Here is a 71,610-nt window from a genome sequence, read left to right on the forward strand (position 1 = left end):
TGAACTACCCGACAGGGTAACTGAACCTAATTTACCCGAAATGAGTAAAACAAAAAATAGATTACCCGGCAGGGTAATTAAGGTTAGATTAAAATGGGATAAGTTTAACTTGAACCACAGTAATGGTGAAGTTTTTGGATGATAGTATGTTAGGGAAGCTTGGGCATCGCATGTCTAGGAAGATATGGCTTCGACCTGGTGCATTTGGCCAAGTGAAATTGACCGAAGCTACCCTTAAATGGATCCTAACTAGTTAGACCAAGGATTAGTATTAAGTTCAATGGGTAGGACTATTTGGAAACCTCGAAGGCATGGTTACTTTAATGAGCTCCTTGTGACTCACCATAGCCCAGAAGTTTATCCAAAGAATGCTTACTTGTTGAACCCAAAGCTAAACCTGAATCTAACACAAAGTTAAACCAGACCCTTAAACTCAATAATAATTCATCTCACAACAATAATAGGGTTCCCTGATTGACAATTTAGATCGGGTGAGATGACTAAGAAATTAAATCATGAAAATTGATTTGAACTTAAATCAAGTTAATTAACAATTAACTTATCTTTAAATAACTTGAATTATTTCTAAATTTAAAAATTATTTTTAAAAACTTAAATTTCAAAATTATTTTAAAAACTTAAATTTCGAAATTATTTTTAAAAACTTAAATTTCAAAATTATTTTAAAAACTTAAATTTCAAAATTATTTTAAAAACTTAAATTTCAAAATTATTTTTAATAACTTAAATTTCAAAATTATTTTAATAACTTAAATTTCAAAATTATTTTAATAACTTAAATTTCAAAATTATTTTTAAAACTTAAATTTCAAAATTATTTTAAAAACTTAAATTTCAAAATTATTTTAAAAAACTTAAATTTCAAAATTATTTTTAAAAAAAAAACTTAAAATTCAAAATTATTTTTAAAACTTAAATTTCAAAATTATTTTAAAAACTTAAATTTCAAAATTATTTTTAAAAACTTAAATTTCAAAATTATTTTTTTAAAAAAAAATTAATTTCAAAATTAATTTTAAAAACTTAAATTTCAAAATTATTTTCAAATTAATTAACTATAAAATCTTTAAAACCATAGGATTAAGTGTTTGCTAAATGGAGATAGAAAATCTAAGGAGTCTACTTCAATTAAGCTATCTTTAAATCCATTAAAAACCAATTCAAACTACTTCATGTGTAGGAATTGGATCAATGGATGTTGGATAGTGGATGCTCCAGACATATGACTCGAGATAAGTTGAAGTTTACTAAACTCAAGTACAAGAAGTTAGGATCAGTTGCATTCGGCAACGACGGTAAACTTAAAGTAATCGGAAAAGGTAATATTGAACTTAGTTCCGATTTCATTATTCGAAATATTTTATTGGTTGAAAATTTTAACTTCAATTTACTAAGTATAAGTCAATTATGTGACAGCGGATATCTAGTTAATTTTGATAAATCTGGATGTCTAGTTAAAAACATCGAAAACCCTGAGATTAGACTTAAGGGACTTAGGAAGAATAACATCTACACAATTGACTTATCAATATCCTCAATAAAGTGTCTCCTGACACAACAAGAGGAAACCCAACTATGGCACAGAAGACTGGGTCACACTCACACAAGACTCATTTCAAAAATGAGTCAAAATGGTCTAGTTAGAGGTTTGCCCAAATTAAAATTTATTGAAAACTCAACCTCTGATGCGTGTCAAAAAGGAAAACAAACCAAGTCAACCCACAAATCAACCAACCTAGAAAGAACTAACTCCTTACTTGAGCTCCTTCATCTTGACCTATTTGATTCTCATGGAGTCAAATCATTAAGCAAGAACCAATATTGCCTAGTGATAATTGATGACTACTCTAGATACACATGGGTAAAATTCCTAAAAACAAAAGATGAAACCTATGAAATATTTAGTAATTTTTGCAAATTAACGGAAAATGAAAAAGATACTAAAATTAAAAGAATAAGAAGTGATCACGAAGGGGAATTTGAAAATCATAGGTTTACCCAATTTTGTAAAATAAATGGATACCAACATGAATTTTCATGTCCAAGAACCCCCCCAACAAAATGGTCTAGTAGAACGTAAAAATAGAACATTACAAGAAGCCGCTAGAACTATGTTAAACGAATATCATTTAAATCATCAATTTTGGGCTGAAGCAATAAATACTACAAATCATATTCAAAATAGAATTTTAATTAACAAATCTCACAATAAAACACCATATGAACTCTACTATCATAAAATTCTCAATCTAAACTATCTAAAAGTATTTGGGTGTAAAGTTCACATTTTAAATACTAAAGATTACTTAGGAAAATTTACACCCAAGACTAACCAAGGAATATTCTTAGGATACTCCTCTACCAGTAGGGCATTTAGAGTATATAATCAAAATACCTTGAAAGTTGAAGAAACAACTAATGTAATATTTGATGAAGAAAACAGCTTACCCAATATAAACGAAAATATTGACATTAATCCAAGAGCTATAGAAGATGATGAAATGCAACCTAATCTTAATGAGTCAGAAGAACCAGTTTCTGACCCACAGATAAGACCAATTAGGGTAAGTACCTCTCATCCACCTGACCAAATTTTGGGTGACCCAAATCTTGGAGTCAGAACTAGATCATCCTATAGAAACCTTAGTCAGATTGCCCTTATTTCTAAAATTGAACCTAAAACTATAGAAGAAGTCCTACCTGACCCAGACTGGATCATTGCAATGCAGGAAGAATTAGCACAATTTGAGAGAAACTAAGTCTGGGATCTTGTACCTAAACCCATAGATAAATCAATAATAGACACCAAATGGGTTTTTAGGAACAAGTTGGATGATCACGGTGAAATAATAAGAAACAAAGCTAGGCTAGTAGCCAAAGGGTTTAGTCAAGTCGAAGGCTTAGACTATGATGAAACCTATGCTCCGGTAGCTAGACTCGAGTCCATTAGGATGTTATTAGCCTATGCAGCAAATAAAGGGTTTAAATTGTACCAAATAGACGTTAAGTCAGCATTTTTAAATGGATTTATCAAGAAAGAAGTCTACGTAAGCCAACCTCTAGGGTTTGAAGACATAGACTACCCAAACCATGTATTTAAATTAAAAAAGGCGCTATATGGACTAAAACAAGCCCCTAGAGCATGGTATGAAAGATTATCTAATAACTTAATATCCTAAGACTTTAACCAAGGACAAATCGATCCGACCTTGTTCGTGAAAACTATAGAAAAAGACATCTTTATAGCCCAAATCTATGTTGACGACATAATTTTTGGCTCAACTAACTCAAAATTTTTAAAAGAATTTGTTAAATTAATGGAAAGTGAATTTGAAATGAGTATGGTTGGGGAACTCAACTTTTTCTTAGGCTTACAAATAAAACAAACCAAAGATGGAATCTACATTTATCAAACTAAATATGCTAAGGAGTTAATTAAAAAATTCTGCATGGAAAATTCAAAAATTATAAATACTCCAATGGCAACCAACATAAACATTGACTCTGACCCTGAAGGAAAACCAGTAGACCCAAAATACTATAGGAGTGTCGTAGGTAGTTTACTTTACCTAACTGCAAGCCGACCCGACATATTGTTTGCAGTAGGTATGTGCGCAAGATACCAATCCTGTGCAAAAGAGTCATACCTAACATATGTAAAAAGAATACTTAGGTATATTAAAGGAACTCTAAATATAGGACTTTGGTACCCAAGAACTTGCACCTTTGACCTTTATGGCTATTCTGATTCAGACTATGTAGGGTGCAAGTTAGATAGAAAAAGTACAAGTGGTAGCTGCCAGATTCTAGGTCAGTGCCTAGTGAGTTGGTCAAGCAGAAAGCAACATTGTGTTGCTCTATCCACTACAGAAGCTGAATACATAGCCCTAGGAGAATGTGCATCTCAGTTGTTATGGATGATGCATACATTAAAAGATTATAAACTAGAATATAAAAATACAAAAAATCTTTATTGATAATATCAGCTCAATTAATCTGACCAAAAATCCTATTCACCATTCTAGGACTAAACACATAGAGGTAAAACACCACTTTGTAAGGGATCACGTAGCTAAAGGTGAAATTGCACTCAACCATGTTGAGTCCAAATCAAACCTAGCCGACATCTTTACAAAACCCTTACCTGAACTTGAGTTCAGTGCACTCAGAAGGCAAATAGGAATGTGTTGGGTAGAGTAGGTGTCTTATCTTGTTTTTATTATTGTCTTTCAAATTCTAGGAAAAACAGTTTTCAAATTTCCAATTTTTTTTTAGATTGTTCAAAAAATGAAATTAACTTAGGCTTTCCCCCTAGAAATCATGTTCCCCTAAAATTAAGCCAGAGCATCTCACAAACACCTAGGTATACCTTGATTGTGATTGAAAAACATAGAACGACGTGAGATGCATAGGGTATAGCCTGGACTCAAGAATGCTTATATCTGTGCATCAATATGAGTCTGGGTGTTAAATACGCAATATACATTAATCAAGTTAAGTATTCCAGCTCTAGTCAAAACTAACTGGACCAAATTGACTTAACTTGACTAACCATGTGAAAGCTATTGCTCTATAAGCAATCAGCAAGTAGCTAAAGGTTAGACAGTTGGTAAATGAGACTCAATTTTCTAGTTAAGCATGTTTGATCTTTAGGGCTCTGATACCTAGTAAGTTAATCTATTGAACATGACTCATGCTTGGACTTAAGGACTAACCGAATTTGAATGAATAACCTAAACCAAATTTAAATATTGTTCAAACTTAAGTTTACTGTTAACCTAAGTTTCTAAAGAGCTAACATCATCATTTCAATTAGCTAACATGAGTCATGTTCAATATTTCAAAATTTAGTTATTCAAATGCCTATTGTTGCTTATTTTTGATATATGGCAAAGGGGGAGAGTAGCAAAAATAAAATTCAAATTTAAATTAATATAAAAGGGGGAGCAACAGTTAAGGGGGAGCATAGAGTTTACTTTAGCAAATTTGCTTTGGTAAATGTGTTGATCTATTCTTAACAAATTTGCCTGTGTTAAAAATATTTATCTATTCGTCTATTTACTTAACTTTGAATTTGAGTTGCCATAACATCATTTCAATTAGCTAACATGAGTCATGTTCAATATTTCAAAATTTAGTTATTCAAATGCCTATTGTTGCTTATTTTTTATATATGGCAAAGGGGGAGAGTAACAAAAATAAAATTCAAATTTAAATTAATATAAAAGGGGGAGCAACAGTTAAGGGGGAGCATAGAGTTTACTTTAGCAAATTTGCTTTGGTAAATGTGTTGATCTGTTCTTAGCAAATTTGCCTGTGTTAAAAATGTTTATCTATTCGTCTGTTTACTTAACTTTGAATTTGAGTTGCCATAATCAAAAAGGGGGAGATTGTTGGTGTGGGAAGCATCCGACGATCGAACTCGTGTTTTGATAATGGCAAAGGATTCAAAGTTAAGGTGTTTTGTATTCTAACAAGTCTACTTGAGGATTTCAGGAAAGTCCTAGCTGCGGTTAGGTAAAGGGAAAAACCCTAGGGGGTGGTAACCCTAGGTCATAGGGGGTGGTAACCCTATGCGGAAAGTCTTGGCAGGTTGATGACTTCAGGCAAAAGTCCTAGGGGGTGGTAACCCTAGGTGGAAAGTCCTGGTGTCGCGAACCAGGTGAAAGACTGGACTAGCCGGGAAGCGGATGTCCAGCAGAAAGTCTGGAAGCGTCGAGTGCTGAGCAAAAGTCCAGTCGATCTGGAGGATCGACTGGCAACAGGTAAATCTCCTGAGTGGAGTAGGTGAGGACGCGTTCCCCGTAGAGGGAACAGTAGGCGTCGGATCGACCTAGGGTTTCCGGTTGGAAATCCGAAGTCAGACCCGGACAGTCCGGAGACTGTCATAAACATTATTTATTATTCATACTGTTATTTTGTGCTAACTTTGTGTTGCAGGATGTTGTTTGGGACTAACATGTCTTGCAGGTACAAAATAACGAAGATTTGTCTCGGATGAACAGCATCTGAGGCGCCTCCATGGAGCTTGGAGGCTCCTCGGGTGTAAAAGCTGACCTGGCTGCGAAGCTTCAATGGAGGCACCTTGGTGAGGGTATAAGGCACCTTGGAAGGCGCCTTGAGCAGGGGATAAGGCGCCTTAAAGGGATGAAGTTCGACTAGATCAGATTTGATCCACGCGGAAGACTCGGCAGCATGGAGGCGCCTTGGACAGCCTTCAAGGCGCCTTGGACAGCCTTCAAGGCGCCTTGAACACCCTTTATAAAGGGGTTTCGACCAACACTTCAAAACATCAAGTTCTAGGCTTTCCTTCTTCAACATACTGCTAACAAAGTCATTCCGAAGTGCTGCTGCAACATTCCGACGACCCGGAGCTCCAATCTTCTTCTTTCTTAAGTTGTTGGTACAAAGTTATTTCAATACTTTCATTGTATTTTGTAATTTCTATCGAGCTTATAGTTGTTGCCCACCGGAAGCGATCAAGGATCGCGGGCCTTCGAGTAGGAGTCGCCTTAGGCTCCGAACGAAGTAAATTCTCTGTGTCCTTCTGTTTGTGTTTCTTTGTTTTAATTCCGCTGCTTTAACTCCGATAGTTTCACGATTCCGATAAACGTTCAAAATAGCCACGAGCGCTATTCACCCCCCCCCTCTAGTGCGGTCTCGATCCAACAGAATTAACTTGACCGACGCCTACTGTCCCTTAATCGGGATGCGTCCTTATCGGGTCACTCTCCTTCAGTGATTTACCTTCACTTAACAACTTACAATCAGTTGACTAGCCTCTTGACCCACTAGGTCTTCATGTCAGTTGTCAGGTTCGTAGACCCAACTAGACTTCTACCGATTGTTAGGTCCCGCAGACCTAACCTAGCTTCTCGCCAGATATCAGGTCGACTCTTTGACTTAATTGGACTTCTCACCAGCTATTGGGTCTCGAGGACCTAGCTAAATTTCAGCCTGATGTCAGGTCCTCCAGACCCGCCAACTCCTGCACACTTAGGAAAATAATTAGATTACAAAAGACCTATTTTAACTCATTTGTCATTCATCAAAATCTGAGTTAGACCATTAGTACAAATTGCACCAATAATTTCATCATAATCCAACCCTTCTACTTGATTAAAGTCTTTAGCAACTAATTTAGCTTTGTTTCTTACAACCACTCCCTTATCTTCGAGATTGTTTCTAAAGACCCATTTTGTATCAATAATTAATTTATCTTTGGACCTAGGAACTAAGTCTCAAACTTGACTTTTCTCAAATTGACATAATTCATCTTGCATTGATAAAATCTAATCCGAATCAAGCAAGGCATCATCAATAGTTTTTAGTTCAATTTGAGAAATTAAGGCTATTTGACTTCCTTCACTTCTAAAGTAAGATCTAGTTCTCACTCCTTGTGTGATATCTCCTACTACTTGATCTAAGATATGATTTACATGAATCCTAGTAGGTCTTGATTCTTGATTTAGTGTAATTTTGGGTTCAAGTGATAAAGTTTCAATTTTCTCACTATCACTCTCTTGGTTTTCTCTCCCTTGATCATTTCCTTCGTTTAATGCTAATTTCTGTAACTCAAATTGTGATTCTTTATCATTTGTTCTAGTAGGATTTGAGGGAGGTTTTTTTTTCGAATATAACATTTAATGATTTTTCAACTAATTTAGATCTTTTATTGTAGATTTGATATACCTTGCTATGACTTGAGTAACCTACAAGAATACCCTCATCTGCCTTAGCGGAGAATTTTTTTTCTAATTAATCTTTGGTGTTTAAAATGTAAATCTTATATCCAAACACTCTAAGATGTTTAATTGTAGGTGGTTTACCAAACTACAACTCATGAGGTGTTTTTCCTAGAAATCTATGTATTAATGTTCGATTTTGTACATAGCAAGCAGTATTAATTGCTTGAGCCCATAGATAGCTATGAAGTGAATATTCATTCAACATGCTCCTCGTGGCCTCTTGCAAAACCCTATTTTTCTTCTCAACAACTTCATTTTGTTGAGGAGTTTTAGGGGTGAAAAATTCATGTTTATACCCTTTTTCCATGCAAAAACTTATGAACCTATCATTTTCAAATTCACTTCCATGATCACTTCTTATTTTGTTTATCTTGTGATTCTTTTCACTTTCTACCCTTTTATAAAAGACAATTAAGGTATCTAAAGTTTGATCCTTATGTTTCAAGAAAAATGCCCATATATATCTAGTGTAATAATCTACAATCACAAAATAATACCTACTATCATTAAAGAAACATATCTACTACTATCAAACAAATCCATGTGAATGAGCTCTAATGCATTTGAAGGGCTTACAATATTTTTAACTTTATGGGTAGCTTAGGTTTGCTTACCCATTTGACATGCATCACACATTTTATCCTTTTGAAACTTTAACTTTGACAATCATTGCGTCAACTCTTTCTTTGAAAGTCTTTTGATATTTCTCATGTTGGTGTGAGCAAGTCTCCGGTGCCAAACTCAAGTTTCCTCTTCTTTAGACATGAGACACTTAACAAACACATTATTAGCATCAAATAAATTAATTTGATAAATATTTTCTTTTCTATGGCCTACGAGCATAATAGTGTTTAGTTCACTATACTTGATTAGACATTGGGATGAGTTAAACTCAACTCTATAATCTGAATCACATAGTTGACTAACACTTAGAAGATTAAAAATCATGCCTTTCACTAATAAAATATTTTTTATCATAAATTTTTTAGAAATTCTAATATCTCCAATTCCTATGACTTTTAATTCAATATTATTACCAAAAGAAATGGTACCTTTACTTTTGTATCTAAATGATGAGAATTTTGATGATTTCCCATCATGTACCTAGAGTATCTACTATCTATGAACCATGTTGTTGGATGCTCCCCCTCGGCACATGTTTATTCAAACACGATGAACTAAATATTTTGGTACCCAAATTTTGGATCCATTAGCATTGATAAATTGCTTGGGTACCCAAACTTGCACAATTTTAATCCTTGAAGCATGGTTTCTACTAACTAAAGACATGAATTTAACTTCTTTATGTTATGATTCAAACCCTAATCCCGCTTTGTTGTAAAACCCCTTTTGAGCTCGTAGAATCATGTTTAAATATTTTGAGCTTGAAGTAAACTTTACCAAAGCACTTCTAAGATCATCAACTTGTAATTTTAAAGATGCATTCTCATCCTTAAGCCCATCAAATTCATTCATGTCATTTTCATGATGCATGCAAGTTTCACATGACACAATTTCATTCTTAAATGATTTTAATTCACTTTGTATCTTTCGAATCTTATCTTTTGATTTTGATTTTGCTAGAGCATTAGTTAACCATGCAATAGTGACATATATCTTATCAAGCTTGGGAGAGATTACCTTGTCATCACTAGATGATGACACAGTTGAAGATTCCACATCCTCCCTATGACTATCTTCCCCTTCGCTATCTTCCACATGACATAAGGTCATAAGTGCCACGTGCCTTAAGCTTTTCCTTTCATATTCTTCCGATGAGCTCGAAGATGATTCATCCCATGTGGCTTTCAAATCCTTCTTCTTCTTAATCTTTTCTTCTTGCTTCTTTAATTTTAGACACCCCATTTTGTAGTACCCATTTTTCTTGCATTCATAGCAAATTATATCAATTTTAGACTTTGAATCCATAAGAGGTTTACCTTTTCTTTTGTCATCATTAAACAATCTTTTTGACATCTTTCTTATCAAACTTCTTTGAGCATCTCATCATCTTCCGAACAAAATTTGCCATTTTACATGATGATATCTCCTCATCACTATCACTATCTTGCTCGGATTCGGAAGAGGACTCTTCTTTCTTCTCCTTCTTCTTACTCTTTTTACCTACAACCAATGTTATATCTTCTCTTTATGGCTTGCATTAGCTTGCTCATGCAATTCAAGTTCATAAAATAATTCATCTAACTTTACCATTGACAAGTCCCTTGAAACCTTATATGCATCCACCATTGATGACCATAATGACTTTCTTGAGAAGGATTTTAGTGCATACCTTATGAGATCTTGGTTCTCCATACTTTCTCCAACTGAATGGAGATCATTTAGGAGTTCCTTGAACCTCCCATGTAATGAACTTACCATTTCTCCATCCTTCATTATAAAATTCTGTAGTTGGTTATTAGAAAATCTCTCTTCACAATTCTTGAATCTTTGGTGCCTTCATTTAGCTCAATGAGTTTGTCCCATAAATCTTTGGCACTCTTGAAAGGTCCAATCTTGTTGAGATGTTTCAAGCTAAATCCACATTGAAGAGTCATGATCGCCTTGGCATTAGCTTGAGCCTTCATTTTTTGTTCAATAATCCATTTTAATGATTCAAGCACTTTTCCATCCTCCATTGGCGCTATGAATCCTTCCATGATTGAGAACCACATGTCAATTTTGGTCATGAGATAGTGCTCTATGAAACTCTTCCAGTAAGCAAAGTTGTTGCCTTCAAAGAATAGTGGTCGAGAAGTGATGTGCTCCTCTTTCAATGATATCTTGTAGCTCTAAACTTGTGTTTCCTTGAATGTGAGCCCTCAAAGCTACCAAGCTCTAATATCACTTGTTAGGACTGATTGAGTTAGGAGGGGTGAATAGCTCGCTTCGATTTCTTAATCTTCTTAGTTGCACAGCGAAAACTTAGAAGCAATGTTAACTCCTTGTGTTTACTTGGTATCCACCTCCTTGAGATTACTAATCCAAGGATCCACACCACGATCACAACATCTACTATGAAACTTCTCCTTCTCAGAATAACGCTAAAGGTGGAGAAACCTTACACAATTTATAACTCTCTCTCAAATGAAATAACTCACAAGGAAGAAGAAGAAAAGAGATTAGAGTTTCGATGTAGTTTTTTCTTAGAATAGCTTGAGGATGTAGCAAGAATGAGAGCACTTGAACTTTTTTGAGCGCTTGTGAGCAATGGAACAATTATTCTTCTTTGAGTCCGAATCTCCCCTTTTGAATGCTTCGAAATCTAGCCATTTTTCAGCTTTTGTCAACTTTAATAGATTAGAAGGAAATCTTAATCTATTACGGATTTTCTGACTTTACTGCTGAACGGTCATCGACTTCAGATCAACAGTTGAGATTACTCCATTTTGAATCTTAATCGATTGGTGGAAGTCTTCAATCAATTGATTTCCTTAATCGATTGAGCAATCGATTTGGCACCGTTCTTCTCTGGTGAAAAAAGGCTTCTAATCAATTGAACCAATTGATTGGTCATGCCTAATTGATTAGCAAATCGATTTAGCAGCTTTCTGTGAGTTCGCAAATAGTTTCTAATCGATGCGCGTGCCTAATCGATTAGGCAATCCTTCTGTGCGCTCATCGATTGTACCAATAGATTAGGATAGTCCTAATCGATTAGGCAACAATTTGACACCTCTTTTGTGAGTTACAAAAAGTCTCTGATCGATTGTACCAATCGATTAGAAACTCTTTGTGCATCACAAAGAGAGTTCTAATCGATTGCACCAATCGATTAGGCTTATAATTGATTTGGAACCATTGAGTGCTTGCGATCAGTTACCAATTGATTGATAAACACATTAACCAATTTCAATTACCTCATGTCAGAAACCTTCTATTCCCTCGACTTTGTGCCTGGTGTTTTCTCATCTCCTGGTCTTCATCTAACCTAACATCCAATTTGCTCAGGTTCCCACCATTTGCCAAGAATTAGGTCCTTGGCCTTCTTGGACTTCTCTTACCTTGCATACGGTCTTCCAACCTATAAGGTCTTCATCTTACCAAGAATCTAACCCTTGACCTTCTTGGACTTCTCTTGCCTTGCATCCGGTCTTCCAACCTACAAGAACTTCATCTTTCCAAGAATCTGACCCTTGACCTTCTTGGACTTCTCTAATCTTACAAACTTGTAACTCAAGTTATATCTAATATCTTAATCTAAACTTAAATAATTGTCAATCATTGAAATTTCTCATCCAGGGCATGATTGCACCAACATGACCCATGTAGGTGCGACCATGATGGGACGAGTGGCTGCCGAACACTGTCACAAAATGACAAAAAAAAATTGAAATTTTAGAACCCGTCCTTTTCCAACAGATTGGTGGTTGGAGACGACGTGGCATGGTCACTTCCTTATGGGTTGTCATCGGTTGGCAGTGGTTTCGACATAGGCAAATCGGGTGGTATTCGGTTAGGGTTTCTTTCTCCATTGCATTTCATTTCTAAACGTTGTGTCATTTTGACGGAGATGAACAGTGATGTTCACGTTTGGTTGTCGGTTGTCGGTTGTCAAATTTTAAAATTTTAGAATCTTGACCGTTTTTCAAAAAAAATGCATTATATCACCCTTAAATTTTTAATTAGATTATATGGGTTCTACTAATATTTATTATTTTAAATTAGGTTAAATTTGAATTATATGTCGTCAAAGTAACAAAAGTTTTGAGCTCATTAAGGGTTATCACATCTATAAGTTTACTCATATGATCTCGTGGAAGATTATTAAAATTTTAGAGTCATAATTATAATTATAAATGTCTAGTGTCATCAATTAAATAAGTCATAAATTAATGTGGTTTGATTTGTTGAGGGGTTAAATTAAAATAAGCAAACTTAAATAATTATAAATATAGATTATTGTTCCAATTTGTCGAAATTATTTTTTGATATTTTGTAGTCTATCATCAAAACTCTAATGTTAAGAAAATCTATAAATTGAAGATCATTATCTAAAATTAATAGTAAATTATGAATTTCGGTATGCTCCCATAATTATGGTTATTATATTTATGATTTCGTGAGAATTGGCATAGAGTTAAAACTTGTATGTTAAGATTTCCCAGTCCTTTAATCCACACTGTGGAGATCAATACCCTGTATTTTATTATATTCCAACCATTTATAATCTATTGGTCTTCTCATTAATGAATCCAACCCCAAATATAGCAAACGCACAGATGAATAAATAAAGTTTAATGATCTGTCAGTGTTTTTATTTGCTTGGAATTTAATAAATGGCAACTAGTCGACTCGTTTCCTCTCTGTTCTTTTCAGTTCTGTATCCTGGTTTGCAACGAGCAATCAACTGAAGCAAACAAGCCACCAGATTGAAGGAAGACAGATTGGTGGATTGATCACAAATAAAGCTTTGTATCTGAACAAATTAGAAGCAAAGCAAATTGATACTAAATAATTAATCACTTCAGGTCGAATAGACTTGGAATGAAACCACTTCATTTTTTCAAGTGAAACAATATTGGAAACCACAAATAGTTGAAGTAGGAGCTAAGTGATGGTTACTTGTATGGCAGGGACGGATCCGGGGGAGGTGGCATCCAGGGGCGTAGCTATATAAAGATCAAGGGGTGCGGTCGCACCCCCTGAAATTTAAGAAAAATCTTAATACCGGGAAAAAAATAAAAGAAGGTATAGTCATAAATTTTGAAACTTTCTCGTCTTTTTAATAAAAAGTTTCAATTAAAACCCTTTTAGCCGAACGACCCGAACCTAATTTACTCTTTTCCTGAGTCAATTTTATTTTTGTCTATTTTTCTTCTTCCTCCTTTAATCTCGAACTTTTATTTTCCTCTTTTTCATTTTTTTTCTTCCTCTAATTTCTTTCATATTCTTTTTCCTAACTCTAATTTAACCCGAAAAATCTTCCGCGACATGTCACTGACGTTATAACCCAAGTCGCTATTGTCGCACACCGATTGCTACCATCGTCGCTGTCATTTGTTGCATGGTCGTTGTCTTCACTTGGCTAACGTCGTCGCTTCGCAGATGCTCGATAAAAAAACACTTTTTAATTGAGGTAAAATTTTCTTGATTGATTTCTTTCGCTCAACCGACGTAATTGTTTGCTGCCAGCATCACCGTCATCATTCGTCGATTCCGTCGCTTTGCCCCTCCTGAGTGAAATTCCTAACTACGCCACTGGTGGCATCGGCGGAAGATACCGTCCCTTGTTCCACGTAAAAATCATCCCTCCATACTTGAATTCATGGATTCGCCACTGTTGTATGGTGAGGTTTCTAATGGGGTTTAGTGGATTAGGATCTAAATGTGCAACTTGATGAACATGTTGGCGATAAATTTTACTGATCAATGAGAGTGGTATCCTGATTGTGCTTGTCAATTTCAATTTTGAAATAGCGAAGAAGAAGGAATCGAGGATAATGAGAAGAGGCGAGGAAGGGGAATCTCAAGGTTCAAAGGCCCTGGGCAAAAAAAAATTTTTAGACCTTTAACATTTTTTTTAAAAAAAAAATCACCCTTTTTTATTCGGTTTTGGGAGCAACAATAGCAGATTAAATTTTTTCTAAAATAAAATATTAATTTTAAAAAATATATTTTTATATAAAATGTAATTTTCTAGCTTTTTGAGATGCCAAATTAAATGAAAAGCTAAATATTCTAGTAGTGGGTCGGCTGAGTTTTATATTAGTGGAGTCAAATTGATGTAGATAGCTATAATAAAACAAAAGGAAAAAAACGAAGATAAAAAAATACTCATAAATAATACAATCAATGATTAAAGACTCCACTAATATAAAAAAAAATTGATATTAAAAAAATAGCATTATACTTTGCGTTGCACCACGATAAAAAAACTCTAATTCATATTCTTAAGAAAGAGAGGAAAAAGATATAATCAGTATAGAATTATTGATGAGGAAGAAAAAAGGCATGAAGTGTTAATGAGAAAGAGAAAAATTATGAGATGATCAACAATAAAAATAATTTAATATTAAATTTGAACATATTCCAAAAAAATTAAAACATTAAAAATTATGACCATAAACCGAACATTGTTTTATAATAAAAATAAATATAAACTATAAAAAATGATGGCATAGGCCCTGATGTCTTAAGCCGGGCTTAAAGAGGAAAGGCTCAACTTGGCCATGATCGCGACTTGTGGCCAGGCCACAAAATGGGTCGGCAACCAAATTAGTCGACAATAAAACAAGAACAGTTAGTGATCGAACAGGGGAAGGTGAGCGACCACTGCCCCACGCTGTGTTAGAACATTGAAATGATTAGATCACATTAACTCCCAACAAACAGGTGATACAAACATTGCAATCTTTATCTTTACTGACACAAGTTAGTGATGTGAAGAAAGATCAAATCATCAGCCTTTGTTCGATCGATTGATCGATATGATTCGATTCGGTTTATCGAATCAGATGTGCAATCAAAGAAGGTTGCATCAAATATTTGTTTTTTTTAAGTTCGCATCAATAAGAGCAAGAATATCTTCGGCCTCTGTTGTCTAAACGCACTTTGAATATTTTTCTTCTTTCGTAAACTTCTAGTAGATGTTTGAACCATATCGCTAGCTAAGATCTTCTCTCCTAATATTGTTAACTCATGCAAAACCACATTAAAACGTGTTTAGATACTCCATCTAAGTCTCTATCGGTACAATATAGAGAATCTAATTTTACAAAATATAAAAGTATAAGATATCTTATCTACGATTTTCTTTTTGATTAGGCCATAAATCCATAATACAATTTATGTATATTTAAGAATTTAAATTTGATCTTTTATTTATTATTTATAGTCTTTACCATTTACTACATCCGTAGAGTTTTTTTTTCAATTTCTCAACGTTCCTTATGAAACATCATTTTCCTCCTTTATGATTCCTTAATGGATTTTTGGTCCTCTGTTCTATTCAAATTACTTTTTTTAAAAAAAAAAAAAAGTGACGCCGTGAGGAACATTGTCAACGGTGGAGACGGGTAATTTTTCAGGTTTGTTGACCATGAATTCCCGCGTGGGAATGCGACCGTGGGTCCACCGTCCAGTCTGATACACGTGTTGCATTACTTTGCACATGCGCGCCGGCCACGTGGTCTAAAATTGAAAATCCGAAACTGTTCTGTGCTAAAGCTGTTCCACCCGAGAAAGGAAACATTAATTTCCTTCTGACACGGTTACTTCCTTTCTTCTTTGCCTGGTTTGCTGCACTACTTTTTGGTGTTCCCTGTCTGGGTCAAATACAGGAAAGTTTAATCGACGCGGTCAGCAAGGCTCCGAGTTGTAGCTATAAAATAAATCGAGACTCTCGAACCGCAACCCAAAGAGTCACCGCCGAAAGTGGCGTTTGATCTCCTCTCCAGAGTTCCCATAAAGATCTCTCCTTTGTCTTCAGTAAAACCCTGCCAGAGGGATTCTGCGGAAGGGGTGAGCCGAAAGGAGCGATCTTGGGATGGCGAGTTGGGCCATATCTTCCGGATACGGTGGCTTCAGACCCCTTCCCGCCGCCTTCCGTCGTTCCGGATCCGGCCTCCGATACCCCGTTGGTATCACGCCTTTGAGAAGCGTCTCCGGCGGTGACGGATTGCCCGGCTCCTTCCGCCCCGTGGGGCTTGGCCGCCTTAGCGGATGGGCGTTGGGGGTGAGCGCGCCGGCGAGGGTGCTGACCTTGAATGAGGCAGCGGCGAACGGGGAACCTAGGGACGAGGGTGCGGGAAAGGCGGAAGCCTTCGATCCCGGGATGCCGCCTCCGTTCGGGCTGACGGAAATCCGAGCCGCCATTCCGAAGCACTGCTGGGTAAAGGATCCATGGAGGTCGATGAGCTACGTGGTCCGCGACGTCGTCGTCGTGCTCGGGCTCGCCGTGGCGGCGGCGCGGCTCGACAACTGGATCATGTGGCCACTCTATTGGGTGGCGCAGGGAACCATGTTCTGGGCCCTCTTCGTTCTCGGCCACGATTGGTACGATATCTTTTGTTGCTTTACCTTTCAGTTTTGTAGCTGCATTTTTTTCTCATCGAAGATTGGATTTTTGGCAGTGGCCATGGGAGTTTTTCTAACAATCCGAAGCTGAATAGTTTTGTCGGCCACCTACTCCACTCTTCCATTCTCGTGCCTTACCATGGATGGTAAGCATACGTTCTTCAAGCCCCTTGTCAATATTTGATTTAACTTTCATATTTGTTGCTGTTGATTTGATTGAGTTATGAGTAATTCCAAAATCACTTAATGAATTACCCACTTCTGTTTATGATTCAACTTTCCATAAATAAAATGAATGAGTCTGCATTCTGTTAAAAGATTTGTTCATTCTAATCTAAAATCTGAAGTTTATAGGAAGAAATTGTTGGTTAAACAATGATATAACTAGAATTGAGTGTGTACTATTTTGTTATGCAGGAGAATTAGTCACAGAACTCATCACCAGAGCCATGGGCATGTTGAGAAGGATGAATCCTGGCACCCGGTGAATAAATCTCTCATTTCAACAAGAATTGTTGTGGAGTTACTAGTAGCCTTTTATCGAGTCGTTTTCTTAATGTTGAACTTATTGCAGTTGTCCGAAAAAGTGTACAAGAGTTTGGACACTCTAGTTCGGGCGCTACGGTTCACAATGCCATTCCCTTTGTTAGCTTTCCCATTGTACTTGGTGAGCTACCAAATTATTCACACGAGAAACATACTGAATACTCAGAAACAGTCTTTCGCTAAATCTTTTATGTTCATGAACACTGTTATGGCAGTTTGCAAGGACTCCAGGGAAGAGTGGCACACACTTCCATCCAAGCAGTGGTCTCTTCCTTCCTAGTGAAAAGAAGGATGTTATAACATCAACTGCTTGCTGGATTGCCATGGTAGGGTTGCTTGTAGGGTTGACTTGTTTCATAAGCCCCATTAAGATGTTAAAACTTTATGGAATCCCCTATGTGGTATGTTCTTGAATCCTCGCTGTCTTTTCTTCAGTCTTATGCAATGACACGATTGATAACAAATGCTTCTTGCTCAATTGCAGTTCTTTGTTATGTGGTTGGATTTTGTCACATACTTGCATCACCATGGACACGAAGACAAGCTTCCTTGGTACCGTTCAAAGGTATTATTTGATCAAATTCTTTTACTTCTCTATCGAATTGCTACTAATTGAATTTGTGGCTTTGCATATATGATCTAATCATGTTTGGTTTCACAACATCTAGGAATGGAGTTATCTTAGAGGCGGTTTGACGACATTAGATAGGGATTATGGATGGTTTAACAACGTCCACCATGATATTGGGACTCATGTCATACATCATCTCTTCCCCCAGATACCGCATTACCATCTCGTTGAAGCTGTATGTTCTACTTTGCTATTTCATCGTTAATTTCATTCCTACTGGTGCATTTTTTTTCAGTGAATAAAAGTTTAATCTCACTTTGTTGCATCAGACTGAAGCAGCTAAACCAGTGCTTGGAAAATACTATAGGGAACCAAAAAAATCTGGGCCTTTGCCGCTCCATTTGTTCAGAGTCTTAGCAAGAAGTCTGAATAATGATCGCTTCGTACCTGATACTGGAGATGTCGTGTATTATCAGACAGATGATCGATCACGCAGTTCTTGAGAAATTGAGTTGTGATAGAAGCATTTTGGGATGAACCACAAGCTCTATATCGCATAAAAGTTAGATTCTTTGTTCATGGTTTCATATTCATGGAAGATATTGCTCTTGGTAACGTGGGGGCTGACAAGAAAAAGGTTCCCCCTGTTTAGTATTCGTCAACATATATAGAGATTGTATCAGAAATAGTTATGCATGAATAATATAGAAGCAAAGATATTTTGCTCTCTTTGCCTTTGGTGTTCCATGAAATGCCTACCCTTTTCTTTTCTTTTCTTTGAAGTGATTCATGTTACCATCACTTGCCACAAGTCACTAGGAATTAGTGGCTCGATCACTTTGCACACTTTGAATATCGCTTGCGTTGTTTGCACACTTTGAATATCGCTTGTGTTTGCCCTCCCGTTTCGCGTTTTAACTATTTATCAGTCAAATCGATCCTCGGTGTTAGTTATAGTATCACATAGGTTGGCAAAACTAAGCTTATGAAGAATAATGTTTGGGCCCAGTTTGATAAAAGGTTAGAACACCTTGAAATATAGCTTCACCATTCAAACCCATGTGTTCCAAGTCTTCTTCTTTTTCATAACACATGGTGATTCATTCAACCGACACAAATCAGATACGGAAGTGAAAGAAAGTTAGGCGAAATTATTCTGGTCAAACAACCTCATCTCATAAAATATAACTTCTAGGATAACAATTCATGGTGTTTGCTTGTGTTCAGACACTCTCCATTGCGTCAAACAAGTCGATCTATAAAAGCTGTGGGAAGGCTGTGATGATCCTACAGGGTACATACAATACAATATTTGTTAGGTTGAGATCCATTGGCTGATTCTTTGTTGATGTAGCAAATAGGAAGTAGAATAGCTTGATCCACTAAGATGCAGCAAATAGGTTGAATCATCCCCCCAAGCTAATCCAACTTAACCTAATTAGAAGAAATTTTTTAGGTTGACATATCAAATCCACACCCAACCCTCTTTATCCATTGATACCCCGTAATAATATATGATTAAGGAATCGGAATAGGTCAGGATACATGGGCTAGGCCGACTAAAGTCAGGATAGATCAGACCCAAAAGGAGAAGGAAATATGGGGTTCGCCACTTGGGTTTCAGGAGTGGGGAGTGCTCAAGAGAATGAGGTGTTCGACACTCAAGCATCAGGTGCGTGAGGGCTTGGGAGCGTGCGGTGCTTGATGCTCATGATTCAAACATGATTGGCCATGGGTGAGAGCTCAACTTTAAGGCGAAACATTTTGGAAAAGGAGTGATAAGTAATGAAGGTGATTAATAATGAGTGTTTATCGTTATGCGGAGGGGTGAATGTTGTGATTGGTACGAGGAGGCAGCCATTATTAGAGATCGGTGGCTCTTGCAGAAGGAATATCATAATGAAAATCATTAAGTAGTCAAAGCTATAAAAGAAGGGTGGTGATCTTGTCTGAAAACGGTGGAGATTGCGCGTTGGGCAGGTGACACTATTATTGAGTCATTGACCTGGAGAAGACCTCGAACCAGAGAAAAGGTTGTGAACTAGAGCGAAAGGAGCTCCGAGTGCCTTCTTCATCTCTACGTACACGAAAGAGAGATCCCATAGAATGTTAAAGCGAAAATCAGGGAAGAGGTCCTGGTGCAGACCCTCCGACGCTCAAGTTAGTATAGTGGTCGAGAGAAAAATTGAGGAGAGAATGAGCAGTAGAAGTGCCCGCAATGTCCAGCATGAGAATATTTTTTTGCATGTGTGGAAAACATACTTGGCCAATGGAGAGAAACCCCCTCTTTATACCGCCTCTCATAACCTCAGTGATAATGAGGCGACAAAGAATATATGATATCAAAATATGTTAAGTAGTGGAGGCTGTATATGTCAAAGTAATTATTACACTTTGACAGATTGTTGCGATTCTGACAATAGTCTCCTATAAGGTGTCCACACGGTGCTTCGCCTGACCAAGAATATACTGGGAATCCCACTCTAGAAAAGTGGGGAGTTGTCCCTGTGGCTCAGCCGACTCTAAGTCCGACTGAGTTTATATTGAGAACCTTGTATTAGAGAAGTGAGGAGTAGAGCTCCGTAGGTCTGACCGATTTTGGAATCGACCGGCTATAGACTGAGAGTCATGCTCATGAGAAGTGGGAGTTGAGTCTCTAGGGCCCGGTTGGCTCTAAGTTCGACCAGATTTATATTGAAAACCTTATATGTTAGAAATGGGGAGCTGAGCCTCATAGGTCCGACCGACTCTTAAGTCCGATTGAGTTAATGTTGGGAATTCGACATTCGTTCTGACAATATGTTGCTACCCCGAGAGTTGACCCCTTCTTTACTTTGACCACCACATCAACCGACTTTTTTGACATTGAACCCAACTTTGGGGGTCCCACCTTATCCACCATATCAGGTGATAATCAAAGAATATGGTATGTTTTTTTACTAACAACTAACAACAACAAAGCCTTATCTCACTAGGTGAGGTCGGCTATATAAATTTTTCTACATCATTGGGCTCTATCCTCTAGTATATCATTATCTATATTTAAATAAATGTTATCTTATTTTATTGTTGTTAAAAGTCTTTTTTTTTATCTTCCTCTTACTCATTTGATGTACATATTTATCGCAGTTTTACATCACCTAACTGGGACATATTTGTACGATTCTCTTACTAAATTATCACTAGTTCCACAATATTTCTATTCTTCTCTAAATCTCACTTAAATATCAGAGGAGTCACACCTGGATAAAACCGGCACCCACCGTGTGTTAACTTTGTGCGGGAGTTCAGAAACAATGAAGAATACTCGGCGGCGAGCATCCAAATTCTACCACATCATCCATCTTCTTCATTTGCAATAGACAAGTAAACGACACAGTAGCAGCAGTAGCCAATGAATTCGGCATTAACTAATCTTGAAGGATTAAAATACACCTCTCTAAATCTTTGTATACTTTTGCTTACACAACAGGATTCAAGTCTTACAATTCCTTGACTTGTACCGTGTGAAGAAATCTGGAAGGAAAGAAAACTGGCCATGTGATCCTGCTTCCAAGAAGTTGCCATAGTGAGTCAAAAGTTCTGAAACTTGCAGTAAATTGTCAGCCAAACCATCCTCTCTGTGCTGCTTCATTCTTCACAGGTTACAACTTAACTCTTTTGAAGACTCTGGCTCTTTAACCTATCCGATGATCAGCAACTTAATCATTTGAGAAGTGGAAGAGTTTGTTCATATATCTGAATCTAGTGAAAAAAGAAATGGCAATTATCAAGACTGATGAAGTCCTTTTAATTTGTCTTGATTAATAAAGTGTATTGAAGGGGAAAAAACAAATAACTCTTAAGAGGTACTAATTAATCTTCAGATATGATATTGTCTTTCAATGAGCAGTTGAGACAGTTTTACCTAAATAAAACAAAATAAAATAAAATAAAGAGGAAAGGAATAGTTCAAACTTTGCAAAAGGAAGAGGAAAAAATTCACTAATTTAATTTGTTTGGTGAAATCGAAACCATGTTGATAAATTATATTGCAAGTCATGGTACAAAATCTCCTTTTGGTCAGCAACCAGATTGTAGTATTGTTGCAAATCTTTTAAAATATTTCTAATAGTCAATGAGACAAAGATCTTATTTATAAATAAAGTAGACTTCACATGGATCTATCTACTCATTTTCAAATTTGAATTCCATCTGAGAATATAGATAATATATATAGATGAGTGTTACGTTGGGTGCCCCCCATGTGTCCTCAGTGTAGGTGACTAAGAGGGGCATCCCATGTAACAATAGGGTTCACATGGGATGTTCCCCTCAGTCGCCCACGCAAAGCCCTCACGTGGGATGCTCTCCTTAGTCACCCACACCGGACACATGGGGGCGCCCAGCATAACACGATATATATATATATATATATATATATATATATATATATATATATATATATATATCCTTGCTGACTTTGAGTTTTTTAATCTTTTTTAATATACAAAGCTTGAATTCAAAGCCTAACGTCACGGAATGCATCACATTGATTCTAGAACTCTGTTTGAACTTTATGCATAACTATATCACTAATCTTCAGGTCAATTAAAATACATTTAAAAATTCAAAACTCGAAATTAAGATAAATATACTGTCTATTTTGCTACAATTGTGGTGGCTTAATATGCAATGCAACTATAGATTACTCCTCAATCTTTATGCATGGAGATTGGAGCTCCTATATTGTCGATTGACCCAAGAAATGAACCAAACTATATGGAACAAACTTCACAAACAAACATGGGCAAAAAAGCAAAAGAGCGCCCCACATTTAATGAATCGTCAAATAGACGTTCCACCATATATATATATATTTTATCTCGAAGTATCCTTACTTTCAATGTTTTTTAACAATTATGACTAGCTACTATAATGTGTAGCAACTATTCTGTAGCTACTATAACATAATAAAATACAACTTTTCATTCTAATCAAAATTATTATACATAGAGCACTCTTATATGGAACTATTCTTTACAAATTTAATCAAAATTATTTAAACTCCATTAAAAAGAATTTTAACTTAGTTAAAATCACTTTGAAATTTTGATAGCAACTACTTAATAGCTGCTATTACGTTATAACTAATACAACATTGCTATATCATTGCAACAACTGTCTAAGTAGGTAACTGCTACATTTGCTGTAATTATTGCAATGTCATAGCAGATATTTAGTATTTTGACCAAGTTAAAATAATTTTGAGAGTTTAAGCAATTTTGACCCAATTGATTATAAAAATATATATTTTGATATAATAATGTCATTAGAGCAAAACATTATATTTTATCACTTTGTAGCTACTAATCGTAGCTGGAGCATCCATTTGACGGTTTTTATAAAAGAGACGTTTATTTGATGATTCGTTAAATATAGGACGATGCCCTTTTAATTTTTACCCAACAAACATTATGGAAACTGAAAGCATTCATTACACCCTGCTTCATCAGTTTCAGGAGCAACCTCAAGTGTAAGACTGATAAAACACCTCAAACTATTATTAATTTGGGTGAGTAGGTTATAGAATTGGGTTCAAATTTAAAGAGTAAGGAGCTAGCTAATTGCTTTGCCAGAAGAAGTATTTTTGAATGCTAATGTAGTACTGATACTTATCCTAAGCTGGCAATTCAGCAAAGCATCTTCAAAAGCGGTATGTTCAAAATCATCTTTATGTACTTTCTTGACCAGAATAATCAATTAGTCTTAATTTCTTTGAAAATGAAAAAATGATCAAAATAAAGCTTTTTAATTAGAGAACAAATAGACTGACCTTTTTATTCTTCTCTTTCACTTCATGCATTTTCATCTTCCTCATCAGTTTATCTTCCTTTTTTCGCTTCATGAATCTTTAGTAATTAATCCTTTTGAGCGATGAGCTTGTCGAGGATCGCCATTATGAGCTGGTGGCGGCGCTCAGAGCGCGCCTCCTCCCTGGTCCGGCGCTCCTCCTCGCTCGCCCGCCACCGCCGCTCCATCTCTGCTCGCTCGGCCCGCAGAGCCTGCATCAGCCGCCGCCACTCCTCCTCCTCGGCCAGCCGCGCCGACTCCCGCGACTCGGCCGCCTCCAGCCACCGCGCCTCCGTCTCCATCAGCCGCCGCATGAACTCCCGCATGGCAGGAGCGTTGATCGCCATCGGCTTCCTCGCTACGGCGACTTGATCATCAAGCTTCCTCTTCTTCTTCCCCGCTTTCCCGCTCTCCTCCTCTTCCAACTCCCTCACTTGCACCGGCCGCTTCCCCTTCTCCGACGGCGTCGCCGCCCGGTCGGAGAGTATCCTCCGCATCTCCTCGTAGAAAGGGAACTGTTGCTTCTCGCCTTCCATCAGCGACTCGCTCCCCTGCCACTCACACACAAATCAATACTTAATCGTGAACTGGATGAATTAAGGGACGACGATAAATGGAAAACCTTGAAGCGGGTGACGAGGTTCTTCCACTTGGACTTGCACTGGTCGGGGGTGCGGGAGAAGCCCTTGCGGAGGAGCAAGGAGGAGGTGGCCTCCCACAGCGGCTTGTTGCGCTTCGTCTCGGAGAAACTCTTGTCGAGCTGTGCTCGGACGGAGAGCAACTCCCTCGTCTCCTCGTGGCTCCACTGAGGGAGCCGCTGGTCGACACCACTGCTGGCGTCGGGGTCCTGTGGTGCTGCTACTGCAGGAACGGCGTCTAGTACCGGTCGGTAAGGGTTGAGGCGGTGATGCTCCATGGAATTTTTAAGGGTTAATTAAGTGAGCAGAAGTAGAAGCAGGAGGAGGATGGAGACGGAGATGGTTTGATTAAGTGTGAATTGGATTGTATTAATTAAAGCGATGGGGAAGGAGGAGGAATATCAGTCAACGCGGAAATGGAGGTTTCCCATTGCTTTTGTACGAAGAAATGGGGGACCGAGACGATCGACGCGCGCGATGTCGAGCTGCGTTTGTGAATCGTGAGGGTGACATCACGCTTACGAAAGAAGCCAGCTCCGACTATGGTTTTGCCATCCCATTCCACGTACGTGTTTTTGGACGCGCCTTTGCAAAGGCGTGGACAGGAAACAGGAATTTTACCAGATACCCTACCGTTGCACCATAACCTTGAATCCGCACGATATGACTGTATATTAATTAAACGTCCAGTAAAATTAATTTAGTTCGATTTAATAAGAGTTTATTATATTTATTTAATATATGTCTAAGATTAATTAAATAAAAAAATTAAATAACTCACTATACTAAATAAATAAATTTGATCACATATATTTAACTTATTAATATTATAAATATATTTATAAATAATATTCGTTAATAATGTTGATCAATAATATTAGTTAACAACGTTTATCAATAAAACTCTTATTAACCTGTTAAATAAATAAAAAATATTTCTAAATAAATAAATAAATTTGTAATATCAAATTCAATACCAAAGCTCATTAACCAACCAAATAAGTTTGAAATATAAAAGTTTCAAATAATCAAACAAATTTAAATTGAAAGATCGATAACATCTGAATAAACAAAGTTCAAGCTAAACTTAAATCAAACTCAAGCTTATAAAAAAGAAACCAAGTCAAGCTTGATAAATTATTTCAATGACTTAGTTTATTTTAACCTACTTAACTCACTTTATCAAATAAACTTGAGCACCACAAATTAGCTTGGCTCATTTATAGACATATTTAAAACTATCTAAATCCCCTTTGTACTAGGACCCATATAGGTTTAGGTTGAGATTTGGGGATACATTGACTCCTTGTATTTGTAGTTGAGCTCTTTCAGAAGGTCAGGTCGACTCTTCTCAAGTTAGCTCATGTAAAATTGGCTCTTATCGGGTTGGCCCTTCTCATGTTGGCTCTTTGTCAGGTCGACTCTTCCTGAGTCGAGTGGTTGTTGGGTTGGCAAGTGTTAGGTCGAGCAATGAAAGGACTCTGATGAAGGCCTACGATGATTGAAAGATTTCTGTTGTTTAGCTTATAGTAAAGATTTCCCATTGTCTAATCTCCAGTTAGGACTTACCGTATAAATATTCGGTCACTACTTGACTTCTTTCTCACATGTTTTTAAATAACAAAACTCAAACTCGAGCAAACTGTTTAACCTTGACACGAGAACAATTGCGCTAATGTGATAGTTACCCTATATATAGGAATTCGGATTCTCAAATGCCGTACAATTTGCCTCCCTACCAAAGGGTATGATCTTTCTGTAATTGGGGCTATTATAACTATCGTGTCGCGTCTGAGCTCGAGAGCGATCTAGTTGATTATATTTGAGCTCAGTCATGCATAAGGGTTGACTTGAGTTGAACTCGAAGCTTGCTGTGAGTTAAGCTAACTTGACCTGAACTCCATCTTAAATCGGATTGATTAACCGAGTCTTGGACCTGCTACGTGACCCCTAGCGTTTCCTCCACATCATGACTTATCAAAGTGCACACACAATAATATTTTAGTTAAATTTATTTTAGGTATTAAAGGCTTACAGTGGTGTTTTTTAAACGAAGAATCCCAGAAAGATAATCATGAAAAATTATCCTCCATTTTTTTTTTTTTTGTTATCAGGAGTAAAGCCAAACAAGGAAGCACATTACTTCTCCGACTTGCACTCATTAAAGGACCTTTGGATCTAAATGGCCAAGTTCTAGTCAATCCAATCTTCAAGAAAGTCGGTTTCTAAAGCAATATTCATAGACAGTGATCGAACTCGTGCGTCCTTTGGGAGGATTAGAGATGGCACGCGTTGAAAGAGCCCCACGTAACGTTGATATCAGAGATAAAAGCTTAGACTAATGCAAAACAACTTAGACAATAATTCAAGCATATAGAGAGAGAGTCTCAACGCTCCAAGCAATTATCCAACTCTCACAAGGGAAATGCAACCCTAACCCTTACTTTACTATGAAATGGAGAAGAAAAGAAATTTAAAGTAAAAAAAAAAATCCTACAGAAAAAAAATCTTCAGAAAGAAAAATTAAAAAGAAAGATTAAGAAGAAAAAAAAATACAATTCCATGCAAGTAGCCACAGTCGTCCAAGGCAACCTCGGACCGCACGAGACTAGGGTTGGTAAAAATCTCGAAAATCCTGATCCTTCTTGAATTCTATCCCATTTCCGACTCGAAAATATCCTGACCCGATATTTTCCCGACCCGAAGGTTCAGGATTTTTCCCGTCTCGATCACTATCGGGAAAGGAATCGGGAAATTTTTTTTCTCCTGACAAGAATCCCGTCCTGACCCGATTATATTATAATATTATTTTTTATATATTTTTTATATTCTAAGCATCTAACCATTATGTTTATTTTTTTGTCTCCCCATTTTTGTCTCCCCATTTTTCTTATACTTCATCATAATTTTATTTCTAAATAATTTATTGTCAATATATAAAGAAGATAGTCAGTTAATTTATTTTAGCATATGAAAATTGATAAAATGATATAAAGAATAATTTTGATGATCTTTTGTTCTGTATGTTGAATCCAAGGACTAAGGTCACCATATCATCAATTCATTATTGATACAATGACTGACATGATAACTTTTATTTTTGAATTTTCTTGTATTAGGTATAAAATATAAACTAAGTAGTAGTTTTAGTTTTTTTAATTAGTTTTAATATATTTATAATGTTCTAGGAAGATATTTTAGTTTTTAATGGTTATGTGCCACAGAATCATTTTAATTTATTTGTATTGTACTAAAAAATTGTTTGAGTCTCTACATATTTTTATTTTTAAAAAAATATTTTTTGGAATATTTTTACGGGTCTCTACCCGATCCCGAATATTCGGGATCCCAAACATTCGGATCCCGACACTTTTCGGGTACGGGATCGGAAGAAAAAAATCTCAATTCTTATCGGGATGAGTCTCGACCCGATTCCACCCCTATACGAAACGATCTCGCATGAGGCCAAGGGCAGAACTATGATATTAGTTCAGGATAGGCAAATTGCGACTACTCTCTATGGGCACATTACGGAGGGTGCTCCCTCAATCCAATTCCATCAGCAGGCCCGACTGTAGTCTCATGGCTAAAGCTCTCCTCTTTACACGCTATGGTGTCATTGCTTGGTGGGGTAGCCGTCGACTCCAGGTCATCAAGACTTGGCCATTAATTCCAACCAAATTTTAAAAGAATAAAGAGATTAGGATCTGGGATAACCTTTCATTGAGCTTCCTAGAGGACAGAGGAAGTAGGCACTGCAGAGTGCGGAGGATTGACCGAGGGGGCGTGTGTGGTGAGAAGTTTAATTAGGGTGGTGTAATAATTTTTTTTTTACTCTCATGGATCTTTAGGTAATCCTTTTTGAGCGATGTGCTTGTCGAGGAGCGCCATTATGAGCTGGTGGCGGCGCTCAGCTCGTACCTCCTCCCTGGTTCGGCGCTCCTCCTCGCTCGCCTGCCACCGACGCTCCATCTCTGCTCGCTCGGCCCACAGTGCCTGCATCAACCGCCGCCACTCCTCCTCCTCGGCCTGCCGAGCCGACTCCCGCGACTCGGCCGCCTCCAGCCACCGCGCCTCTGTCTCCATCAGCCGCCGCATGAACTCCCGCATGGCAGGAGCGTTGATCGCCATCGACTTCCTCCCTACGGCGACTTTATCATCAAGCTTCCGCTTCTTCTTCCCCGCCTTCCCGCTCTCCTCCTCTTCCAACTCCTTCACTTGCACCGGCCGCTTCCCCTTCTCCGACGGCGTCGCCGCCCGGTCGGAGAGTATCCTCCTCATCTCCTCGTAGAAAGGGAACTGTTGCTTCTCGCCTTCGATCAACGACTCGCTCCCCTGCCACTCACACACAAATCAATACTTAATCATGGATGAATTACGGGCGGAAAATGGAAAACCTTGAAGCGAGCGACGAGGTTCTTCCACTTGGACTTGCACTGGTCGGGGGTGCGGGAGAAGCCCTTGAGGAGGAGCAAAGAGGAGGTGGCTTCCCACAGCGGCTTGTTGCGCTTCGTCTCGGAGAAACTCTTGTCGAGCTGAGCTCGGGCGGAGAGCAACTCCCTCGTCTCCTCGTGGCTCCACTGAGAGAACCGCTGGTTGACACCGACACCACCGCTGGCGTCTGCAGGGTGGTCCTGTGGTGCTGCTACTGATCGATAAGGATTGAGGCGTCGGTGGAGGTGGCGGCGGTGATGCTCCATGGAAATTTCAAAGGAAGTGAGAAGAAGTAGAAGCAGGAGGGGGACGGAAATGGTTTGGAGTGTGAATTGGATTGTATTGATTAAACCGATGGGGAAGGGAAGGGTGGGAAAGAGGAGGGTGATCAGTCAACGCCGAAATGGAGGTGGTGATTTCCTTACTTTTATAGAAAGCGTGGGGACGAGAAGAGACGATCAACGCGGGCGCGAGAGCGAGAGCGAGAGCGAGCTGCGTTCGTGAGGGTGCCATCACGCTTACGAGAGAAACCAGCTCCGTGAATCGCTTGCGCTTCCATTCCACGTATGTGTTTTGGACCCGCCTAGTGTGAAGCTCTGAACAAAAAACAGGATTTTATCCTTATTCAATCTTAAACCATGATCAGATGATAGATTATTATTATTATTATTATTATTATTATTATTTTGGATATTAAAGGCTTATAGTGATGTTTTTTAAACGAAGAATCCAAGAAAGATAATCATGAACAATTATCCGTCATTTGTTTTTTCTTTTCCCAGGAGTAAAGCTAAACAAGCAAGCACGTTACTTCTCCGAATTGCACTCATTAAAGGACCTAAATGGTCGAGCTCTAGTCAATCCAAATCTTCGAGCAAGTCGATTTCTAAAGAATTATTCATAGATAGTGAACGAACACGGACATCCTTTGGGAGGATTAGAAATGGCACGCGTTGAAAGAGCCCCACGTAACGTTGATATCAGAGATAAAAGCTTAGACTAATGCAACACAACTTAGACAATGATTCAAGCATAGAGAGTGTCCCAAGGCTCCAAGCAATTGTCCAACTCTCACAGGGGAAATGCAACACTAAGCATTTGTTTACTAAAGGCAGGATAAAGGAAAAAAAAAATGTGAGTTGCCGTGGTCGCGCGAGGTAACCTTCAAGGGTGACCTTACGCGGTCGCACGAGGCGACCTCGCATGGGGCCGTTGTCTGTGGTTATTATTGGATAAAATAATTGGTTGTCGAAAATTTTAGGAATTAGTTAAATTTAAATATATCAAATTAAATTTAACTATATGTCAAGATAACTTGAACAGATAATCTCAAGCTGTCAGTATGGACTGATTTCTGTCAAATGCTGAACGCAGACGAGTGACCAGTAGGGCGAGCAAGCAGACAGCCGAGCAAACCGAGCGAATGATCGGACAAGTGACTAACCCGGCAAGTGAGCAGCCGAGCGTGCAAAGAGGCCAAGCGAATGAGTGGTCGAACGGGCAAGTCGCAGACCAAGTGATCGTGCGGTCCAGCGGGCAAGTGACCGAGCGGCCGAGCGATCAAGCGAAGGAGCGGCCGAGAGAATTGGGCGAGTGGCCGAGCCAACTGAGCGAGCAGCTGAGAGAACTGACCGAGCGAGCTGAGGTCGAACAGGCATGCAGCCGAGCGAGCTGCAGCCGGACGAGCGTGCAACCGAGCGAAGAAGAGGCAGGGTGTGAAAAGGTCGAACGGGCGTGCAACTGAGCGAAGAAGAGGTCGGGCGAGTAGAGGCCGAACGGGCGTGCAACCGAGCAAAGAAGAGGTCGAGCGAGCTATGGCTGGACAAGCACGCAGCTGAGCGAACACAGAATTCGAGCAAGTGGATGGGCCGAGACCTGCGAGGGTCGTAGTTTCCTTGAAACATATTCGCCCCACCTCCGGCTATGCTTCAAAGTTTCCTCGAGTCATCTGTTTCCCAGGATACACGATGAACCGTAATTCTCACCAAGCACTGATGGTCACGATGAACTGAGAGTACCCAACTGCTATCACGGGCACTGCACTTCGTCGAGCAATAGATGCACGATAGAAGAGACGGGGAAAGTAGGTAGAGAGCTTCAACTTTTTAAGTGTGCGACCTTTTGCCAATAGTCGCAACCTCCTTATATAGAAGCTCAAACCAATGGGCAGCATTAATGATCGTTTAATGATCATTATTCGCCAGTTATAAAATGTCAACGTTTCACTCGACTACATTAATTTTTAATTTAATGCATCCATTACACCCTTAAATAAGCAGCAAAAAGTTTATGTAGCAAAATGTTGGTTGTTCCACTTGGACAAATTTTGCCCCGGCCAGTCTGGCATTCGGCATGCGCAGGTCGTGCTCATACATGAGTCAACTTAGTTTAGTGCAATCCAGGCTCTGGATTTGCACCCCATGCGCATCCACGCGTGAGAGAGAGCCTCTCCCCATGCATTTGTTCACATCATCAATGTATGTGAATCAATATAAACCAACAAATATGTCTTGAAATTGAAGTATCGAAAAGGTACGATAGAGGGAGAGAGGTGAATATTGCACTTTAAAAATTCTCTTTTACTTTTAAAACAAATTAGAATGAGCAACGGAATACAAAACAATACAGATGCAACAAGTTGGTTACTTGGTTCGGATCCTACGTCGACTCCTACTCCAAGACTTGCGATCCTTGATCGCACCATTGGGTAGTCCACTATGATTCTTCTTTTCGGAGATTTTGGAAAGAAGCAATGCGTACAAATGCAAGTAGAAGATAGTAACAGACTACTATCTTCTTTCAAGTAGGGATGTAAACAAGTCGAACCGAGCCGAACAGTATTAGGCTCGAGCTCGGCTAGTTTAAGTTATATTCGGGCTCGAGCTCGAGCTCGAATCGAGCTTTTATCACAAGGCTCGAGTTCGGCTTGTTTTAGAATTTTCAAGCTCGCGAACAGTTCAAGTTCGACTCGTTATTAGCTCGATTATCAAAGTTAACGAGCCTAACACGTTAAGCGAGCTCGAGCTCGTTTTCGGGCTCGTTTAGAGCTCATTTTCGGCTCGTTTTAGAGCTCATTTTTTTGCTCATTTTAAAACTCATTTTAAGGCTCGTTTTAGAACTCATTTTTTGGCTCGTTTTAGAGCTCGTTTTTTGGCTCGGTTTAAGGCTCGTTTTTTGGCTCGCGAGCCTATAAACGAACATGTTCGCGAGCTCACGAGTCGAATATCCTTAAGCTCGAGCTCGGCTCGATAAAACTGTCGAGCTCGAAATCGAGCTCGAGCTCGGCTCGATAAGGTAAACGAACGAAGTCGAACGAGCTTTTTACCGAATCGAGCTCCGAATAGCTCGCGAACTGTTTGGTTCATTTACATCCCTACTTTCAAGTTAAATATAATGCAAGCTTAAATAAATATACTAACAAGAATAGAATATAAAGTTTGATCGGCACTTATGGATGGAGTAGTTTGCTTGAAGATGAGAAGCTGAGGAATAGCACGTACAGAGAATTTGTACAGAGATGAACAGAGAACTTCGTTGCTGCCTTGGACCTCGAGCTCCCCTTTTATAAGCACGATTTGGTCGACTGATAAACCCTTCGATCAACTGATCCATTAGGTTGACCAAACCTGCTATCGGTCGACTGAATGCGCTCCCTTCCTTCTTCGCCTAGATCCGATCTTCGCACATTTATGAGCTTTAATGGTTCAGTCGACCGATCACCTTGTTCGATCGACCAAACAGTGAACTTCCCTACTCGTCAAGATTTGCAGTTAATTCTGCATTAATGAAGTGATTGTTCGGTCAACCGATCCTCGAGTTCGATCGACTGATCAACCTGGATTCCTTTAATTGCTTCAGCCCGATCTGATATATGTCACATCATCAAGGTTCGATCGACCAATCTGTTGGTTTGCTCGATCGATCAGTCCAGTTCCTGCAAAACAGAGTTAAACAATTTATCTCTGTAAAACAAAGATAGGACAATAATATATGAATAGTAATATGCATGAGTAGTATTTGACAATAGAACTATCTTAATCTCAACTTGGAAACCTTCTCAGTTTCTTTAGTTAGATCAGCGACGTAGGGTTTGTTCCTTTCTGAAACACGACCTCACTGTCGCTCCTCCAATTTCATACCTTAACTTATCTGCCAAACATTGATCCTCTAAACATGTTTGAACTTTCTCTGCTCAGTGTCTGATCCCTGATCCACTAAAATTTTTCCTGTAATACTACATTAGTCAATAGTAATAATAGTAATACATAATCATATGGTAAAACTAAACTTAGAATTATCGAGATCCACTGGTCCGATCGATCACGCATCCAATCAACCTTGCTTGGAGTTCACTCCTCCAAGACTTCTCGTTACCTAAGGTTACCTCCCCTAGGATTTCCTTCATCTGGCTTCACTCACCAGAACCTAGAGTTACCTCCCTCTAGGATTTTCTCCACATGACTTCACTCACCAGGACCTAAAATTACCTCCCCCTAGGGTTTTCTCCACCTGGCTTCACTCACCAAGACTCAGCATTGCATCGGCCCATCAGGGATTCGATATCGGATCCTCTAGACCTATCGAATACTTCTACCTAACTTCCACGATCTATCGAGATTTCCCTTGCCTAGCCGCAACTAGGACTTCCCTTGCCTAACCACAGTTAGGACTAGTCACTCGGTTGACTTCTCACCCTTGCCTAGCCGCAACTAGGACTTCCCTTGATCAAGCTCATTTAAACATATTTGTCGGACATTAAAACCTTGGAGGTCAATTGTACCAACAGAAACTCTCAATGTGGGACTAAAGTCTCATTTATAATGGAGCTTCATGCCTCTTCCACCTTTTCTCCATTCACATATATCCAACAATCCCCTCCCCTTGAGGAGCTCATAAGGATTATCATGTAAACCCTGCAGGTAGACTTAGTCCGACATGACAATGAAGTTGAGCGGTACTACTCTTAGAGCTAGATATTAATTAAGTGAGTTGTCAGTAACTCATTTAATTAATGGGCATTTGATATCTTAAACACAGGGAGATTAATGCACTCATGATAAGAAGGAGCTCATAATGTAATATGGGATTGGTGCGGTAGTTCAATAATAACTCTTTAGTGGTATGAGTTATTATTGATGAACTTGAGTTGGGTGTTCGGGTCGAACATAGGAAGCTCAAGTTCATTAGGAAGCCAAAACCAATTCCTCCTCTCGGCCCCTGTTGTAGCCTCTATAAAGCCTCACGTTCACCCGTTTTGAATTTCCTTCTTACCCAAATGAGGGGTTGGCCACATCCTTGCTTGGTGCCCAAGCAAGGGGCCGACCAAGCCCTATTGGTGCCCAAGATGTGGGTCGGCCAAGCCATGCTTGGTGCCCAAGCATGGGGTCGGCCATACAAGAAGAGAAAAGGAAATTTTGTTGAAAACAAAATTTTGTTAAAATCTTTCCTTTTATAGCATTCTACAATGGATTAAAAGAAAGATTTTAATTTTGTTAAATTTTTTTCCTTTTTTGTAGTTATCTACAATGGTTAAAATAGATATTTTAATTTTGTTAAAATCTTTCCTTTTTGTAGTTATCTACAATGGTTAAAAGAAAGATTTTAATTCGGTTAAAATCTTTCCTTTTTTGTAGTTATCTACAATGGTTAAAAGAGATATTTTAATTTTTGTTAAAATCTTTTCTTTTTTGTAGTTATCTACAATGGTTAAAAAAGATATTTTAATTTTGTTAAAATCTTTTCTTTTTTGTAACCAACCATTATAGGAATAAAAGGAAGATTTTATTTAAAACAAAATTTTGTTATAATCTTTCCTTTTATAGCTATTTACAATGGTTTAAAAGAGATATTTTAATTTTGTTAAAATCTTTCTTTTTTTGTAACCATCTACAATAGCAAATAAAAGAAAATTTTATTAAAAACTTTCCTTATTAGCCGCTAGCAAAGATTATAAAAGAGGAGGAGGGGATGCTCTCTAAACACAACCTAAGGCCCCCTCTTCTAATTTCTTGTGGCCGGCTCTTCCCTTTTTTCCCTTTCCTCTTCATAAGGGCCGACAACACTTGGAGAAGGACCTTCACCTTGTGGCTGGTTGCTTGGAGGAGAAGAAGAAGAAGAAGAAGAAGAAGAAGAAGGAGACCTCTTCACTTTGTATTCTTTGGTGGCCAAAAGCTTGGAAAAAAAGGAGAAGGTCGGGTGTCTTCGCCTTGGTAGATCGTCGCCCACACGACGTCCAAGAAGAGGAAAGGAATACAGCAGAAGATCAAGAGGCCTTTAGGTTACAAAGAAAGGTATAGCTAGTTATTTATTCCGTTACATACTAGTTTAGTTTTTCTTTGTATGGATCTTGAAATACCAACACAAGAGGCTAGCGATTTTGTGTTTCGATTTTATGTATCGATTTTGTGTTTTGATCTTATGCTTTGATTGAGATATCTTTAGTTAAACCTAGGGTTTACTGCGAGGAGTTTAAATATTTAATTTCTTTGAAAGGCTTTGTCTAAGAAGTGGTGGACGATCCCATAACTAGGGATGTAAACGAGTCGAATCGAGCCGAACAGTATTAGGCTCGAGCTCGGCTCGTTTAAGTTATATTCAGGCTCGAGCTCGAATTGAGCTTTTATCACAAGGCTCGAGCTCGACTCGTTTTAGAATTATCAAGCTCATGAACCGTTCGAGCTCGGCTCGTTATTAGCTCAATTATCAAAGTTAACGAGCCTAACTCGTTAAGCGAGCTCGGGCTCGTTTAGAGCTCGTTTTTGGCTCATTTTAGAGCTCATTTTTTTGGCTCGTTTTAGAACTCATTTTTTGGCTCGATTTAAGACTCTTTTTTTTTTTTTGGCTCGCGAGCCTATAAACGAACATGTTCGCGAGCTCACAAGCCGAATATCCTTAAACTCGAGCTCGGCTCGATAAGATAAACGAATGAACTCGAACGAGCTTTTTACCGAATCGAGCTCCAAATAGCTCGCGAACCATTTGGTTCATTTACATCCCTACCCATAACCAAGAAGGTCGAGTGTCTCGCCAACGATCTGGAAGCCAGTTCTTGAAATAGATATTTAATCAACTTCTGTAATATGGTTTAACTTCTGAAGAACACATGAGTTGAACTTGGAATAAAAATGTTAAGTTTCATTTCTAATCCAAGTTTAACTTATGAAGAATACATGGTTTGAACTTGGAGTAAAAATGTTAAGTTTCATTTCCAATCCAAGTTTAAGAACACATGGCTTGCTAGGAAAAGTTCTGTGCTTGTACAAATTTTTATATAGGGGAAACAGAACGGTATTCCAAATAGCACCCAACAATTGGTATCAGAGCTAGTTTTCTGTCGCTATGTATTTGGTTTTCAGTTAAATTATGCACTTTTCATACATAAATTTAGGCAGGATAATAGTAGGATGTGCAAGTAGATTAACTCTGTGGTTATACGCATCCTAGTTCCAACTATTATAGCCCTATTGTGTTTGTGTGTGATTGGACCCTCGGGCATGTCGAGGGCATTTTATGTGTGTGCATGATTGTAATTATTAAATATAGCAGGAGCTATTTTAGTTTCTAGGATTTTACATTCTGTTCGATTTAGATTACATGTACATTCCCTTGTGGAATATAGGATCGATAAATGTAAAATTTTATTTTATCGTGGATCATATCCTTCCGAGGCGTGGTGCTATTTGAGGACCAGAGGCGCAGCGGAAAAGGAAGCAAGATAGACGCGATGACATGACCCGTTGGCGACGGCTAGGGTTAGTGGCACACGGAGGACAACTATAGATGAGGCCATAATAGTTGGAAAATTATTTTTCATATTTATTTCCTTTTATGCTGTTTATATGTGTTGTGTGTGTGCATGCTAAAATTTCTCGTTTTAAATAACTAAGTGGGAGAGAAATTATTTAAATTCCACGGTCTCCATTGTTGGTTTGTAAGTGATGCATTCAAACTTAAGCGTTAGCTTTGATTACCTTCCTCCACATTGGATGAGTTTGTTTGCGGATCACTAGATCAAACTTCCTTAATGGATGATCGCCGCCATCGCCCCCTGGCTCCATCCCTGTTGATAACCCCCAACTAAATGCACTCTTAGAGTTCGATTCTTACGCTCAGCAACTCTATTTTGCTGAGGAGTATAAGGAGTTGTAATTTCATGTCTAATCCCATGTTCAGCACACAATTCAGTGAACGGTGATACATATTTACCGCCTCAGTCATTTCAAACCACCTTAATCTTTCTATTAAGCTAGTTTTCAACCTCATTCTTATAGAGTGTAAATTTCTCTATAGTTTCATCCTTACTTTTAAGAAGATACATATAACAATATTTTATGTTATCATCTACAAAAGTGATGAAGTATTTATTCCTACCACGTGTTGGTGTACCTTTGAGGTCGCACACGTCAGTGTAAATTAGCCCGAGTGGTTCATTGCTTCTTTCAATATGTTGAAAGGATGATCTTATCATTTTTGCTTCAACACAAATTTCACATTTGTGTTTCTAGTCAAGGTGGAATGCAGGTTATGCTTTGCATATTTATTAATCTACGCAACACATCGTAGTTAACATGTCCTAGTCTGCCATGCTACAAACATGAAGACTCAAGCATATAAGTGAAAAAGATTTCATTTTTATTTATCTTAGGCCTAAAGATCATTACATTAAGCTTAAATAACCCATCAGATACATAATCTCTTCCAACAAACATTCCATTCTTAGATAGTACAACTCCGTTGACTTAAAAAAAAATACGAAAGTCATGTTGCTTACTAGATTCTTCCAAATCTCCAGAACATACAACACATTGTTCAGAGTAAGGTTCTTGTCTGAGGTCATCTTCAGCACCACTTTTCCTTGGCCCATGATATCCGAAGTTGCTGAGTTCCCCATGAACGGTTTGTCTCCAATAACTTTTTCGAAGTTGTGGAGCAGTTTCTTGTTACAACACACATGTCTGGTGGCTCTAGTATCGATCCACCATTGTCACGGGTTTAAACCAATCAGGTTCAGTTATGAGAGCACTGTGCAGAGGTCGTCTATTTTCGGTCCCTCGTTCAGGTTGGCCTCCTGCTTCTTCTTTGATTTTCTGTATTCTGAAGATTTGTGATCGATTCGTTCATAGTTAAAGCACTTCCCAGAGAATTTCTTCTTGCTGATGCCTTCTCTAGATCCTATCTTGAAAGACTTGGGGTTCTTTCGTTTTGAGTTTTGATCATGCTCAACTATGTTGGCTTTCACAGTAGCCTGAGAGAACAGCTTTCTCTCTCCGAACTCTTGTTATCTTCTTGAATTCCTCCACATTCATCTCCTTCCACTTATGCTTCAGGTAGTTCTAGAAGTCCTTCCAACCGGAGGAGTGGGGGGGGGGGGGGCAACTTCTCAATGATAGCAGTCACCTGGAAGGTTTCACTCAGAACCATCCCTTCTGAGTGGATCTCGTGCAAGATCACCTGAAGTTCCTGGACTTAGCTGATCACCGTCTTGGAGTCAACCATTTTGTAGTCCAGGAATCAGCCCACGATGAACTTCTTAGCCCCTACATCCTTCATCTTGTACTTCTTGTCTAGGGGCTCCCACAACTCCTTAGCCATTCTCTTCATGCTATACACAGCGTACAGTGAATCGATAAGACAATTAATGATATAGTTTCGACAAAGGAACTTAGAATGAGTCTATGCCTCCACTGCACTGATGGTTTGGGCATCAGCACGCTTGGGAGGGTCCTCGATCAAGAATCGAGCCAGATTGTGTAAGTACCCCATGGTGGTTTTGATGTGATCAACCAAGTCAAGTTAGGTCATGTTGGTATTTAACCCATGTGTCTAAGTGTGCAGAAACTTAGGAGCATAGGAAGTCGAGTGAAAGACGAAGCTAGCGAGAAGGACGGCATGGGAGAGAATCGACAAGCTCAGTGCGTCCGAGGGAGGTGTTACGGAAGAGTATGCGGGCGGATGAGGAGGCGCGCGGCATTTCCGAGGGATGAAAAGCCGGAGCGGAAGACTACTCGAAAGTCAGAAATTGGGTTCGGGTGAGCCCTATTCTAGATGACTGAGATCACTCAAGTGAGCGGAGCCGGGGCGGAAGACTCAGACCAATGCAAGCGGAACCAGAGCAGAAGACAGGGACCGAAAGTCAACAAAATGTTGATTTTTCAGTCCGGGGCACCCCGAGCTAGTCCAGGGCACCTTGAGCTAGTCCAGGGCGCCTGGACCCGCCAGACTATGGGCGTCCGGAACCCTTCCGAGCGCTCGAAACTGAATTTTATCCGGAACACGACGTGGCGCATTCCGTTACGGCGGGGATAAAAGTTTATCCCCCCAAGCTCCTAGAACCCTTTCAAGCGCCCTGACCAAAGCTATAAATACAGCCCTGGTCCCAAAAGCTAAGATAGAACACTTTTAATCAATTCCTTTCTTATTTAGCTTTGTAATTGTGTGATTCAACGTTGTAAGAGGCTACTCCGCCCAGAGGAGAATCTTAGTGCTCTTTTCAAGGTCTTGGATTAGCAATCACCTGATTGCAAACCAAATAAATTTAATGCCTTTTTTCTTAATTAGTTTCTTAATTTCTTTTATGCAGGTGTTAGTTTTAATTACGCTATAAAGTCCAAGAAAGGTGTCTTTGTATTTGCAGGGTAATTCACCCCCCTCCCCTCTCTTGTCGGCCGCCAAGGGTCCAACAAGTGGTATCATAGCAAAGTTTGCTTCAGAAGAACTAACCGTCGACCGAAGCAAAATCAATGGTTGGACCAAGCCTTGTCCCACCAAAGTTTGAGGGAGAGTTCGTGCACTGAAAACGCCAAATGGAGGTATTTCTAAAAATTGATTTTGAAATTCTTTTAATTATTAAATACGGTTTTGTAGTTCCAAAAGATCAACAAGGTGTAGAGAAAGATAAGTATCTTTGGACAAAGAAGGAACAAAGTGATTTCGTCTCTAACAGCAAAGCAGAATATCACCTGTTGAGTGTGTTGCTGCCTCAAGAATTCAACCGCATCAGAAGTTACTCGTCGGCCAAAGAACTCTGGGTGAAATTCCTGGAACTCCATAAAGGCACGTCCGAAACGAAGATCGCATAATGAGACCTTCTTCGAAATCAACTAACAAACGTACGTTTGGAAAAAGATGAGAACGTAGCCCAACTACACGCGAAGATCAAGGAATTAATCACCGGACTGGTCAACCTGGGCGAAATGGTAACCAATCGGGACTCGGTAAGCTACGCACTCAACACCTTTCCCAGGACTCCAAAATGGACCGCAATAATCGACGCCTACTACATCTTGAAGGACTTGGAGGTAAGTACACTAGAAGAATTATTTTCAACTTTAAAATTACATGAATCCAGATATGTAGGATCAAGTAAAGAATCAAGCCAGAACCTAGCATTGAGAGCCACCAAGAAGGACGAACTCGAGTCAGACTTAGATTTGGAAGGAAACCAAAAAACTTATATGGTAAGGAAGTTTAGGAAATTTTTTAGATCTAATAAATTTAAAGAAATGCATAACAGAAAAACTCCAAGAAATAGAAGAAAAGTTTGATGCTATCGGTGTCAAAGGGAATGACTCATAAAGGAGGACTGCCCGGAGCTAAAAAAGGAAAAAGACAAGGGGTCTGAGCCAACCAAACATAAGAATCTCAAGGCTACTTGGGACGAAAACTCATCATCCAAGTCAGAAATAGAAGCATACGTCGAACTAGCACTGATGGCTAGCCACGAAAACCAAAGCACCTTAGAAGTCAGCATCGATGAAGGGGGAGCGACATCAGACGAAAGCAGCAAAGCAGGAGGAGAATCAAGCTTCAGATCCGACATGGTAAGTGAGGTATGTCTCTTACCTTCTGATCAACTCTATTTCAGTATTAATCTATGACTAAATCAATGTGCAAATTAAAAAGTAAAATGATAATTTGAAAAAGAAAAAATTTAAAAATAAAAAGAATCTTAGCAAAGTCATACTTAATAGAGGAGCTTGATAAATTGAAAATGCCAATTTAAAAGAACAAATAGAAAACTTAAAAAGTTCTGCATATTTAAATTTTTCTGTCTCAAATTTTAGAAATTATAGAGGATTAAATTTGTATTATAGATTTTATAAGGGTCAAATTAGAACAATATCACAGAAATATATTCCTAGAAAATTTCTGATTAATTCTGTAGGAAGTGTTAGCCCAGGTAAGCCGGAGGGAGGGGAGGTGAACTAGCTATTTAAGAAAAACCTTCCTCGACTTTTAACCAAGATTAGTAGTGCAAAAATAAATAAATAAATGAACAACAAAAAAATGAGGCCCAAAGAGTTACTTGGTTACAACCGGGGGTTGTTAATCCAAGGCAAGTAAACACACTAAAGATCTCCTTCTTTGAAGGCAAAGAAACCTTTTACACTCATTGGAAGCTTAGAAAGTAGCTAGGAAATGAATACAGATGTTGTTACATATTTCCTAAGTCCAGGAGTCTTTTTATAACCCCTGTAGAATCTTATTCGTAGCTTGAAAGCGCCTTCAATAGAGGTTCAAGGTGCCTTCAAGGGATAGAACTTTATCTGCCGAGGATAAAATATTATCCTCGGCAACGTTCAAATCTACCAAATTGAAGGCACCTTCAATCAAGGTTGAAGGCGCCTTCCATGTGGGTTGAAGGTGTCTTCCAACTAAAAGGCGCGGAGGCACCTTTAACTCCAATGAAGGCGCCTCCAGCAGTTCCGTAACTCCTTTTTGGCTCTTCTGCTACTCCGTTTGCTAGGGTGATTTCAGTCAACCAGAATAAGACTCACCCGAGCCCATTTTCCGACTTTCTCCTCGAGCAGACTTCCTCCTCGGCTTCTCGTCTCTCAGACCATCGCGTGCGTCCTTCTCATCCGTTGATATACTCTTCTGTAGCACCTCGTCCCTCGAATGCACCGAGCCCGTCGACTCTCTCATGTACCGTCCTTCTCGCTAGCTGCGTCTTTCGCTCGACTTCCTGTGTTTCTAAGCTCCTGTACACTTACACACAAGGGTTAAACACTAATAGGACCTAACCTAACTTGGTTGATCACATCAAAACTACCACAGGATACCAACAATCTCCCCCTTTTTAATGTGATCAAACCCAAGTTAAGTTAGGATAAACTACAAATAAAAAACAGTTATAAAAATATTTTGTAAAAAAAAATTTGTAAGTACAAAAATTAAAATTTGTTATACTACTCCCCCCTAGACTTAATCTCTTACTACTCCCCACATTAAAAATGGGGTACTTTTAAAAGTTTAAGAGTAAAAATGATTAAAAAATAATAATAACTATTTTAAAAAGATAAGGATTAATTAAAAAACATATTTAATTAATTTTTTAATATAAAATTAAGGTATTTTAAAAACTTTTAAATGCTTAACAGTTAGTCAATTAAATACTTATTTTAATAATTGGCTTCCATGTTATAGCGAAACACTAGACCTTCTTGGATATTGGAATAACAACCACTTTCTAGACAAAGTCTTTTAAAGAAATTTAATATTTAATTTACTCTGAAAGTTATTATTAAAAACATTCAATCGGAATCCAATATAGGTTTCTTCCTATTGGGTTAATTAAAAATTTCTTAGGTATGTATTTCTGTGAAATTTTCCTAATCTGGCTCTTATGGTATTTAAGGTACCAATTCAATCCACTATATTTTCGAATATATTGAATATTTGAGCATGCATTATTTTTCAAATTTTCTATTTCATTTTTCAAGCTTTCATTTTTATTTTCTATTTTATCAAATTCTTCTAATCGACAAGATTTAGCTATAGTTGATTTCAATTCTTTAATTTCTTTTTTAAATTTACAACAATTCTTTATTAATAGTTTTATAAACTGAAATAACTTGTCAGAAGGAATAGACCGTACCTGACTTACCTTATCGACCCCGTGATCCGAAGCTCCCCCTAAAGTACTCCTTTTTTCCAATGTCGTTCCCCCTTCATCAATGCTTTCGATGCTCATTTCGGACGAGCTTGCTTCATCTCCTTCTTCTTGGTGACTTGCCACTAGCACAAGTTCGGCGATGGCTTCAATTTCTGATTCGGACGATATTTTATCCCATGTCACCTTCATATTCTTGTACTTGATCGCTTGGGTCGACTTCTTGTTCTTGCTCTTGTCCTTGTCTTTTAATTTAGGACAGTTATCTTTCACATGTCCTTCTTCATTGCAATGGTAGCATCTTATCCGTCTTTTTCTACCTACACTTGATTAAATCTTTTGATTTTAAATAATTTTTTAAATTTACGTATCATCAGTGTTGTTTTATTATCATCGAGAGAAGATTCTGAATCTTGTTCATCTGCCTTTGCCTTTAAGGCAAATGTTATGCTCCTTCTTCGGACCTGCACATCTCGTTTCATGGACTTTAAAAGTTAAAAATAATTCTTCTAAAGTAGTTGAATCTAGATCCTTAGATATATAATAAGCATCTACTAATGATGTCCATTCAATATTTCTAGGGAATGTGTTAAGATCATACTTTAGCGAATCTCGGTTACTTACCTTTTCTCTGAGATTCATGAGTCCAATGATGAGCTCCTTGATCCTTGAGTGAAGGTGTACAATTGTTTCGTCTTCTTCCAATTTGATGTTGCTGATCTAGTTTTTTAGCAGATCCTGTCAAGCGAGTTTCCCCTCTGAGGTTCCTTCGTATAGTTCCAGGAATTTCTCCCAGAGTTCTTTTGTAGACTCGTAAGCTCTGATCCGGTTGACTTCTTATAGCAGTAAGACGCTTAACAAATGGAACTATGCTTTGTCGTTTGCCACGAAATTGTCTTGCTCCTTTTTGGTCCACTGGTATTTTTTTTTGCCTTCGGGTGCTACAAAACCAAATTCCATTATTAAAAGCAAATCGAAATCAGTTTTGAAAAATACCTCCATCTTCTTCTTCCAGTTGGTGAAATCCCTCTTGAACTTTGGTGGGTAAATGCTTGATCCGGTCATCTCGTATGTTTCGTTCGGCAGTTAGTCCTCCCGAAGCGAACCTGGCTCTGATACCAATTGTTGGCTTAGGTAGGCTGGAGAGAGGGGAGGTGAAATGGCTGTTTAAGAAAAACCTTCCTTGACTTTTAACTAAGATTAGTAGTGCAAAAAAATAGAATAAATGAACAACCCAAAAAAATGAGGGCAAAAGAGTTACTTGGTTACAACCGGGGAGGTTGTTAATAGGCAAGTAAACGCACTAAAGATCTTTTTCTTTGAAGGCGGAGAAGTCTCTTACACTCGTTAGAAGCTCAGAAAGTAGCTAGGAAATGAATACATAAGTTGTTACATATTTCCTAGGCCCAAGGGTCTTTTTATAGCCCTGTAAAATCTTATCCGTAGCTTGAAGGCGCCTTCAATAGAGGTTCAAGGCATCTTCAAGGGATAGAACTTTATCTGCCGAGGATAAAACATTATCCTCAACAATGTTCAAATCTGCCAGATTGAAGGCGCCTTCAATCAAGGTTGAAGGCGCCTTCCATGTGGGCTAAAGGCGCCTTCAACCACTGAAAGGCGCGGAGGTGCCTTTAACTCCAATGAAGGCACCTCCAGCAGCTCCTTTTTAGCTCTTCTGCTGCTCCGTTTGCTAAGATGATTTCGGCCAACCGGAATAGGGCTCACCCGAACTTATTTTCCGACCTTCTCCTCGAGTAGACTTCCTCCCCGACTTCTCATCCCTCGGGCCGCCACGTGCATCCTTCTCGTTCGCTGGCGTATTCTTTCGCAGCACCTCACCCCTCGGATGCACCGAGTCTGTCGGCTCGCTCCTGTGTCGTCCTTCTCGCTAGCTGCGTCTTCCGCTCAACTTCCTGTGTTCCTAAGCTCTTGTACACTTAAACACAAGGGTTAAACACTAATAGGACCTAACCTGAGTTGGTTGATCACATCAAAATTACCACGGGGTACCAATAGGAAGGAACATATTTTGGGTTCCAAAATCATATTTAGATTAATATTTTTGTTAGCTTTCAGACAATAAGTTAAATATTTAATTTCTTTAAAAGTTTTTGTTTAGAAAGTGATTGTTGCTCAAATATCTAAAAAGGTCTAGCGCCTTGTCACAGCTTGGAAGCTAATTATTGAAATAAGTATTTAATTGACTAACTATTAAGCAATTAGTTGTTATAAAAATACTTTTAAATGTTTGCCAAAATTTTTTGTTAAAAATTATTTAAAAGTTAATTTTTCGATAACTTCATCACTTAACTGTGAGAAAATTTTTAAATGTTAAATTTTTTTAATTTTTTTTCAACTTTATATGATTTTTTTTTGTGCCTTAAGTATGTTAAAATTTCTTTAATGTGTTTTTAATTGCCCCTTAAAATTTTTATTATTGTTAAGTAGAATTGTTTTTAAGGCGCCCCATTTTTAATGAGGTCAAAAGGGGAAGTAATAAAGATTAAGTGTAGGGGAAGGGTAGTATAATTTTTTATTTTTGTTAATTTTTGTACTTACAAAAATCTTATTTTAAAACTATTATTTTTGTGATTTACCCTAACTTAACTTGGACTTGCTCACATCAAAAAGGGAGAAATTATAAGTAGCCCGTGGTGGTTTTGATGTGATCAACCAAGTCAAGTTAGGTCATGTTAGTATTTAACTCATGTATCTAAGTGTGCAGGAACTTAAGAGCACAGGAAGTTGAACGAGAAGGACGGCACGAGAGAGAGCTATTGGGTTCGGTGCGTCCGAGGGACGAGGTGCTGCGGAAGAGTATGCGGGTGGACGAGAAGGAGACGCGCAGTGTTTTTGAGGGACAAAAAGTCAGAGCGGAAGACTGCTTAAAGATCGGAAGTTGGGTTTGGATGAGCCCTATTACGGATGGCCGAAGTCACCCAAGTGAGAAAAGCCGGAGCAGAAGACCCGAACCAATGCGAGCGGAACCGGAGCTGAAGATCGGGATCGAAAGTCAACAAAATGTTGATTTTTCGGTCTGTGGCCCACGTTGGGCTTGATATGCTAGAATATCAGGCCCAAGTTGGGCCAGATATGCTAATATATCAGATCCAACGTTGGGTATGATAGGTTGGGACCTTGGCCGCTTTGTTTAGCCAATCACTTCTAAATTCTTACTCCATAAATCTAAAACTTGACACTTCTCTCCCTTCTATAAACTATAAACTCACTACGGATTAAGAAAAAGTATAGAAATTCCAATAGGTCAGGTCCAACAATGGGTTTTAAGGCTACGGTGTGTGATTGAAAATTGCTAATAGTAGTGCAATATCGCTTTAACATTTAACTAAGTTGTCACTAAAAAATAAAATGGGCATGCTTAGTGTTGTTGTAAATTTAATGATATTCATTTAAAGAAATCCAATATGTGCACATGTTCCGTGCCAACTGGCACGGAGCATGAGCTTCATTTGTAAAGGTTAAAATTAAGTTTTGACACCATATATAGATTCTACAAACTCAAACCTTAATAGGGAAGGTGATTTTAGATAAATCTAAGTACCATAGGGCTATCAGTGGGTTTTGACCAAAATCCATTGATGGACCTACACATCTCTTATCGCACCCATTTCAAGTCTTATGAGTTTCTAGTATTCCAAGGACTCCAACGGTGATATCCATTACTAATTTAAAGATTCTTAGAGGTGATCGAACGTTACGAAACATCTCATCCTTATTGTGGGCCTAATATGCTAGAATATCAGGCCCACGTTGGGCATGATATGCTAACATATCAGGCCCAACGTTGGGCCTAATAGGTTAGGACCTTGGCCGCTTTGTTCAGTCGATCACTTCCAAATTCTTGCTCAAAAAATCTAAAACTTGACACTATCTCTCCCTTCTATAAACTATAAACTTACTACAGATTGTGAAAAAGTATAGAAATTCCAATAGGTCAGATCCAACAGTGGGTTTCAAGGCTACGGCGTGTGATTGGAAATTGCTAATAGTAGTGCAATATCGCTTTAACCTCTAACTAAGTTGTCACTAAAAAATAAAATGGTGGTGCTTGATGTTGTTGTAAATTTAATGATGTTCATTTAAAGAAATCCAATACGTGTACATGTTCCATGGCAACTAACACGGAGCAAGAGCTTCATTTTTATTAGTTAAAACTAAGTTTTGACACCATATATAGATTCTACAAGCTCAAACCTTGATAAGGAAGGTGATTTTAGAGAAATCCAAGTATGTAGGGCCATCAGTGAGTTTTGACCAAAATCCACTAATGGACCTACACATCTCTGATCACGCCCATTTCAAGTCTTATGAGTTTCTAGTATTCCAAGGACTCCAATGGTGCTATCCATTACTAATTTAAATATCCTTAGAGGTGATCGAACGTTACGAAACATCTTAGACATTTTTTGGGCCTGAATGCTAACATATCGGGCCCAACGTTGGGACTGATAGGTTGGGACTTTGGCCGCTTTGTTCAGTCGATCACTTCCAAATTCTTGCTCCACAAAACTAAAACTTGACACCATCTCTCCCTTCTATAAACTATAAACTCACTACAGATTGCGAAAAAGTATAAAAAATTCAGTAGGTCAAGTCCAACAGTGGGTTTTAAGGCTACGACATGTGATTAGAAATTGCTAATAGTAGTGCAATATCGTTTTAACCTCTAACTAAGTTGTTACTAAAAAATAAAATGGTGGTGCTTGATGTTGTAAATTTAATAATATTCATTTAAAGAAATACAATAGGTGCACATGTTCCGTGCCAACTGGCACGGAGCAAGAGTTTCATTTTTATTGGTTAAAACTAAGTTTTGACACCATATATAGATTCTACAAACTCAAACCTTGATAGAGAAGGTGATTTTAGAGAAATCCAAGTATCGTAGGGCTATCAGTGGATTTTGATCAAAACTCACTAATGGACCTACACATCTTTGATCGTGCCCATTTCAAGTCTTATGAGTTTCTAGTATTTCAAGAACTCCAATCGTGCTATCCATTACTAATTTAAAGATCCTTAGAGGTGATCGAACGTTACAAAACATCTCAGCCTTATTATGGACCTGATATGCTAGAATATCAGGCCTAACATGGGCCTGATATGCTAACATATCAGGCCCAACGTGGGCCTTGTAAGATCCAACCATAGTCACTTTGTTCATTAATCACAACTAAGATTTTGATCCTGAGATCTAAAATTTCACACCATATCTTACGTCTCTAAACAAAAGAAATTGCTAGGCGTTGAGTTTTTTTTTTTTTTTTTGAAATTCAAATAGCCTAGCACCAACAATTGGTTCATGTTATTATTCTAAAATAAAATTTGATATATAAAAAAGTAAGATATAGAATAAAAGTTACAGATTAAATACCAACAGTTGGTTCGTATCATTTTTTTAAGGAGCTAAACTGGCCATACTATCACATATGCCATCGTGGTTTAGCACCTATCTCCGAGAGAGAGTTTAAATCGATTCAAGTAAATGGGAAGACACAAAGCAAATCATAAGTATTTGTTTATGTTGCATCATCTTTACTGCAAAATAGACTCTTACAAGTTTAATATTGTTTTTTTGTAGACTAGATTGTGTTTTTTTTTATGATGCACTATGCAGAGAGTTTGATGTTTCAGCGATCAACGGACTTTATACAAGCTGAAATGAGAGCTTATAGATTTAGGCTTGGCCATAAAATAATGACTGACAAAAACTTTAAATTGTATATTATATATTTGTAATGTCAAATAAGTGTAATATTCTGTTCTTATAATGACTGACAACCTGTCACATTTTAATTTACAAAAATAACAACCACCAATTTAAATTATCCCATATCTATTGTTTGACCTAATCTATTTGAAATTCTAAACTAATTCACAAATCACAATCCATAGCAAGTTTTTAGTTTATAGAACGGAGATATAGTCTCAGGTTTTAGATATTGAGATCAAAAAATTGGATTATGATCAGTTGAACAAAGCGGGCGAGGTGTCAACCAATCACGTCCACGTTGGGTCTGATATGATACCATATCAGGCCCAAAATGGGCATGATATAAGAGAATATTACACCCAACTTGGGCCTAATATCATTGGGCCTGATATTATCCTATATTAGGCCCATAATCAGGCTGAAATTTTTCATAACAACCGATCACCTGTTAGAGAGCTTTAAATAAATAATGCATAGTACCATTGGAGTCCTTGCAAAACTAGAAACTCATACCACTAAAAATGGGTTCAATCAGAGAAGTCTAAGTCCATTAGTGGGTTTTGACCGAAACTCACTGATGGACCTACGACACTTGGATTTCTTTCATTTCGCGTTCCCTAAGAAGGTTTGAGAGGGGAGAAGCAAGATATGGTGCTAAATCTTGGTTCTAACCACCACAAATGAAGTTATTGCTCCGTGCCAGTTGGCACGAAACATTTCAATCTTATGGATTTCCATTCAATGAACAACACACACCCTGTCGAATTTTAATATCCGGGGATAACACCTACCACCAATTTATTTTTAAGTTAAAAATTACTTAGATATTTAAGCTAAATTACAATATAATTAGATATTTCCAATGTTCTTGTTGTAGACTTCAAATCAAGTGTTCAATCTAGCCTATTTGAAATTCTATACTAATTCACAAATCACAATCTGTAGCAAGTTTTTAGTTTATAGAACGGAAATATAGTCTCAGGTTTTAGATAGCGAGATCAAAAAATTGGATTGTGATCAGTTAAACAAAGCGAGCGAGGTCCCAACCAATCAGACCCACGTTGGGCCTAATATGATACCATATCATGCCCAACGTGGGTCTGATATAAGAGAATATCAGGCCCAACTTAGGCCTGATATAAGATAATATCATGCCCACGTTGGGTCTAATATTGCCCCATATCATGCCCATAATTAGGCTGAAAAGTTTCGTAATGGTCAATCACCTATAGAGAGCTTTAAATAAGTAATGCATAGTACTGTTGGAGTCCTTGCAAGACTAGAAACTCAGACCACTAGAAATGGGTTCAATCGGAGAAGTCTAAGTCCATCAGTAGATTTTGATCGAAACCCACTGATGGACCTACGACACTTGGATTTCTTTAATTTCACGTTCCCTAGGAAGGTTTGAGAGGGGAGAAGCAAGATATGATGTTAAATCTTGGTTCTAACCACCACAAATAAAGTTCTTGTTCCGTGCTAGTTGGCACAGAACATTTCAATCTTATGAATTTTCATTCAATGAACAACGAATTTTAATATCCGGGGATAATAATAACCATTTGTTTTAACTCTAACTTAGTTACTTTGGAGTTCCCAAATTACATGTCTACTTTATATTTCCAAGCAGACCTTGTAGACTTGAAACCAGTGTTGGACCTAGCTTATTTGGATTTCTGAAAAATCCCAACGGTTACCAAGTTTTTAGTTTTCATAAGAGAGATATGGTGTGAAGTTATGTCTCTTTTCACTGATCTACACCATCATGACAATTTGAATATTGTGATGTTTATCTCACTAAGCAACGGTATTGTTATTCCTGTGCCAATTTAGTTTAAACATCTTATATCATACATACCATTGTATTCAACAACAAATACTACATACATAGATATAAAACTAACAACACTACATAATTGTATCTTTACATTCCCTACCCAATTTTTTACTTACAACACTATGAATAATTAATCCGATGTTTTACTGAACCTGCCCCTCAAAATTGATACAATTACATCAATTCTGATTTTTTTTCATGTCTCCTTGTTTGAAGATCATCTTCAGATTGTATAGAAGACATCAAATCTATTGCATCACAAAGAAGCCACAATCAATGCTGTAAATAACATCAAAAATTTAATATTCGATATTTTATATCAATATTTTCTATTCACACTGTTTGATCTCAACTTATCTGGCTTCTTGTTGTGGACATTCTCTTGTAGTTTCTGTCCAAACTGGTTCAGACTTTGCAAATCCAATGGTTTCGAAGGTGATACCTTTGCGAATAATTTAACAACAGAGGATGAAACACCCAACCCACTTCCTTCTGCCATTATGAAAGGAGAGAATTGGCAGAAACACTAAACTTCACTGCAGAGAATGAACCAGTGTGGATTTTCGTCGGAAACCCTTGATGTCGCCTGACGAACACATGAAGATGCTTACATACTCTTTCATTGGGAGGACGATCTCACAACTAAAAATGTGTGAGTTTTTCGCAATCGGAGAGTTAGAAAAGTGTGAGGCTTACATGCGTTGAGAGGAGGGAGAAAGATGTTGACATCATCACAATTCGAACCATCAATAAAATTTTTAAATCTAAACAATTCAAATATGCCTTAGACGCTTTGAAAAATAGGATAGTAAAAGATGATCTTAACGGGAGGGATATATAAAAGGACCTTCATATTTATTAATACACCTTTTGATAATTATAAAATTATAATACATTTTTTTTTGATAAATACGTAATTCTTCTTATGCCTTTTAGTCAAAAGCCGCCCAATATAAGAGAAACAAGAGCGTGGAGTTGATGATGACAGACCAATGAATATTGTGAGTCTGTCAAGTTAGTGATGGAACAGGATCCACTGCAACCTCTTGTTTTAGGTGGTGACCACTACATTTCTTTTCCCGTCGTCAGAGCTGTATCAGAAAAGCTAGTGCCCATCCGGATATATACATCCTTTTGAGGGAAACCAGTATTCACATACTTCTTTTGCACGAATAATGGAAGGAGGCTGCGTACGATTCATTGCTGAATACACGGAAGGTGAAAGAGGAAATTGCATCCATCAATGGTTTAAGTTGAAGAACACTAGCATGAAGGATAAAATTGTTGTAGATGATTATCTGGATTTAAGTATTTCTGATGTTAGTGCACGAATTGAGCTTGTTTATACACCTGCAAGGGCAGATGGACTAATGGGGTCTCCAAGGCCATTGAGTTTATCTTGCTAGCTATTGTGAGGATAAGGAAACTTGAGGAATAACTTCGCTGTTAAACTACGTGCCAGCTATTGTGAGGATAAGGAAGTTATTCCTCAGAAATCATACTGTGGTGGGATCATTAAGAAAGAAAACTACGTGCGTAAAAGACGATCATTAAACTTGTATGATATAATGATAAAAATATACATCGCTGTTAAAAGATAGATTTAGATTTGGCTCTCCTTCATTAATGATAAATGTAACTTTAGTCTACTAATGATATTGCCCCCCCCCCCCCAATCAACGTGCACCCCCTCCACTTCCCCTCTCTCCCCCACCAAAAAGACGCATGTAACCTTAACCTTCTTTTTGTTTTGTTTTGTTTTTTTTTTTTAATTTTTTTTAACTCATACTTATATATTCATACTTATATATTTTTAATTAATTTTAATTTTTAATTTTTAATTAATTTTATTTTAAAAATTTTTTATTCATACTTGTATATTTTAATTTTTTTTTTATTTCATTTTTAAAATTAATTTTATTTTTAATTTTTTTCATTCATACTTATATATTTTAAAATTTTTTTTTTATTTATTATTTTTCATTAATATTTATATATATTTTTAATTTTATTTAATTTTATTTAATTTTATTTAGTTTTATTTTTTAATTAATTTTGTTTATTATTTTTTCATTAATACTTATATTTTTTTTAATTTTTTTTAGTTTTATTTTTAATTAATTTTATTTATTATTTTTTTATTTTTTAAATATTTATTTAATTTTATTTCTTTAATCAATTTTGTTTATTATTTTTTTATCAAATTTTTTAATTTTTTTTATTTTATATAATTTTTAAATTACTCCGTTCCTTTAAATTACATTCCTAATTTGACACTTAAATTACCCGCATCCAACTATTAACACATATCATAATCTTCTCTCCCTTTAAATCATCCCTCCCTCCAACCATTGACATATAACACATGTCAGAATCTCTCACCCTCTTTAAATTACCCATCATCCAACCATTGACACCTGTCAAAACACTCCCTCCATTTAAATTCGTCATTCTTCAACCATTGACACCTGTCAAAACACCCCCTCCCTTTAAATTACCCCTCTTCAATGCTTGACATATGTCAGAACCTCCCCTCCCTTTAAATTACTCCACTTCTAACCCTTGACACATGTCAAAATCTTTTATCCCTTTAAATGACCCCCCTTCCAACCCTTGACACATGTCAAAATCTCTCATCACTTTAAATGATCCCCTTTCAACACTTGCTATATGTTAAAATCTCTCATCCCTTTAAATTACCCCCACTTCCAACTCTTGACACATGTCAGAACTTCTCACTTTCTTTAAATTACTCATCATTCAATCCTTGACACATGTCAGAACCTCCCCTCCCTTTAAATTATCCACCCTTCAACTCTTGACACATGTCAGAACCTCCCCTCCCCTTAAATTACCCACCCTTAAACTCTTGACACATGTCAGAACCTCCCCTCCCCTTAAATTACCCACCCTTCAACTCTTGACACATGTCAAAACATCTCCCTTTAAATCCTCCTCTCACACTTCATTTTTAGTCACTCTTTATTCACACCTCCCTTCACTGATATCTCCCTCTCAGCTTCTCCTTCTCTCATCCTGAAAATATGGATGACTATTTGGGCTTATTTTCAGATAGTTGGTCAATTGAGAATGATGTTCCTAGTCAAGATATCTCCAACAACAATCGCGATTATACAATCGAATTTACCACAGATCAGGTTAGTTATTATCATTGTTTTATGTATATTCATTATTTATTTTATAAGTAGAGAAATTATATTAAGATTGATAATGTCATACTTATACATCTTTGTTATATTTTTTATATAGATATTTAAAAGTAGAGAAGATATGATAAATTGGGTAAAGACAGTTGGTTTGAAGAATGGTATTGTAGTGGTTATTAAAAATTCTGCTAATTTAAAAGGTGGCAAGCTACCAAAGTGTCATCTTATGTGTGAAAGAGGTGGAAAGTATAAACCGCCACGATATCTAGTTGATGGGCAATCCTTAAAAAGAAATACTGGGACTAAAAAATGTGAATGTCCATTTGAGCTGCGAGGTATACCAATACCTTCAGATGGTGTGATGTGGGGTTTAAGGGTTGTTTGTGGTTTTCATAATCATCAATTAGCAGAATATATTGATGGACATGAGTATCCGAGTAGGTTAAAACCAAAAGAAAAAAAATTTGTGTTTGACATGGCCAACAGCACCACACCTCGTGAAATTCTTAGTATTTTGAAGGAAAGAGACCCATCAAACACTACGGGGATCAAAAGCATTTATAATGCTATTTTCACAAATAAATCCGCTAAACGGGGTGGCCTAAATTCTATTCAGTATGTCTTGGACCAATTAATCAAGAAAGAATACCTCCATAAATACCGTGCAAATCCAGACACCAACGAAATCACAGATATTATTTGGGTTCATCCAAAAAGTCTAGAGCTGTCTGTCAACTTTTCATCTGTGTTGATCATTGATGTCACATACAAGACCAATGAGTATCGGATACCACTATTGGAGGTTGTGGGTATCACATCCACAATGCGAACTTACTCACTTATGTTTGCATATCTTAGTAATGAGAAGACAGAGCAACTGACATGGGCATTAGGTACCTTAAAGAAGTGGATGGTTGAAAAGAAGGCATCGTTGCCATTGGTATTTGTTTCAGATCGGGATTTGTCGCTTATTAATGCAATTGAAACATGTTTTCCCAATGCACGTCACATCCTTTGTATTTGGCACATAAACCAGTGCGTAATGAAGAAATGTGCCTATGCTTGGTCCGAGTGGCAACATTTTTATGCATCATGGCACTCACTCATTAATTCATCGACACAATGGTCTTATCAGTATAAGTGGGATGTCATGCGCAAAGAGTATCAACGATTCGAGGGTGCTCTAAATTATCTTTGGAATACATGGTTACACCCTTACAAAGAGCGGTTTGTTTCAGCATGGGTTGATACATGTATGCATCTCGGGAGCAATTCAAATCAAAGGTATAGTCATTTTATAGTTTTATTATTTAAATTTTGTTCATTAATGTAGTATTTCAATTCTTTTCAGTATTTAAACACAATGCATTTTTTTTATTACAGGGCAGAATCTGCACATGCGAGATTGAAGTTATATTTGGGAGATACCATGTCATCCCTACAGACATCTTTTGAAAAAAATACATAAGATGTTGAGAATTCAGTTTGGGGATATTAAGAAGTCGTTCGAAAAATCTCTGAACATTCCACGCCATCAACATTTACATGATGACATTTTCAGTCAAATAAGGTGTCGGATTTCATTAGAGGCAATGGAGTTGATTTCTGGTCAGCTAAAATGTATTGAGGAAGCATCTCACCAGCTATCCGGTAGATGTAACTGTTCTATCAAAATTGTATACGGATTGCCATGCGAGCATGATCTTGCACATTACCATTACTTTTCCATTCCAATTCCGCTTCAGAGTATCAACGCTCATTGGAGGAGATTGTCGATGCATGCACATCAGTTTAATGACGAGGGAGCAGAACCTAACAGGACATCCCACGTTGTTGAGATATTAGATGGGATGGATCCATATATGCGAGAGCATATGATAAACAAGTTTCTTGATATGATTGATCCATCTCAAAGTACATTGCGAGCTCCTTCATACAACACAGAACATAGAGGTCGACCTACGGGTAGAGATGAGCAAAGTGGACGCCGCATATCTTCTTTCGGAGAAGCATCCACTTCAGGATCTAGGGTCTCTCAACCGATTGCAACATCTCAAGGGAGAGGAAGACGTGGAAGAGGGTCGAAGGTTCTCAATACTCAAACGACCCATGATCACTCTCCAGTTCCACCCATCCGTGATACTTATATTGAGAAATTACCTGTGCCTCTGCAGCTTATATTTCTCACACTGCTGATGTTCAACCTGATGGTCATTGTGGATTCAGGTCAATAGCTGCACTAATTGGGTATGGTGAAGAAGGTTGGGTTCAAGTACGATTTGAGCTTATAGAAGAGATTCAACAAAATAAGGATCTATATGATCAACTTTATCCAGATCCAAATTTGGTAACCAATCTATTATTGGATGGATATATTGACTCTATGCCTTTGGGAATTGTCATCGCATCAAGGTACAATCTTGTACTTCATACATTTGGTGAGAATATTGGGAGTTGTTTTACTCACTTGCCATTAAGAACTCCTCCCGTTCCAAACCAAGAGCGTCGAGAAATAGCTATTGCTCATATTGGCAATCACTTCGTACAAGTTTTCTTATATCCTCATTATCCTGTACCACCCATTCCAACTTGGTGGTGGCAACATTCATCGTATGAAGCTAAAGGATGGGTCACTCGTTACAGGACACGCGCTCATTTGTGGTACGAAATAATAGGTGCACCACCACCAAATGCATCGGGAGCAGAATTTGGAGGCAATATTGATTAAGATTTCTATTTTTATATGTTTTTATGTTTTCTTTGTATTATTACATGTACTCTTCATTTGGAAAAAATATATTTGTTCCTAAGTTATGAATGTGTTCATTATTAATTGGTAGTATTTTTTTAGTTTTAAATATAAACTAAAAATAAATAAAAGATTATAAAGATATAAAAAAATTATTGAAAAAAATAAAACTGAAAAAAATTTGATAAAGAAATTGATTAAAAAAATTAATAAAAAATTAAAATTTTAAAAAAATCAATTGAAAATATAAGTATTATGAAAAAAATAATAAATTAAATTTTTTAAAAAATAAAAATAAATAAAATTTATATAAAATTGAAAAATAAAGTATTGATAAAAAATAATAAATTAAATTAATTAAAAAAATAAAAACTAAATAAAATTTATATAAAATTGAAAAATAAAGTATTGATAAAAAATAATAAATTAAATTAATTAAAAAAGTAAAATAAAATAAAATTAAAAATATAATTGTATGAGAGTTATTTTTAAATAAAATTAATTAAAAAATTAAAACAAAATGAGAATTAAATGAAATTAAAAAAAACAAAAAAACAAAAAGGGGAGGTGGAGAGGTACATGCGTCTTTTGGCAGGGAGAGAGAGAGAGAGGGGAGGTGGAGGAGGGGTTGGTTGACCGGGGGGAAAGCAGCCCTCAATGATATTTGACTTTGATCTGTTACATTAATGATGATTTGACTTTGGCCTACTTAGGCCGTCGTTACAGAATCCCATTCCCCGTTACATAATCTCACGGCTACAGTTACATCAAACCTGATTCTGTCATAATTTATCCCGTGGGTTAAGGTCAGCGGAGAAGGGAGAGAGCGGCACGGGGTGGCAGACTTGGAGACTAGTCAAGCGGGATGGCCACTGAGTAAAATGCAACAGAGACGGTAGAGAAGTAGAACTATAATTAAATTAAGCGTTCGTGAATAAATTTGATGTTTAATTTAGTAAAAATTTATCTATGTTCATTCAATATACATAAGATTAATTATATAAACAAACTTAAATAACTCATTAAACTAAATAAATAAACTTGAACACATATATATTCAGCTCGTTAATATTCATGAACAATATTTATGAACAATGTTCGTGAACCATATTTATTAATCAAACTCTTTTTAATATACTAAATAAACAATAAAATAAAATAATTAAAGTTTAATAACCAATCAAACAACTATAAATTTTAAACAAGTTTAAATTGAGAGCTCGATAACATCTAAACGAACCAAACTCGAATCAAGCTTGAATTGAGAATTTAATAACATCTAAACGAATTAAGCTCAAGTTAAACTTCAAACAAACTCAAACTCATAAAAAAATAAATCAAACTAATCTTGAACAACCATTTCAAAAGCTTTGTTCATTTTAAGCTTGTCTGAGATATCTTATCGAACAAGCTTGAACATCCCAAAACTCAACTCGGCTCGACTTATTTACAAAACTATAGAGAAGAGTGCGGCGCTGAAGACGAAAAAGTATGATTTGTCTAGCATATCCCAATCAATCGCCGCCGGAAGATGAAATTCTGTCGGCTTCGCCTCTTCTTTTTCTTCTTCAACCTCAATCTTCGCCTCACGTGTCAGCTCCAACTCAGGCCAGGAACCTATGGCTGCGACCTCTCCCCCATGACAGCGGTGAGATGAGGAAGGGACGAGAGGAAGAGAGAGACGATCCTCGGGAGACCTGGGCACAGGCCTGCTTCGCGTGGTAGGGATTTTTCCCCTGCCTCCATCCTTCCTCCCCTTCCTCAACGTCTTTAGATTTCTGAACGTCTTAGTCCTAGTTTCCTAGACAACGTAATATTAGCCGGCTCCTACTCCCGTCCGAACTGCTCCTACTTTCGCACGTCAACACTCATCAGTGGACGCAGACAATGGCCAGCGTGACTCCTCCGATAATCAAATCAGCGTTGGACAGAATGAGATAAAATGGAGGAGAAGAAGAGGAATACTGTTAACTTGCTTTTGTTGTCGCTATCGGATCTCCTCCATATTAGACCGGATCTGGTAGTCTAGAAAGAAAGCAGTCCTTGTGAACTTATATTACAGATGGTATGAATTTATATTACAGATGGATAACATTAATCTGTATTACGAGTGATATTAATTTGTGCCCACATAGACGTAGAGTAGTAGATTTACTTCACAGCAGGAAGGTTCGAATCCCGTTCAATCACTAGGACCTCACACCTAAATGGCAGTTCAATATCATAATTTACCTCTTTTTCATATGCCTTGGGGCCCGCCGTGGAGCTGCGCCTGTAGTAAGTGTTATCAACTTTCGGCATCACTAATTTGTTTTATAGTTGTTAGAACACAATAGAACCATATGTTGTATTATGGGTGGTATATCACTACAAGATGGATTAATACCATCTACAAGAGTCATTGATAACCGACAATTATCAAATTGGTAACACCTGTAATACAAATTGACATTAGTAAATTGTCATTATATATATATATATATATAATTCACTTTCAATGCATGCCAAAATTCCTATGCAGAAGGAATAAGGACACGGAAACCGTCCCATGTCAATCATTTGAATTTGTTGTCGGCAATTAAGGTCTCACTTATACATATTTATTCCATGTCATGAGATGATCATGAACTTTAGGTCTGACTTGACTAGATTTATGAATTTATTGATCACAATCAAGGCCTATAAAACCTAGGGTGAAGGTTTTGTTCTGAAAGGAGTTGTTGACTCAATAATATAGTAGTTGCACTGGATGCAATTGATGACAAATACTTTAGTATTTTTAAATGCTAGTCAAACACACCGTCATGTTGAGAAGTGAAACTGGAATTATATCACTTGTTTTATCATCGAGAGACATTTTATGCACAATCGCACAAACTTCGTTAATTGGGAGATGTATAGGAGGATGATCCTTGAACAACAGAACCTTCTCTATGTGATATATAAGTCTCCCCCATGTAGAACAGATAGAAGAGCTTGAGGCACAGGAAGTGTAACAAAGTGATATGATTCATTGCTACTTGTATTATCAACTCTAATATCACTCCTAGCCTTTAGTTGACAATTAAGGCATTTAATGTCTATGGAATTGTTTGCAAGGCAAGAGAGCTACATGAGAGCTCCATTCACTTGGAATGGCTTTAAGTCTCGAGACAATGTAGGGAGAAAGATATGAGATCTATTGATAGGTATTTTACAAGGATGATTGACTTAATTATTTTGATAATCTATTGAAGTTAAATACTCCAACCAATTTACGAGTCTCCATTGCCCCGGTGTTGTTGTTTTTACCTCGAATCTATAAAGAGTTTGTGTATAAAAAACAATTCAACAAAATATGTTAAGAGTCTTCTTGAACTATGACATACTTTTGGAGGCTAAATTTGACTAGAACATCAAAAGAAAGGTGGCAATCATCATCAGGCATGACTCCAAGCGGAAGGGTACAGACACTTCTAGTGGAGCATCTAACAAGGTCAAGAAGTCAAATCCAAGATCCAAGGAAGATAAAAGGGCCACAAAGACTTTTATTGCTTGCTCGCATTGAGTCAGAGGTGGAAAATCCATTTCATATCTTGAGACTGAGATATGGCCTAGCTAGTTTAGGTTTGGAAACAAATGGATTGGAGATCACCCAATGAAATTTTTAATGCAACTCAATAGAGGAATAGCTAGTATGGAACCTGGATCCTAGAAGAACTAGCAACATCAACAGTGAATTGGGGCTTATGTTTTCCAACACGGGCAACTAGTGCAACAAAAGATAATAACTCTCACTCCGAAAACCCCTACTGCTCCATGCGATCTAGAAAGGAGATAAATCATTGAAGATTTCATCCAGCACAGTGACCCTTTGCATGAGAGATCAAGTGACCCACAATGTATTTCGCACATATTGAGAATCAACGCCACTGCCTATTGCAGCAACACCACATGTAAGTATTAACTGTGTCAATCCGTGGAGTGGCAACTAGTGAACCTCTAGGAAGATAGGTCTAAACCCTACAAATAAATTTAAATAGAAAATAAAAAATAGTCGTTATCTAATTTTACTTTATACATATAAAATCAAAATCAAATCTACAACTTTTTAACATTTCTAAATTAAAAATATAAAATTATCTATTGCACAGGTGTAAAACTGATAGATATCCTTGCTCCCATAAACAAAAAAAAAGTAATGTTATTGTAGAAATGATATCTAAGTCCAATTCTGTAAGGAATTTCTAGATCCAAATGTGAATGATTCAAGGATGACATACCTTGACTAAGATATGTACCGTTCGTGCTCACAAACATATCGATCAAGTCAATTAGGCTTTCACCTATGCAACTGTCAACCAGCAGGAAGTGATAGTTACTAGCTGTGTTACAAAGAACTGCTCTGCAATATGAAACAGATTCAACAGCACTTGGATGCTGAAACAGTTCCAAAAGAAAACATTTTGCAATTGAAACAGGTGTGAACCAAACCAGTTTAACAAGAACTGAACCAGCCAATCTGAAGCAAAAACCCACAAGAAACTTAAACATTGTAGAAAGAGAATAGAATTAACTGATATCTATAGACTGCACTCTGCAAATGCCAGTGGCAGAAGTGAAATAACAGTAAAATCCAAAAAATGATAAATATATTCATGTCGTTTCGAATAGATAGAAAGAAATTACAATTGTCCGCTCGGAATATATTGACAACTGGTATACTTCAAACTCTTTTCAAGTCTTCTCAAGAGTTGGTAAACAAGAAATAAAGAGATAATCATCCATAATAAAGAAGTAAACTAAGGACAAGTAGGTCTGAAAACATTAGTTCATGTTCATCTTACTGCAAAACAAGCTTATAGTTGTGGAAAAACACAAGTCCAGATTGGTTTATATCCAAACACAAGGGTAGAATACAAGGGAATTGGAAAAAGGAAGGTAAAATTCTGTCAAAAGATGGAGTAATTTTCATTAGCATCTTAATTGAAAGATGTCTTCTGGTTAGGAATGAAGATATGGAGATAACTGTTATGATATTTAATCTTTATCAAATAAATCCATAGAAACAACCTTAGAATTTTTCTAATACCAATAAAATTCAGCAGTTTGGTGAAAACAACTCAAGCAATTAGTGCTTGAGTAATAAACACACAGGAAATCACTATGACATAAACACTGACAGTGTCTGAATTTTATAAGGCTCGCACATATGTATTTATTTGAAAAAGATATAGGCTACTTAAGCAGCACGGACTTGAAAATAAGTTTATCCAGCAAAAAACAATCTTTTGAGAAGGAAATATTAGAAAAAACGAGCATATCGGTTTGAAGAATTTTTTGATTGTCATATAGCAATCAACACCCAATTGACTCAGACCAAACCAATACCAATCAATTGATTCCCAATTCTTAGCCATTTATTAGATACTCAAGTCGATATTCAGATCCTCAAAGCACAGTCAATTTATTGGCAGAAAAATCTTGTCTTATTCTATTTAATATCTATTCTTTGACGCTTCTCATATCGTATAATCATCGACCCAATCCTAACGGAGGCTACTTCTTCAATAACGACTTGTTGTCTGTAACCCTTGACTCGTCAAACGTTGCTTCTTCAACAACAGAACATAATCCTCAACCACATTAAACATCTCTCAAATGGTTATGCTCGTATGCAGCTAGGATGTTTTCTTTTTCTAGCTTCTTCAACTAGAGGAGATCTTTGTCGGTGAACAGAAGATCGTTGATCAGAAGATGCTACAACGTTTGTAGTCCTTGAGCATCCTCAACAATTAAGATTGACTAGATTCCTCGAGCGCCTTTAACCAACGGACATCCCCCTCCATCGTCAAAAGTAACCCTCGTCTATTGCTCAAGCCTCTTTAACCAGCAGAAGTCATTGTCTCTCCCAAACCTCGTTCTCGATAACCTGAAATGATGACTTGTTGACCTATTGGCACGTTAGAGGTTTCTTCCCTTTATAAGCGAGTGCAATTATTAAAGAAGCTTAAGAGGAAAAAGAAGAGAAAGAAATAGACATACAAAATCAAGATGATGAGGATGATGACATCTTTAGTCAGGACGATATAACATGTGATATAGTTCAGTATTTTTGACAAATCTTTATATAGTTTAATCTGTCAGAAAATAAATGAAAAACTTTAAGGATATTCTGGAATATTAATCAAATAATCTGGTCTTAATACTCATTAGTTAAATAATTCACTTTATTATTTGTGCTAATGCACTTTATCAATTATATTAGGTGTTAAATAGGATATTCGTATATCTTTTTGTTACTTTTTCTTTTTTACTTATTTGTCTTTTTAACCAGAAGCTTATGATTCACAATTTAATTCAATTGTTAGTTCGCAAAATCACTAAAAGGATCTACGATTCAAGGCTTAATGTGACAACCTTGGTAGAATTTGCTCCTCTTAAGGATAAATATGGTTCAGACAATTTTTCTAGATGTTCAAGATGAGTATAGCCGTGATTTGGTTGATTTTGAGATCAATGATGGTTTCCTATAGAAGGGTACATATTGATGCATTTCTAGGACTTTCTGATTTGGAAAATGCATGTGGGTGGTCCAGTAGAACACTTTAGAATCTATAAAAAAAACATTACCCTTGCTGACCCTCATTGTGAGGGGATGTTACCTAGATTGTAGCACATCGTCGCATGTGTTAGATGGATAAGGCAACTAAGCAACACACAAATCTCTATGCACCACTGGCACTTTACTATAAGCCCTGAAAAGCCTTTAGTATTGATTTTGTTTTGGGTTTATCTCGCACTACCTGAAGCCACAACTCTATTCCAGTAGTGGTAGGGATTGATTTTCAAAATGATGCATTTCATTCATGTAGCAAACCCAATGATGCATTGCAAATAGTTAAGTTCTGCTTTAGGATTTAGGATGATTGTTAGATTGAATAGGTTGCCCATATTTGTAGTTCAGACAGAAATGTATAATTTGCCAATAATTTAAATTTTCTGACTGTCTTTCATCCATAGATTGATGAGAAGACTGAGGTACTCAATCACAGCCTAAAAAATCTCCTTCCACAAATCGCAGTCTGTTGGTCAACAAATTGAGGTGATAAGTAACATAGCACACCAAAGTAAGACCATGGTCAACATAGGTCCAAATGCAATTCCTCCTGATTCAAGAGGGAAAGAAGTAGCAGAGTTTCAGTGTGATTGTCCTATTTTTTGCTACTACAAGTGTGACCAATGTATTAATGTGCTCATTGATAAATTTCTTGGGCCATGTTACACCAATTGGGCACAACATAGATCTCCTATGTTTACTGGGGATCAGTAATAAAATCAACCTACATTTTGTGAATTAGAAACAAATCTTCTGACATGCATCATTTAATTAATTCTAACTGTGCTAAATTGTTCTTGCTAATGATCACATTTGAGGCCTGACTCTAGGTTTGTTTGTTTACTTGGAGAGATGAGAGGAAATGAATTGAGGATGATAGAAAAGTTGACTACTTTTCCTGACCAACATAAATAACTTTCCTACCATCCCTAATTTTTAGCACCTCTAACTTCTCACCAAGTAAGCAAGCTTAAAAATCTGAAACACCAAAAAACTACCCTTACATCTAATATAACTTTTTTGCTAGATAAAACTGGTTGTGGGTTACTACAACAACAACCAAGTCTTATCTCACTAGGTCGGGTCGACTATATAGATCCTTTTATATCATTGAGCTCTATCTCCTACTATATTTTCATTTATACTTAAATAAATTTTATCTTATTTTATTATTACTAACCAAATCTTTTTTAGTCATCCTCTTCCTCATTCGATATGTGTATTTGTCATAATTTCATATCGCCTAACTGGATCATTTATTAGTCATCTATGTATATGCTCATACCATCTTAAACGTGTCTCTTGGAGTTTTCCCTCAATGGATGCAACTCCGACTTTCTCTTTAATGTTCTCATTTCTTATTATGTCCATACATCCACGTTAACATCCTCATCTCTGTAACTCTTATCTTCTTCTCATGTGCTCGAGTTATAGCTCAGCATTCAGCTCCATAAAACATAACAGGTCTAATTGTGATTTTGTAAAATTTTCCTTTAAGTTTTAGAGATACTTTACGTCACATAAAACACCCGACGCTCTCCTCTATTTCAACCATCCTACTTGTATTCTATGTAAGACATCTCTCTCAATCCCTCCATCAATTTACAAAAATGATCCTAAATATCTAAAGCTCTCGGTTCCGAGCAACTCGTAATCTTCTATCTTAACAATTGTCTCATTATATCTAATATTGCTAAACTTAAATTTCATATATTCTGTCTTTATTCTACTAAGTCTAAAAACTTTCCCTTCTAGTTTTTTCCGCTAAGATTCTAGTTTAGCATTTATTCCTTCACGTGTTTCATTTACCAAAATAATATCATCTGCAAACAACATACACCACAGTACTGTGTATTGAATGTGTGCAGTGAGTTCATCAATAATTAGTGTAAAAAGATAAGAACTTAGAGTTGATCCTTGATGTAACCCTATATTTATTGGAAATGCTTCTATTACTCCGCCTGAAGTCTTTACTCTAATCATATATTCTCGTACATATCCTTAATTAGTTCAATATATGTTACACTAACATCTCTCTTTACTAGAATTCTCTATATAATTTTTCTTGGGGCTCTATTATAAGTTTTTTCTAAGTCAATAAATACCATGTGTAGATCTTGTTTTTGCTCCGGATATTTTTCAATTAATTGTCTGATAAAATGTATAGCTTTTATTGTCGACCTTCCAGACATAAACCCAAATTGATTTTCGGTCACCGTGATCTCCTTAATCTTTTTTCTATTACTTTTTCTCAAAATTTCATGGTATGACTCATTAGTTTAATATCCGTCTCTCTTGTTCTTATATAAGGAAACTAAAATACTTATCCTCCGTTGATCAGACATTTTTTTTATTTTCAATATCATATTAAATAATTTTGTAAGTCATTCAATACCTTGTTCCCTAGACACTTCTATACCTCTATCAGAATATCATTTGGTCCAACGATTTTTCCATTTGTTACTAAAGATAAATAGTTATGCTTTAGAAATATGGAAAAGCCGCTCTTATATTACTTTTTCCAACCACATTGGATTCATCTCAGCAGTTTGTCCATAAAGCATTTAGCAAGCTAATAGAAAACAAGATTCCAAGCCAAATTAGCACTAGTATCCATCTATAATAAAACTAGTATAAAACTAATTGCTTCTAGATTTAATTTGCATCTACAACAACAGTGAATTCACTGAGAAAGCTGTTCTGACAGTTAATCAGAGAACCCAATTAAGAATAACACTTCTAATGTAAAAAGGCAAACAAATAAAATTTTAGATCTTGCAAGAAAAGGATTTCTTCCTGATTTAAACACAAGTACTACTTGTTGACAGATTGAAAGAATGCAAATACATTTGTACCATTGATAACACTGTATCATATGACTGAATTGGTCCCAAATGAACAAAAATCCAAAATATTGTATTTCCTAGTTAAAGAAACAGAGATATCCGCATCCAAATTGGGAATTTACTAAGAGGAACGGCTGAGATAGATGCTAAATAAAAGAGAAAAATCCATTGTAAGTGAAATGCTTACAGAAATAGGGAACTAGAAGGTCATACGCTCTCACCCATAATCAGAATATAATAAGCAGAGAGAAAAGCAAGTAAACGAGCCAACAGGCATAGGCTATGAGACCACGGTGTTCATCCCCACAAGAAGCAAGCTCAACTAGAAGCCTCGTGCAAACTCGTGTAGACCACAGCACAAACACCAAAGCCATCGCAAAGATCACGACACCACCGTGAGGCACAAACAGTGACAGAGCCGAGAAGATAACCATTGGCAGCATACAATACCCAATCAAGCTCAAGCACCGATACAGATCCAGATTTCCGTTCCGCCCAGCAAGCATGTTAAAGACCACGTAGAGGAAGAGAGAGGCGACGGTGACCCAACCCAAGATGATTCCGAAGTGAAACTTTCCAGCGAGAAGCTGGAAGAGACCAAATGCCATAAGGAAGAGGAAAGGGCCGGATAGGTCGCCGTCCTCGTGCAGATTAGGGTTAACGCGAAAGGGATTCATGATGGATAGGGTCTTCCGCCAGATCTGGCGGGTGTTGATGCCGAGCTCCTCGAGGAGGGGCGGCTCGTCCTCGAACGAACCGGAGACGGAGAGGCTGCCAACCCCGCTGGAGGAGGCATAGACGGGGGCGGAGAAGGAGGAAGAAGCGGTGGTGGATCCGATGTCGAAGGACATGAAGGGGATGCTAGGGTTGGCGACTCCGGGATTCGAAGGTCGAGGAGGCTGGAAGGGCGGCGCCAGCCCAGGCCCTGAAGCACGGCGCTGCTGGGGCACGTTGGGATTGCCGGAGGGAGAGGGGAAAACCACCGGAGGAACCGAAAACTCCTTCGCCATGGCGGTGACACGAAGCAAGCACCGAGACCAAAACAAAGAGAGTCGGGAGAATGAACAAGGGTCGGTTCCTTGTCTCCCCCTTTTAACTGAAAATTGCTATACACGGTAAAATTCTTCAGGCCTAAGTTCCTTGGTTTTCTAAACCATCCTTCTTAATTTAGAAATTCTTCGGCTCTCTCTCACATTTTATATATAAAATGTTATTATAAAGAAACAATTAATAGAATTTTATGAGGATAAAAATCAAAAGATTTTTTTTTAACACAGATGATGACATGAACATCTCTCTTCCATTTTTTACGAGTCCCACCACTTATTTTTTTAAAATGACACGACTTTGGAATACATTGGTGTATACATTAAATTCTAAAGTGATTGGTTAATTTTATGAATATGATAAGTTTATGATTATGGTCCCATAGAAGTTTTTCGCATGCCTTCAAGGTAAATTAGAAAATAGATAAATTAGAAAGTACACATGATGATTAATTTAGAAATTCAATATCATTTAGTTGCGCCTCTTATTTAAAGAAAAAAATCCTATAAATATATCATAGATGACGATCGAACTATAAATATTTGGGTGATAATTTAAATATCTTACTGAGACACTGTAGTCTTGGGACAAAACTGTATTCCCACTACGTTCACCTTCCCCCTAGGATATAATTTTAATCGAGGCGGCAATTGAGGGCCGCCGATAGTGCTACCGACGGTGGGCTGAGGCAGCGAGTGAGAACAAAGGCAGGTGATATTAAAATAGATTTCTTGTAATCTTTTCTTTTTTTAATAGTAAATTTTAGGGGTTATTATTTATAAAAAAAATTAAAAGTAAAATATGGATAAAAATAAAAAAATTGATGAAAAAATAATAAACAAAATTTATTAAAAAAATAAAACTAAAGAAGTAAATAAAATTGGAAAAAAATTTAAAGAAGTAAATAAAATTAGAAAAAAAAAATTATTATTTAAAGAAAGAGGAGGTTAAAAGGTCATTTAATAAGGGAGAGGGTGGGCTGTCAAAGGGGTGGGAAAAGCAATTTACATTTGTAATACATTGATATATTGACACATTGAAATATATCTCTTCATGTGATTTATCTATCAGATAAATACATAACATAACCTATACACAGTTAAGTTTCAAAATATTTATCTTATTTAAAATTTAAATTATCATCGTTTCTTTTTAACTAGCACCTAGTATTTAGTCTAATTCGGACTGATTAATTCTAGGGACCTATAAAAAAAATTTTATCGGTCATCAAAATAAATTAAAAAATACTCACAACAAATAACTCGACAGCCAATCTTCCAGATTTATCATCCATGAGGAAAATTGTGGTTGATAATAGTTAAAACTATGTGGAGGTGCTTTCTTTCTACCTCTATGTTACGAATTCAACTCCATTCGCAAATTTAGACGACTAGCAATTGAGGTTTGAAATCTCAAATAGAGCTAAGATTTACTATTTCAAATGCTTTTGAACAAGGACATTCTGCAAGCCATTATTCCAAGCAAATTATATGCTTATGTTGCTTTTGCAACAGCCACAATTTGAGCATGTCTGAGAGATATGATTTCGGATTTCCTTAGATGGAAGACAAGAGAGGAAAAGCTAAAGTGACATATGAAGCTCCACATGCAATTCGCCCATCATTTGATGCTGCTTTTAATTTTTGTTAAACAACTTAATGATCAATGACAATTGCTAATTTATTTCCATGAATTATAAATGCAGAAATCCATCTGTTTATCAGCATCCTATTTATTCAAGGCAGCCTTGAATTACATGTTACACACTATACTGACTGCGAAAAAAATTTGAAAATAACAACAATTATATATATAATCAATTATATATATATATATGAAGCTTTGTGAGGAGAAGAACCTTATGCACTAAGAATCAGCTTCATCTTTTTATTTCATTTTTCTTTCTTTCTTTTTTTCTGGTTAGCTTTCCGGCATTGGCTTGTTTTTCAGGAAATGCCTGAAGAGTATCAGAGCTTGCCGGGGACGATGAAGAGGAACCTCATGTCCGGCTCCGGTTACTGTCACCAAGGTCAGTCCTCCATAGATTTGACTCCATCCTCCAACCTAAGAAATTGGCACAAAAGTCTTACTTGTACATGATTCAAGTAGGATAAGGGAAAGGATTACTGTGACTAACCTTTCCATGGTCATACCAAGGGTACCAATTCTTAACAGTCTTCAATTTGAGGGCATCAATGGAGTATCTTGTCGCGGTCAACGGAACCACAGAATCTGTATCTCCACTGCCAAACAAGGTTTTGTTCAGCCAAAATCAGATACAAAACAGCTTTAAATGGTCCTTAAAGTTCCAAGCGTACCTGAAAACCCATATCTTTAAGCCAGCTGAAATGAGTTCCTGATAAATAGGAAGCATGGATTTAGGTGCATCTCCCCAGTTGTTTCCTACAGTGTCACTGATAGGCATCGAAAAGGCAATCAGTTTAGCTTCGGAACTGAAGCACACTTTCATAACTATAGAGCTTAAGATCATCTGAAGAGGAGGAACCTGCATGTGTCCCAAAGGTATGGTATTCCTGTTGTGTTGGCATGAAGTGCCTTTTGGACCTCAGGATGGTTGTAGTACATCTTCGAGTACCTTTCAGTGCAAGGATCGTATGCTCTGGACATCCAAGGCTGGGTGAATGAAAACAATTTAGGAGGATGTCATTCACAAGATCGGATTCGATAGAACGATAGGTAAGTTCGACGCGAAATACTCACATAATGGCCTCTTAAGTTGCGCCTAAGAGATCCAGTATCATTGCAAGGAAGAGTGTAGATGCTATAAGGGTCAATGTTCCCCATTTCAGCATCGGCTGTTTCAAGGGCCTGCATACATGCACCTGAAGGGTGTTCAGAAACTTCGTTATCGCAGTGGATTCTTAGAATTCTATAAGTCGAGTCGGAGATCAGGCCGTGAGTCCACCAGTACTCAAAGGTTCCCACATAGTCATGGTAATCATCAGTAACTGCATTGCCCACCTGCATATAGAGTCCAAGCGCTGTCAGTCACAAAGCAAGGGGCAATTTAGCAGATCACTTGCAGATCTCACCAAGAATCCTTTGAAGTTGATTGCAGGATTCTGGATTCCGATGTTCTTTTCGTAAACTAGCTGAGATAGTTGAGGAACATAATGCCCTGAAATTTAAGAAATGGTCAATTCTGGCGGACAATGGAGCAGTTTGGAAGGGGAGATGGATCGTGGAGTACCTGCATAACTCTCTCCGGCGATGTAGAATTCTCTCTGCTTATATTGAGGAAACCTCTCGAACCAATTCACGAGAAAATTGTATGCGTCCACGGCTAATTAAGAACAAGATTCGGAGGTATTGGTCTCCAATTTGGGAGGAAAAGAGGTTGTTTTGGAAGAATAAAAATGGGCAGAGAAGTAACCTGTTCTGTGGTCGCCGGAGGTGATGAGATCCGACGAGGTATTCGTGTAGGAAAATCCGACGCCCGCCGGCGAGTCCAAGAACAGCACATTCGCCACTGCGAACACCAAGAATTGGTCAAGAACAGGCGCGAAGGAGGCATTTTTACCTCAAGGAGGCATAAAAATCGAATCTTGGAGCGGCGGAGGAAGCCTCACCTCTGTTCCAGGCGTGGGGGTTGAGGTAAAGCGTCATCCCGTCGGAGTGGATCCGGAAGGGGCCTAGCTCCTCGGAGGCGCCGTAGGCGACGGAGGAGCACCCCGGGCCGCCGTTGAGCCAGAGGACCAGCGGCGCGGGCTGCGCGGAGGCCGGCGCCTCGACGAGCCAGTAGAAGAGAGCGCGGCCAGCGGAGGCGTTGACGGTGACGTAGCCGGCGTATTGGGCGAAGTCAACGTGAGGCTGGCCGGGCAGGCGTCCGATTCTGTCCTGCTCCTGCTGCGCCACCGGAGGCACAGCCACGGCCGCCGCCGCCGCCGCCGCCGCCGCCAGCAGCAGCAGCAGCGGAAAGCAAATACGGGAGGGACGCAACAAGTACCTGGAGGCGAACTCCATTAGCCTTTATGCCTCCCTGTACCAGAGAGAAAGAGAGAGAGAGTACTGACTGTCAACGGAGAAGGGAGAGAAGAAGGAAATCGAGGAATGGTTGGCGAATGGAAATCGGAAAGCGAAGAGACATAAATAATATTAAATAAACTTAAAATAACCGCGTCCTCTATGAATTTAGTTAGAAAGATACCTTTTTTTAATCTTTTGTTGTTTCTTACAGACTGGACAATGTTTTGACAAAGTTTACCATTCAATTCAGCAGATGAACCCCCCAAAAAAAACCCACTGAATCATCCCAAAAAAAAAAAAAACCTTGAGTTTTACATTCAAAGGGACCTGCGCAGAATCTCTGTCCCTTCTAGTGTACTTAAAGTTTGATATTTATTCACTTCGTTCACATATTTTGATGAATTTTTTAGAAAAAAAATTTAAAATTTGATTATTTTTTTTTATAATCATCGATATTGTGATCTGCTACCAGATGCATTAAATCTACCGAGGTTGACGATAAAATTCAGTAACTTTATTAATTATGGTATATAAATATTATTACAAGTCTAAAATAGAAAAATATATAAATAATTAGGAAATAAATAAGTATATCATAATAATAATTAATTTTTAATAATTAGAAAATAAATAAGTATCATAATTACTAATTAGAAAATAAATAAATATTTACTAATAATAATTATTTATAATACTTAGTAAACAAATAAATATTTCCTAATAATAATTAATTTCTAATAATTAGGAAACAAATAAATATTTTATAATTAATAATTAGAAAGTAAATAAATATTTTCTAATAATAATTATTCATAATAACTAGTAAACAAATAAGTATTTTCTAATAATAATTATTTTCTAATACGTCCTCTTAAAATGGTGTACCAGAAATGACATCAATCTTATTACAAATAACTTAAAACCGAGGTCGAAAAAGCGACTTGGC

The 71,610-nt window shown here is 37.5% G+C and overlaps 5 protein-coding genes across 8 annotated transcripts; 1 reads left to right on the forward strand and 4 right to left on the reverse strand.

The window, feature by feature from the left end:
• Positions 1-16,128: 16,128 nt before the first annotated feature.
• LOC121989428 (omega-3 fatty acid desaturase, chloroplastic-like) lies at positions 16,129-18,656 on the forward strand. The gene is made up of 8 exons (XM_042543487.1): positions 16,129-16,766; positions 16,844-16,933; positions 17,205-17,271; positions 17,362-17,454; positions 17,549-17,734; positions 17,818-17,898; positions 18,002-18,139; positions 18,234-18,656. Exons 1-8 carry the CDS (start codon positions 16,258-16,260, stop codon positions 18,405-18,407), a joined length of 1,338 nt encoding a protein of 445 aa, XP_042399421.1. The 5' UTR covers positions 16,129-16,257; the 3' UTR covers positions 18,408-18,656.
• A 2,643-nt stretch (positions 18,657-21,299) lies between these two features.
• LOC121989429 (trihelix transcription factor GT-3b-like) lies at positions 21,300-24,770 on the reverse strand. 3 transcript variants are annotated; one of them, XM_042543490.1, is made up of 3 exons: positions 24,359-24,770; positions 23,720-24,287; positions 21,300-21,642 (listed from the first exon to the last, which is right to left on the reverse strand). In XM_042543490.1, exons 1-2 carry the CDS (start codon positions 24,650-24,652, stop codon positions 23,805-23,807), a joined length of 777 nt encoding a protein of 258 aa, XP_042399424.1. In that variant the 5' UTR covers positions 24,653-24,770; the 3' UTR covers positions 21,300-21,642; positions 23,720-23,804. The 3 variants fall into 3 exon arrangements, with proteins under 3 accessions (XP_042399424.1, XP_042399423.1, XP_042399422.1); XM_042543489.1 differs by having other exon boundaries at positions 21,300-21,586; positions 24,359-24,769; XM_042543488.1 differs by having other exon boundaries at positions 21,300-21,648; positions 24,359-24,769.
• Positions 24,771-26,563: 1,793 nt separating this feature from the next.
• Positions 26,564-29,444, reverse strand: LOC121989431 (trihelix transcription factor GT-3b-like). The gene is made up of 2 exons (XM_042543491.1): positions 28,772-29,444; positions 26,564-28,709 (listed from the first exon to the last, which is right to left on the reverse strand). Exons 1-2 carry the CDS (start codon positions 29,072-29,074, stop codon positions 28,212-28,214), a joined length of 801 nt encoding a protein of 266 aa, XP_042399425.1. The 5' UTR covers positions 29,075-29,444; the 3' UTR covers positions 26,564-28,211.
• Positions 29,445-58,434: 28,990 nt separating this feature from the next.
• LOC121989432 (protein YIPF5 homolog) lies at positions 58,435-66,728 on the reverse strand. 2 transcript variants are annotated; one of them, XR_006114253.1, is made up of 3 exons: positions 65,818-66,728; positions 60,449-60,519; positions 58,435-58,619 (listed from the first exon to the last, which is right to left on the reverse strand). XR_006114253.1 is itself a non-coding variant. In XM_042543492.1 (2 exons), the coding sequence occupies exon 1, from the start codon at positions 66,638-66,640 to the stop codon at positions 65,858-65,860; it is 783 nt and encodes a 260-aa protein (XP_042399426.1). In that variant the 5' UTR covers positions 66,641-66,728; the 3' UTR covers positions 61,552-62,118; positions 65,818-65,857. The 2 variants fall into 2 exon arrangements, 1 of the variants encoding a protein (XP_042399426.1); XM_042543492.1 differs by lacking the exons at positions 58,435-58,619; positions 60,449-60,519 and adding an exon at positions 61,552-62,118.
• A 1,608-nt stretch (positions 66,729-68,336) lies between these two features.
• LOC121989433 (serine carboxypeptidase-like 27) lies at positions 68,337-70,764 on the reverse strand. Its single transcript, XM_042543493.1, has 9 exons — positions 70,268-70,764; positions 70,072-70,167; positions 69,889-69,981; positions 69,731-69,816; positions 69,399-69,659; positions 69,184-69,311; positions 68,996-69,091; positions 68,815-68,920; positions 68,337-68,741 (listed from the first exon to the last, which is right to left on the reverse strand). The coding sequence occupies exons 1-9, from the start codon at positions 70,659-70,661 to the stop codon at positions 68,598-68,600; spliced, it is 1,404 nt and encodes a 467-aa protein (XP_042399427.1). The 5' UTR covers positions 70,662-70,764; the 3' UTR covers positions 68,337-68,597.
• Between the last annotated feature and the right edge of the window lie 846 nt (positions 70,765-71,610).

The sequence above is a fragment of the Zingiber officinale genome, chromosome 6B, assembly GCF_018446385.1.
Source record: "Zingiber officinale cultivar Zhangliang chromosome 6B, Zo_v1.1, whole genome shotgun sequence".
Classification (NCBI taxonomy): domain Eukaryota; kingdom Viridiplantae; phylum Streptophyta; class Magnoliopsida; order Zingiberales; family Zingiberaceae; genus Zingiber; species Zingiber officinale.

Excerpts from the sequence above, each read along its gene's own strand:
- LOC121989428 (XM_042543487.1), top strand. The coding sequence starts at position 16,258 with ATGGCGAGTTGGGCCATATCTTCCGGATACGGTGGCTTCAGACCCCTT. Across the intron at positions 17,272-17,361 it reads AGGATGAATCCTGGCACCCG|TTGTCCGAAAAAGTGTACAA; the intron begins GTGAATAAATCT and ends AACTTATTGCAG. Across the intron at positions 18,140-18,233 it reads ATTACCATCTCGTTGAAGCT|ACTGAAGCAGCTAAACCAGT; the intron begins GTATGTTCTACT and ends TTGTTGCATCAG.
- LOC121989429 (XM_042543490.1), bottom strand. The coding sequence starts at position 24,652 with ATGGAGCATCACCGCCTCAACCCTTACCGACCGGTACTAGACGCCGTT. Across the intron at positions 24,288-24,358 it reads ACCTCGTCACCCGCTTCAAG|GGGAGCGAGTCGCTGATGGA; the intron begins GTTTTCCATTTA and ends TGTGAGTGGCAG.
- LOC121989431 (XM_042543491.1), bottom strand. The coding sequence starts at position 29,074 with ATGGAGCATCACCGCCGCCACCTCCACCGACGCCTCAATCCTTATCGA. Across the intron at positions 28,710-28,771 it reads ACCTCGTCGCTCGCTTCAAG|GGGAGCGAGTCGTTGATCGA; the intron begins GTTTTCCATTTT and ends TGTGAGTGGCAG.
- LOC121989432 (XM_042543492.1), bottom strand. The coding sequence starts at position 66,640 with ATGGCGAAGGAGTTTTCGGTTCCTCCGGTGGTTTTCCCCTCTCCCTCC.
- LOC121989433 (XM_042543493.1), bottom strand. The coding sequence starts at position 70,661 with ATGGAGTTCGCCTCCAGGTACTTGTTGCGTCCCTCCCGTATTTGCTTT. Across the intron at positions 70,168-70,267 it reads CCCCCACGCCTGGAACAGAG|TGGCGAATGTGCTGTTCTTG; the intron begins GTGAGGCTTCCT and ends TGGTGTTCGCAG. Across the intron at positions 68,742-68,814 it reads CTTGGTATGACCATGGAAAG|GTTGGAGGATGGAGTCAAAT; the intron begins GTTAGTCACAGT and ends CCAATTTCTTAG.